The following is a 72,089-nucleotide window of genomic DNA, read 5'->3' as shown; positions in this document are numbered from 1 at the left end:
CGTTCGCGAAAGGTTAAATTTGTGGGCAGTCGAGTTGTGCTTTGCGAACGCGAGAGACCTGTCGCGTTCGCGAAGAAGAGAGGTCTGGACAGAGAGTTTAAGTTTTTTGATGGATTTGAGCTCGGGAAGAGGCGAGTTTTGGGAGTTTTTCAAGGAAAACAACGGAGTAAGTGTTCTTAACTCAATATTGGTTAAATTACCCGAATCCACGGTTGTTTTTATCATTTAATTGGCGAATTAAGTTGGAAAAATTTGAAAACTATCTTAGTTTAAATTGAAGATTTGAAGGTCGAGTTGGGGTCGGATTTTGATAAAATTGGTATGGTTAGACTCGTGGTTGAATGTGCTTTCGGATTTTGTAACATTTGTCGAGTTCCGATATGTGGGCCCCACATGCGATTTTTGAGCTAAAATTCGGATTTTTATGAAAAATTAGCATTTTCTTATGAAGTTAATTCCAATAAATTTTATTGACTGAAATGAATTATTTGTGACTAGATTTGAGGCATTCAGAGGCCTATTTGCGAGGCAAAGGCATAGCAGAGTAAAAAATTTCACGCTCTGAGGTAAGTAACAGTTTTAAATCTAGTCCCGAGGGTATGAAACCCCGGAATTTTGTGCCATGTTATTATTTTAGAGGTGACGCACATGCTAGGTGACGGGAGTGTGGGCGTGCACCGAGGGAATTATGACTTGGTTCGTCCCGTGAAACTGTAAAGTTGAATAATTTATTGTTAGCTATATGCTCTCTATGTGTTGAAGAAATTTGACTATAAATCATGTTAGAAATCATGCTTATGCTATGTGATAGTACTGTTGGGACCCACAGAGGGCACGTACTTATTGAATTAATTGCTAATTGCGTATCATACCTCAGTCTTTCTTGATATTTGTCGATGCATTATGTTATCTTTGTTTGGGCTGATCTTTGTGATTTCTGAGAGCCCGAGAGATTAGAAAGGTTGAGGACTGAGTAAGGCCGAGGGCCTGTCGGTGAGGTAAGGATATTATGGCACGTGAGTTGTCCGTGCACGATATTATAGTACGTGAGTTGTCCATGCAGCACGTGAGTTGTCCGTGCAGATTATGGCGCTTGGGCTGTAGGAGCCCCTCCGGAGTCTGTACACCCCCAGTGAGCGCGGGTACCCATTGAGTGTGAGTACTAAGGGTTGAGAGCCGAGTGATGAGTTGAGTGACTTTTGCGTGAGAGGATGTACTTGCTTTGCATTTGTTATTGTACTTGATTGCTATCTGTCATTGTTGTAAAATCTCTGAAAGATTTTATGTCCGGATTACATGAAATTGAACTATATAAAAATTAATTTGACTTAAACTGCCGGATTTGAAAGCATGTCTATTCTTTGCTAGAATTACTGAAAGTGAACTGTAACTGTGTAGCTCGTCATTATCTTCAGTTCCTTAGTTATTATTGTTACTTGCTGAGTTGGTTGTACTCATACTACACCCTGCACTTCGTGTGCAGATCCAGGTGTTCCCGGACATAGCGGGTGTTGATCATTTCGCGCAGTTGATTTTCAGGAGATTCAGAGGTAGCTGCCGTGTTTCGCAGACCTTGTCTCTCTTTCCCTATCTCCTTGTTTATTGTATTTTCGTCTTAGACTATTATACACCTTATGTTTCAGATTTGTATCCATATTAGATGTTCATGTACTCAGTGATACCAGGTTTTGGGGAGTGTTCGTATCAGTATTTATGAGATTTTATATTGTACTAAATTATTGTATTTTCAAACTTAATAGAAATTGTGGTTTATCGAGATTATTGGCTTACCTAGTATCGAGATATGCGCCATCACGATAAGTTGTGATTTTGGGTCGTGACAAATTGTTATGATTCCGATTCTCACTCTGATGCTTTTGTTTAAAACTACTTTATAGCGGTGAAATTCTAAAACTTTTATCAATGTGGGATGCTATTCACTTAACAAATATATTAAGAGTGGAAATCACTAGTTCGATTAGTGTTGGCTTGCCTAGTATCGGTGTTGGGCGCCATCACGGCCTATAATGAAATTAGGTCGTGACAGGGCATTTTGGACTTTTGCCAGTGTTTGTACTTTAAACCTGAGACTGAAAAACCACCTCATATATGTTCTTCTTTATTATGTCTTTCATCGTTTGTCTTGTTTATTGCTCATCTTATGTTACAAAACATTTGCTTTACTTCGAGATATTGCTGGAATTGAACGAGCTTGTGATTTGAATCCCTTTTCGGCCACACAATATCCAACCAAAAAGCACGACTATCTTGGATTCAACCTATCGCATGACCATGGCAAACCAAATTGGTTCTCCAGTGTACTTTTTCTTTTGACAACAGGTTCTCTAGTATACTTAATTCACCAAGAGAATTTAATGTCAAAGAGTTATGGTTTGAGGTGAGATTTTTCCCTCAAATAACCTTGGTTTGTGTTTCTCAATAAAATATATGACGAGTAAGCACATTTATGTATATAGTTGTATAGAAATAGATCTAACATGACAAATCAGACTTAAATGTAAAAAACCTTGTGGAACTCTCTAGATTACATATGTGGTCTTAGTATTCAGGAGCAACTATCTTTTTACGCAGCTTGAAAATTAGGATGCATTACTTCATCTTATATTAGTTGTATATTGAGAAGAAATATAAATATATCTAAATGAAATTAAGCGTTAACGAAACCGAAACAAAGAGGGCGGGGTTATGTGCGATAACTCTAAATTGTTGAGTATGTATTCCTATTATGTGTTTTTAAATTACTTTCAATTTGCAAATACATGACTACATTAGATACAAAACAAATTACAAAATGTCATAACTAGCTTCAGAACAATTTTTTTGATGAAGTAAAGGAATATTATTCAAAAGCATCAAGAAAATACATCAAAAAATTTCAAGAAGTAAAGTTGCTCTTATAGAAACAACTTCAAAACAAGTTCTATTTCATTCTGTAAAAGTAGCATTGCATTGTCGATACTACATGTTAAGTAACAGCTGCTCCTGTAGAGATAGCTTCAGAACAACTTCTATTTCATCATTTATAAAAATAGCAGAACATTGTTGATACCAAACTTCAATTCCTTATTAATAACAAACCAAAACTTTTATATATACACACACATTAGTCTTAAGATACGCGTTTTACGCGTGTATCCCATATCAATGAATATATAATTTTTAAAAAATCATATAAATAATATTTAATCAATGTCTTTGGGTAATGAAACATGAAGTAAATTCTTTTTTTTTAAATGTTGAATGTTAATCCCATTATTTAAGTAACTCAATGAGGAAGACATTCTTCTCTATAAAAATTCACAAATGCTTTATTCTTATTTCTAAAGATTTCTATGTGAAAATCTTATGAAATTTGTCGTTATAACTTCTGTGACCTAATACTATAAACAAGCAAGTAATGCATAAATATTGTTATCAAGATTCTTCAAGGATTTGTCAAATAAAACCTATTAGAAAATTAAATTTTTTATCTCTTTAGAGATTTGGGAATGAAGAAGTTGTCCCTATAACTTAAGGAAAAGTGATAACTATAGTGTAAAATCTAAAATGACTAGTATAGTTAATATTTTACAATAAATAACTGAAAAATGTATAAAAAAAATCGGGAGTTGCCGTTTGTTGGATTAAATTAAAAAAATAAAAATAATTAATAAAATTCATCTGGAGTGCACAATATTATCTTATACTATCTTATCCTTTTGGTTTTAAGTTTGTATTTTTACCAATTTGACTCTAACTACTATACTATAATTGATTTTTCTCTATTGTCTAATTATTTTTAGCGATGATACTCTCCCTTATAAAAATAAATTTATGTACCCTAAGGGGTCTTTTGATTTGCAAAAACTTATACTAGAATTATAATGCAAAAATAAAAATACGGGAATTACATAATAACAAAAATATTCATCAGATATACTTTTAATTGATAAATATTTAATTCATTGAATTAAAAATAGATTGTACGGAGTATCATTTAAAAACTGTGTTTGACTTTTTCATATATAAAGTTGGATAAAATTTTATTTCTAACTTTAGTCTTGAGTTTCTTAAGGAATTTTGGAATAAGCGCTTTGGAGAAAGATATTTTGGTTAATTGATTATTTTATCCGGGGCTAGCTAATTCCCAAATTTCCCACATTAAATATAGAATAAAACTAATAGCTAATTAAGATTGTGGTATAATTATTCTCGCAATTTTTTATATCGAAAACAATATATCCAACCAAACATGAAATTGAAGATTGTTATCCTTTAATTTGGTCAATGCAAATTTTTGTTTTTAAAATTTTTAATTTTTAAATATTTTACTGGTTATTTTTTCTAATTATTGAATGTAAATTTAAAAATATTACATGTAAAATCGATGAAGAGAAAATACTTGTTTATTTGTTCTAGATATATATATATATATATATATATATATATATATATATATATATATATATATATATATATATATATATATATATATATATATATATATATATATATATATATATATATATATATATATATATATATATATACTATATAAATCTATAAATTAAAAGTCAAAATATCGCACTTGACTTCAAAGTTACACCATTCTTATCAGGAATTAAAATTTTCTCCAAGACAATTTTAGTGATGCTATATAGTCGGATAGTTTTACTTTGTTGGAGAGTTTTTTTTACATGTTTTCTTTTTCTTATAATATTCTTATTAAACCCTAAATATTAGGACTTCATACATATTTTAAATAAGAAATAATTTAATAATTAAAATTTTAGTAATTTTTATAGTCCTAAATATTAGGAAAGTAACCTAAATTATAATTTTATCTGATGTAAAATCTATTTATAGAGGGTAAAAACGCAAACGATATTTTATTAAGGCCCTTCATGCTTTAAATATAGTACTAGTCTTAGGATACGCGTGTTACGCGTATATCCTATCTCAATGAATACTTTTTTAGAAATTACAAAAATATTATGTTAAAAAAACTTAAATTATAAATAAAAGTTTAATCTCAAAATTTGATGAATATTAATCTCATATAACTAATTCAACGAAGGAAGATTTTTTCCCCATAAAGTTAAAGTTCCTAAAAATAATAAAGTGATTTATTTGTTTATAGTAAAAGTTAGTTCTCTAGAGTTCAAACTCCTCAAAACCGTGGACTTCATGTTCGAGATTCTCTTTCACCTTATATATGCAAAAAATTTCAATGTCACGACCCAAAATCCGTTAAAGGTCGTGATGGCGCCGGACACCACTGTCAGGCAAGCCAACAATAAACAGTTAATTTAATTCTCATTTTAATATTTTTAAAATTATGAATTTCCTTCAATTTAACTAGTAAAGATGAACTTTACAGAATAATAATGATGTTTTCCAATTTCAATACTGAATATTCCCTCATCATCCCAGAACCGGTGTCACAAAGGTATGAGCATCAACTAAGAATGCAAAATAACATATAACATCTGTCCGGAATACAAATTGGACAGGAGAAATACAATACTCTGAAGGAGACTCTGCTGTCCACGGGTCGTAATATGGAGTGCAGCTCACCTAAGTCTCCGCATGCGTACACGCCTTTGCTCTTACAAGGCCGCTAATCATAAATGCACCTGCACAAATATGTGCAGCAAGTGTAGTATGAGTACGTAAATCAACGCGTACCCAGTAAGTATCCCGCCTAACCTCGAAGAAGTAGTGATGAGGGGTCGACTTCGACACTTACTAAGGGCCAACAATATGATAATATGAAATTCCAATTAAGTATGATATACAACAATAAGACTCAGAATAAGAAATAACTGAACAAGTCTTCATCATATTTAAGAACTTAAACCACTTCTTTCCTTTAAAACATATGATCTCACAAACAATGAATTTATACCAATTATAAGAGGGACTTCCAGTTCTGTTATCATACACAAATACCACCGAGGACGTTTGGCTCGATCCAACATAAATGTAAACTGTGCACTGCCGAGGATCGAACGGCGCGAACCATAGATGCATCTATTAATCTGCCGAGGAGATCGACCCGCTCCCATGAGAATAGTAGAAGGAATTACCCCGCTCGCGGATCATACTTGCGACACGGTCAAATATAAATTTAAGAAATTACCCTGCTCGCCGATCATACTTGCGACGCGGTTACATATAGATTTCTTAAGTTATTATAGTATTCTTCCATTCTTTTCAAAATATGAAATTCAAATGAAAACTTTTAAGATCCTAATTTTTCCTCAATTTCAACTCCTTTCAAAACATTTAGTAAGCAAACTCAATCCCGCTCCTTCTCAAGGAAAATAATAAACATAAATCAATAACAATATCAACAAGGCATGATGTAAGCCTAAAACTACCCGGATATAGGCATAACTAGTAGCTATGTACGGACTCTCGTCACCTCGTGCGTACGTAGCCCCCACAAATAGAAGCACATAATAATTTAGATCACCTATGGGGTTGATTCCCTCTTACAAGATTTGAAAGGAGACTTACCTTACTCCGAAATTCCATAACCGGCTCCAACACCTTTCTAGCAGCTCGAACCGATGCCTATTGCTCCAAAACTAGCCAATAAACATGCAAATCCATAAATACACACTCTAATACTTATTATAATCCAATTTATAAAATTCCTAACTCCGCTCGAAAAGTCGATAAAATCACCCTCGAGCCCACGTGCCCGGATTCCAAAAATTTTCGAAGATAAACCTTACCCATAACCTCACGAACTCAAATATATAATTTATTCTTAATTCCATGTCCAAATTCGTGGTCAAATTTCAAAAATACTAAATTCTAGGTTTTCTACCAAAATCTCACAATTTCTACAAATTTCCATGTTTAAATCCTTATACAAACCATGTATTTAACTTGTAATAGGTGGGAATTACTTACCTTGTGATGCTTGATGAAAATCTCCCCTTGAAGCTCTCCAAAATCGCCCCAACCAAGTGAAAATGAGAGTAAATGGGCCAAATTCCGATTCTTAAAAGAACCCTCTGCCTAGACGACTTTCGCATTTGCGGTCCACTAGCCGCTTATGCGGCTCCGCACCTGCGGACATTCCCATCACAGGTGCGGCTTTCCATCAAGCCCAACCAAGTCCGCTTCTGTGGACAAAACCCGCTCCTGTGGATGCGCATCAACGCCCCCAACTCCGCATTTGCGGCCCTTTGCCCAGGTAGTCCAGGACCGCTTTTGCGACCATAACGCTGCACCTGTGGGCTCGCACCTGCAACCCTTTTCACACAGGTGCGATTGCACCACACACCAGCTGCTTCAGCTCTTTCTCCAATTTTAAATTCGATCCGTTAACCACCCAGAATCCACCCGAGGCCCCTGGGACCCCGTCCAATCACACCCACCAGTTCCAAAACATAATGCGGACCTGCTCGAGGCCTCAAATCATATCAAACAATGCCAAAATCATGAATCATACCCCAATTCAAGCTTTATGAACTTTAGAACTTCAAACTTCTACATTCGATGCCGAAACCTATCAAATCACGTCCGATTGACCTCAAATTTTGCACACAAGTCACATTCGATATTACGGACCTACTCCAACTTCCAGAATCGGAATCCGACCCCGATATCAAAAAGTTCACCTCCGGTCAAACTTCTCAAAAACCTTCAAATTTCTAACTTTCGCCAAATAATCCCAAAATGACCTACGGACCTCCAAATCCACTTTAGGACGCGCTCCCATTACCAGAAATACCATACGGAGCTATTCCCAAAATCGGAATCCCAAACGAACATCAATAACATTGAAATGCACTTCAACCTAAATTCATAAAATTCTCTCAAAATGCCAACCTTCCACAATAGGCGCCGAAACTCCCGGGCCATCCAAAACTCGATCCGGATATACGCCCAAGTCCATAATCATCATACGAACCTGTTGAAACCTTCAAATCCCGATTCTGAGGTCTTTTACTCAAATTCCACCATTAGTCAGATTCTCCCAACTTTAAGCTTCTGAAATGAGAATTTTCTTTCCAAATCCACTCCGAACTTCCCGAATTTCAATTCCGACTACGCTTACAAGTTATAATACCTGAAGTGAAGCTGTTCATGGCCTCAAACCACCGAACGACGTGCTAGAGCTCAAAACAACCGGTCGGGTCATTACATTCTCTGCCACTTAAACATACGTTCGTCCTCGAACGTGCTAAGAACTGCTCCGGAGTTGTCCATAATCTTTGTTTAACACCTCGTGCACCTACCTATGCTACCACAATCCAGTTGAGCACATCAGCCCAAGTAAACCTGCATTTCCTCCTTTTCATTTAGTCAAATAAGCCTTAGAGCCAAATTTCAGCATTTGAAATCCTCTACCAGGTCTGTTTCCAACACACGAATACCGTACCCATCACTACACGATGTGCTAATACGTGATCGTATACCTGTTCTGAATCCACACCATGCACTGCTTAATTCACCTGACCATAATAACACTCTCTGGCAATAATAATCACAATTCTACGAATATGATGCCCTCAACACATCCCATGACACATATAAGTCTTGTTCTAACTCTTGTAATACTGCCACGATGGAAGTGATGTGTAGAAATTCACAACTAACTGCTGAGTCAACAAATCATTGAGTCTCTCCTCCTGATAAGAACCATTACCTCATTATTAACCAAATAACAATATTTGCGCTCAAATATGCCGCATAAATCCGATCGCACTGATCCCAGGTCCAATAATCTCGTCTCACCCAGTACAGGCTGCTCAGGCAATAAGCCAGCTCAGACACTGCCAAAAGTCTCGTAGGATACCTCAATGTGCCATCAAGCTACAAACTCAAATGTGATACACAAGGGAATGAACTCTGGAAAGAACTACCCAAACCACATAATTAATTTAAAAAACCGAAAATATATTATAAACCTTCCTCAGAAAACGAGAAGCAATACATTAAATAATAGGTAGGGGATATTGTACTCAACATCACACTGTTGCGACGTGCAACCTGATCCAACCATGATACCCGTGGCAGCGTGCCACCCGATCTAAACAATATACCCGTGGCGGCGTGCCACCGGATCCACACATAATAATCTATAAGAAGATACTTACCGAGCAGAATGCTCATAACTGCGAAATACCCGAATATCAACCACGAGCACGCTAAGTGCATAATACAAATCCCGGGGAGACAGATAGCACCATATGCTAGAAAACTCAAGCACGACTAAGGTGCAATGAATGACTTGCATCTTGAGAGGCATCCTGCTCATATAACACCGCAAGCTGCACAGGACCACCATACATGTGAGAATAATCAAGCCGTCTCACAACCCAAACGGCACAGTAGAGTATTACATGAAGTAGCTGACGATGAAAATAACATCCAACGCCCGAATACTCCTCCATAAGGAATGCTATGCTGAATGAACACACACAGGATGGTGTAGAGTACACATCCATATTTGGACCCATCAACGGACCTCAAACTGATTCTGATCATACCATGCTTGGGCAAATACCTTCTCAAGGATCCACAATGACCTTTTTCCCATGACACACAAGAACAACCGTCGAATTCGGAACAAATTTCCACAATTCACAACCAACTGATAAGAGTGCCTTTCAGGCCTAAACTCTCACATTAGCGGTAGTACTGAATCTCCATTCTTGGATTCAATGTTTAATCAATCAAGTGACTACATGTCACACTTATACAATCTTCCCGTGGGATACACTCCCACGACCTTCCGCACCAGGTAATAAGTCTGTACCTCCATACCACCGGCCATACTAATGCTGTAAAGCAAATCAAGAAGCCGCAAGTCAGAATACAAAGCCCCTTACACAGGACACCGATCTCAGGTGACGCTAAAGATAACACCACCTTACTCTAACATCTGAATCTTTTCCTACTCATCTGAGCTCGTGACATTCTTGTTAATACCAAACTGCAACCTTGATCCTCAACTTTCAAATTTCATGCCGCTCACCGCACCTATCATGCCAATGCGCGAGAGCACAAGAATTCCATCATAACGCCTGAACCACTAATAGGATACACACTTCATCGTATGGAAACTTTTCACTTAGCTCATTTCAGGAGAACCATTGCAACACGTGACTAAATTACCATAACCGCAGAAAATACAAACTCCAAGTAGTGATCTAAACCACCATAACTCTTCCGGGATCCATCTACACATAACATGCCATTATAATCGAATACCTCCCAATAAATCCAATTACGGCGGTCGTCGATCCTCACACATACCGCCACAATTCACCTGCATAACTTAACACGCTGAAGGAACAGATTATTGCCACCACTAGGCCGATCCAACCATTGCTAACCGAACCAACTTCTTCTAATTTACTCTAGACTTTCCTTAGAAATAACAATAGCTCAATTCAAATTATGACGAACTTAATCCGCACTCATTTTGAGTGACCCCATTTCTCGAGACCACGTTGTCTCAAAACCCACGAACCATCTCATGCCCCCTTGTGCGTACATTCGCATCTTCAACTGGTACAACCATTCTGATAACTCTTCTATGAATCCAAAGTTATTTTTCTCCCATTCCTCCAATCCTACACCGCAAACCGAAGATAACATAGAACACTCCAAGCCCCTTTTCATAATCCACTGCAAAAGCTCGATACTTAACCATACTACGGACTCGAAATCCTTAGGCACTGCACTTAAATTTGAATCTACTAGGACCGTTGTTGAGAGTCACCCACTCTGACCTGGTCCCGAACATAATTAACTTCAAGGCTCTTCTAGAACATGAACACTCTCTCAAAGAATCACCCGGCTAAATCATCTTCCTTGTAACTCACCTCTACATGGAGCATAAATCCTGAGTCTTCCCAAAGCCTGAACATGAATCGATAAAGCCAATTATAGTGCACAATGCTCAAATCCTTTGCTCAAATTACCACTGATGTTCTTTTTCCTAAGTCATAATAACCTATCAATATGCCGATAACCAGAAATCTCATAAGCAGAACCATACGATCCAATCGTAAGCGTGGGGGCTCTCCCACTTAGCTTGAAGCTATCATTGCATAACTCCGGAACCCATCAAGATTCATTATCCCCTCATTGACATGATCCTGCACAATCAACCCACCAAATTTCGCGAAACCTTTCTGTTAAACACTTCATGAACACTCTGAATCACTAACCACATGCACACATTCGATCTCTCACCGGATAGCCAATAGAGTCCTTCATAAAAGCTCCGTCAACACCACGCAACCGCTAACCTACTCACATGAGATAACCCACTTGTGGAAAGTCCATACTGACATCATCCAACGATGCTGTACTGGGTACAATTACTACGAAATCAGTAACCCATCCTGTGCCCGTGCTCATTCATCAGCTGTACTAGTCTGTTGACTCCTCATGGACATCAACCTAAGGTACGGCAATTCATTCCAATCCAAAGTCATATTGTAACCTTCTTCATATCAAGCAACTCCTAGCCGCCGTATCGAACCCTTCCCAGCATAGCAGTCAACATTCCAAATTAAGACTGCAGACCTAGTCACTGCCCACCATGAGACCCAAATCATTCTGAACTTTGCACAAGACGTGAAACTATCCTACCACATAAGCCATATGCTACTCCGCCACTCTCCCACTTGGTCAAACCCTCTTCTTTAAGCAACTACCCGACTTATGTTTCTTACCTATGGCCTTCTAGAAATCTAACCATCGCAAGACACCTCCCACGTATTCTTTCTCATCCTTCGCTGCCCAAATACCGCCTCAAAGAAAAATACGTCCCCGCGGCACTAGATCTGACCAATTGCTGCCAATTCTAAGTCTCCCCGAAGATCATTTTTCTCGAGCCATCAACATCAAAAACACCGACTCTATCCCGAAACCGCTGCCCCGAAGGAAAATTGAAGAAGGCCATAACATCGGCGGACCTTAACGTACTCAACAAGGATGATGACACCACATCACAATTGAGAACTCTACCACGCTCAAAATACTAAGCCGTGTTACTCTATCAACCCAAACCTGAACATTCCTAGTCTGATTGCCTTTCCTCTGCCGGAAATAAAATACTGAATCTCTGAATCATACACTGAGTAACACCTCCCTTCAGATCACTCACTGCCTCGACGCCTGGACAAGCATCCTATCATTCCACAACCACTGTGCGATAGCAGCACATGAATCGCCATGATAATAGGGGCCAAATCTCAAAACGTTAGGTAACAATGCTGTCGAACTGAAATGACAAGGCAACCTTCCGCAAAGCAACAGTAATAGCCCAATCAAATATGCAGGTAGAAATACCCTGCACCACCTCTGCAGTACCATTACAATTCCTCTATTCCCGATTTATAACAACCGTTTCACATCGCATAAGATTGAATAGGAAAGAGACAAAGGCATAAGCCTCAAAAGAATCAAATCGCACGATGAGGAATTAAGAAGGAAAGTGCTCCTAACAGCCATGTAGCCTCTCGAAGATAATTACAGACGTCTCCGTACCGATCCGCAAGACTCTACTATACTCGATCATGACTCGTGAGACCTAAGTGAACGTATTGCTCTGATACCATGTTGTCACGACCCAAAATCTGTTAAAGGTCGTGATGGTGCCGGACACCACTGTCAGGCAAGCCAACACTAAACAGTTAATTTAATTCTCATTTTAATATTTTTGAAATCATGAATTTCCTTCAATTTAACTAGTAAAGATGAACTTTACAGAATAATAATGATCTTTTCCAATTTCAATACTGAATATCCCCTAATCATCCTAGAACCCGGTGTCACAAGTGCATAAACATCAACTAAGAATGTAAAATAACATACAACATATGTCCCGAATACAAATTGGATAGGAGAAATACAATACTCGGAAGGAGATTCCGCTGGCCACAAGTCATAATATGGAGTGCAGCTCACCTAAGTCTCCGCATGCGTACACGCCTCTGCTCTTACAAGGCCGCTAATCATAAATGCACCTGCACAAAAATGTGCATCAAGTGTAGTATGAGTACGTAAATCAACGCGTACCCAGTAAGTATCCCGCCTAACCTCAAAGAAGTAGTGACGGGGGGTCGGCTTCGACACTTACTAAGGGCCTACAATATAATAATATGGAATTTCAATTAAGTATGATATATAACAATAAGACTCAGAATAAGAAATAACTGAACAAGTCTTCACCATATTTAAAAACTTAAACCACTTCCTTCCTATAAAACATATGATCACACAAACAATGAATTTATACCAATTATAAGAGGGACTTCCAGTTCTGTTATCACACACAAATACCACCGAGGACGTCGGCCCGATCCAACATAAATGTAAATTGTGCACTGCCGAGGATCGAACAGCGCAAATCATAGATGCATCTATTAACATACCGAGGAGATCGACCCGCTCCCATGAGAATAGTAGAAGGAATTACCTCGCTCGCGGATCATACTTGCGACGTGGACAAATATAAATTTAAGGAATTACCCCGCTCGTTGATCATACTTGCGACGCAGTTACACATAGATTTCTTAAGTTATTATAGTATTCTTCCATTCTTTTCAAATTATGAAATTCAAATGAAAACTTTTAAGATCCTAATTTTTCCTCAATTTCAACTCCTTTCAAAACCTTTAGTAATCAAACTCAATCTCGCTCCTTCTCAAGGTACACAATAAACATAAATCAATAGGAAAATCAACAAGGCAAGATGTAAGACTAAAACTACCCGGACATAGGCATAGCTAGTAGCTACGAACGGACTCTCATCACCTCGTGCCTACGTAGCTCCCACAAATAGAAGCACATAATAATTTAGTTCACCTATGGGGTTGATTCCCTCTTACAAGATTTGAAAGGAGACTTACCTTACTCCGAAATTCCATAACCGGCTCCAACACCTTTCTAGCAGCTCGAACCGATGCCTATTGCTCCAAAACTAGCCAATAAATATGCAAATCCATAAATACACACTCTAATACTTATTATAAACCAATTTATAAAATTCCTAACTCCGCTCGAAAAGTCGATAAAATCACCCTCGAGCCCACGTGCTCGGATTCCAAAACTTTTTGAAGATAAACCTTACCCAGAACCTCACGAACACAAATATATAATTAAGTCCCAATTCCATGTCCAAATTCATGGTCAAATTCCAAAAATACCAAATTCTAGGTTTTCTACGAAAACCCCACAATTTCTACAAATTTTCATGTTTAAATCCTTATACAAACCATGTATTTAACTTGTAATAGGTGGAAATCACTTACCTTACGATGTTTGATGAAAATCTCCCCTTGAAGATCTCCAAAATCGCCTCAACCAAGTGAAAATAAGAGAAAATGGGCCAAATCCTGATTCTTAAAAGAACCCTCTACCAAGACGACTTTCGCATCTGTGGTCCACTAGTCGCTTCTGCGTCTCCGCACCTGCGGACATTCCCATTGCAGGTGCGCCTTTCCATCAAGCTCAGCCAAGTCCGCTTCTGCGGACAAAACTCGCTCCTGCGGTCACGCTTCTGCGGAGCCTTGACCGTTCCTGCGGTCCAGCGCCAAAGGCCTAACCCCGCTTCTGCGATGCCTTTTCCCAGGTGGTCCAAGACCTTTGCCCCCAACTCCACATCTGCGACCCTTTGCCCAGGTGGTCCAGGACCGCTTTTGCAACCATAACGCCGCACCTGCGACCCTTTTCACGCAGGTGCGATTGCACTAGACACCAGCTGCTTCAGATCTTTCTCCAATTCCAAATTCGATCCATTAACCACTCGGAATCCACCCGAGGCTCCCGGGATCCCGTCCAATCACACCCACTAGTTCCAAAACATAACGCGGACCTCCTCGAGCCCCCAGAATGACCTACGGATCTCCAAATCCACTTTTGGATGCGCTTCCAATACCAGAATAACCATACGGAGCTATTCCCAAACTCGGAATCCCAAACGGACATCAATAACATTGAAATGCACTTCAACCCAAATTCATAAAATTCTCTCAAAATGCCAACCTTCCACAATAGGCGATCCAAAACGCCTCCGGGCCATCCAAAACCCGATCCGGACATACGCCCAAGTACATAATCATCATATGAACCCGTTGAAACCTTCAAATCCCGAATTCGAGGTCTTTTACTCAAATTCCACCCTTGGTCATATTCTCCCAACTTTAAGCTTTCGAAATGAGAATTCTCTTTCCAAATCAACTCCGAACTTCCCGAATTTCAATTCTGACCACGCTTACAAGTCATAATACCTAAAGTGAAACTTCTCATGGCCTCAAACAACCGAACGACATGCTAGAGCTCAAAACGACCGGTCGGGTCGTTACATTCAACTTTTTCTTTTGTGATATACTATAAATTTTATTTTCACTTATGTAAAAGTCCATCAACTCTAATCATATTCCCATTGAATTTTACTTCTTTCTAAGTAACTTACCTCTTCTACCGCAATTCCTTTTTTTTTGTAATACAACAAATTATTCACGTTATAATCTCACGTGTAAACGAGATTTGTCTTCATTTATGTGATACTTTTCACTTTTTTGTATCGACCCGACCTGTCGTTTTGCTTTCTAGAACCTCATTCTCCTAAATAAGACTTCTTGTATGTGATTTTACTATTTTAGGACTTGCGAAGATGGTTAGTTTGAGATTTGGAAGGGTTCGGATTGAAATCGGAATAATTGGTTCCTTAAGTTGGCCTTAAAAGGCGAAGTTTGACTTCGGTCAATATTTTGAGTAAACGACCTCGGAACTGGGATTTCACGGTTCCAATAGGTTTGTATGATAATTTCGAACTTGGGCGTATGCTCGGATTGGGTTTTGGATGATCCCGGGACGTTTCGGCGCCTAATATCGAAAGTTGGTTCTTTGAGGGTTTAAAAGTTCTTTAAATTTGGTTTGGAGTGGGTTTTGGTGATATCGAGATCCAAATGGAATTCTGAGACCGTGAATAGTTCCGTAATGTTATTTAAGACTTACACACAAAATTTGGTGTTATTCCGAGTTGATTTGATAGGAATTGGACTAGCGAAAGTCCTTTTGGAAGTTTTTGAATTCATGAGTCAATTCATTCGTTTTGGCGTCCGAATCGTAGTTTTTGATGTTATTTTCGTGTTTTGATCGCTTGAGTGAGTTTATATGAGGTTACTAGACTTGTGTGGATAGTTTGTGTGGAGCCCCGAGGGCTCAGGTGAGTTTCAGACGTATGGTAGGAGTTGAAAATACATCAGTTTTTCTGGTGTGAGTGCTGGTGCTGCAGGTCTCGCAAATGCGAGAAATAGTTCGCATTTGCAAACCTCGCATTTGCGAGAAGAGTTTCAAAATTGAGAAGAAGCTCGACTTGGGCAGTGTTCGCATTTGTGACCTCAGCAGTGTTCGCTTTTGCGACACTTTCGTCGCATTTGCGGCCTCAGCAGCTGAAGCCCAAGGTTCGCATTTGCGATGGTTTTGTCGCATTTGCGACCTTCTCATTTGCGAACCTAGTGTCGCAAATGCGACATCAGAGGCCTGTGCCCAACTCATTTAATGCGCGACTTAGGCCATTTATCTCATTTTTCTTTCATCTCTTGGGTGATTATTAGAGCTTTTGGAAGAGGGTTTTCACCTAGCACTTTGAGGTAAGTAATTTCTACACACTTGAGTTAAATACATAGATTATGGGTAGATTAACATGTAAAAATTGGTGAAATCAAGGGTTTAGATGAAAACTTAGATTTTTGGTAAAATTGGGATTTGACCACGAAAATGGTTATGGAATTTGATAAAAAATCATATATTTATGTTCCTAAGGTTGTGGATAACAACTTTCTTCGAAAATTTCCGGAATCCGGGCATGTGGGCCCTGGGTGAATTTTAAGAACCTTACATTTTGGGTTGGGTAACCCTTTAAATAGTTGGAATACGGACTTTTGAGTATGTATTGATTAGCTTATATTCTATTTGATTAGTTTTGGGTTGATTCGGCACCGAATTGAGGGTGTGAGCACATTCTTGGACTGGAAAGTAGGCCTTGAGACGAAGTAAGTCTCTTTTCTAACCTTGTAAGAAAGAATTATCCCCATATGTGAACTTAAATCAAAATGTGCTTCTATTTGTGGGGGTACGCACGCACGATCTGACGAGAGTCCGTGCGTAGCTACTATCCATGCTTATGTCCGGGTAGATTTAGGCTTACACCATAATTTGTTGATATCTTGCTTGATTATGTTTGCTACTTGTTGGATTTAAAATGAAGGTTAAGAATTTCAATATTTTAAGGTTCCAAGTTGAATTTCCTATTTCAAAAGATATTGAGGAATATTATGATAAATTGAGAACATCTATGTTCGACCGCTTCGAAAATATATTTCGTGAGCGGGGTAAACTTCCACTACTCTCTTGGGAGCGGGCCGTTCGCCACGACAGGATTTATTGATATATTATATGGTTCGGGCCGTTCGACCCTCGGTAGTGCATAATATATTATTATGTATATTTGGATCGGGCCGTACGTCCTCGGCATAACTCGTGCTTAGTGATACCGGAATTTCTTTTTATATTTAATAATGTTTCACGGACTTGAAAGGTGAAGGGAATAGATGAGAGAAATGATCTGCTTCTTACTTGAAAGAGGAATTTGTTTACTTATTCCTTGTTTGAGCTCTATTATTATTGTATATTTCATGCTTAATTAGAACTTCATATTATTATGTTATTGGTCCTTAGTAAGTGTCGAAGTCGACCCCTCGGCACTACTTCTTCGAGGTTAGACTAGATACTTACTGGGTACATGTTGTTTATGTACTCACGCTATACTTCTGCACTTGATGTACAGGATCTGAGGCAGGTGCATCTGGTTACCAGTCCGGCGCACACGCTTGACTTCTAGCTCGAGACTGCACGGTGAGCTGCCCTTCCGATCCGTTCAGCAGTAGCAAAGTCTCTCTTTTGGATTTATATTTCTGTCTATTTCCTTCAGACAGTAGACTAGTATTCTTTTGTATATTCTACTAGCATGCCCATATATTTGTGACACCATATCTTGGCACACACACTACTAGACTTATGATTTTGGGTTATTGTTATGACTTCGATTTTGCACTCAGTTGCTTTTGTATAATCACTTTACAGCTGTAAATTTCTAAAACTTTTATCAATGAGGATTGTTATTCAAATTGCAAACATATTAAAAGTGGAAATCACTAGATTTATCAGTGTTGACTTGCCTGACAGTAGTGTTGGGCGCCATCACGGCCTATAATGAAATTGGGTCGTGACATTTTCGAGATTCAAACTTTTTAATTTTGATCACGCATTTGGACATAGAATCTTTTGAATTTTCGAAATAAAATTTACATATTTGAAAACTACGTGAAAAGTACTATAATTCACGATAATTAATAATTCAAAATATTTAAAAGGTATATGAAAAACTACGATCAATATATAATTTGTTTGACTCTCAAATCTGAATACCTTTACATAAATTGGGACAAAGGGAGCAATAACTATTTACATCATGGAAATGCTATATAAACATGTCAAGGAAAATATATAAGTAATAGGTTACACCGTTTAGCGCAATCTCATTAGCATTAGAAGCTACTTTATCTCGCTGAAGATGTTAATATTCAGAAATCAATCTTTATTCTCCATGAAAAGCTTATAATTTTTAACATGAAAACATTACCAGACCTATTAACTGTTTGGTCAATGTGCAAATTAAGGGATTGTTTCCCTTTTAACAATCTTCATGCCAGACTGAATTTTATAACCTCGATTCTCTAACTGTGCTCTACAAACTTCGCTACTTTGGTATATAATGGGTACTGTGACTAATCAAAAGGTTTTGCTTGTGTCACGACCCAAAATCACATCTCAGGCGTTGTGATGGCACCTAGTTTCTAAGACTAGGTAAGCCGATTACAATTATGTTTCAAGCTATTTTTTTTAATTTTTTTGAATTAAATAGATAATCAAAACTAACAAAGGAAACAAATATGAAAATCTTCCAAGACTGGTAGTACTGAGTCAAGAACTCTAACTGAATACATAGAATGATCACGAGGACCGAATATACAATACTGTTTGATTAAAAATTAACAGTAGAATGAAATGAAAAGACTCCAAGGGACTGCGACGCCCAAGCATCTCTACCTTAAATCCTTACGATCCCACTCTAATTTTGTCCGAGTCTGATATATCCAATACCTGACTCTGCACAAAAATATGCAGAAGTATAGTATGAGTACACCACGGTCGATACCCAGTAAGTATCAAGACTAACCTCAGTGGAGTAGAGACGAGGTACAGTCAAGACACTCACTAGTCTAATAGCCTGTGCAATAAGATATACAAAATAATAGAAAACAAATAACAATAAGGGCAACAAGAACACCATTAATAGCGCTCAACAGTTTATGAATATAAGTACACCCAATCAAATCAACTATTTCAAATAAATATCTTTCACATATAATTCTTCCGAATAAATCTCTTTCAAATATAATTCATTCAAATAAATATTTTTCAAATATACTTCCTTTAAATAAATCTCTCACAAATATAATTTCTTCAAATATACCTTTGGAATGTAATTCTTTCAAATAAATCTTTTTGAATAAAAATCCTTCCAAATATTTTGAATATAATTCTTTCAATTAAAAGGTCATCGTGTGACACTTCATTTCATAATCATACAACTACGGGTCTCAGCCCATTTGTATATTTTTCATAAACACGGGTCTCATCCCACTTTCATATTTTCACGGCACTTCATGCCTATAATTAAATTATCATATTTCTCCGGCACCTCGTGCCCTTATTTCATATCGCAACTGCACGGACAATTCACGTGCCAATATCATTATTATTTACTTACGACACCCCGTGCCCACATTTCATATCATAATCCGCCTGGCAATGGCCACAGACTCCCAATTTCAACATAAATCAGGCTATTATCAATTTACGAACAACAGAACAAATTGCACAAGGTATAAAAATAAACACAAGGAAAGTTACAATATCACATAAAATCACCAATGTAACCACTCCACAATATCACATATCATCCCTGATAATAGCCACCCTTATCTCTCCTATAACCACCTTTATCACTCCTATAATAGCCGCCCTTATCCCTTCGCCCAGACAATATCAATAGCCACCCTTATCGCTTCTATTGCCACCCTTATCTCTCCTATAGCCACCCTTATTGCTCCGTCCAAATAATATTTTAACAAACACAACAACAGTGAAAAGCAACCCTTATACCCACATAATATCAACATTGGAATGCCACCCTTATATTCTCAAAATAACAACTCACACAACACAACAATTTATATGTAAAATTATTACGGCAATATAACAAAATCAATTCATATCATAATTTGCCTAATGGCCCACAACCAAATTCTAAAGATACAATCAAATCAATTAATTTCACAACAAATAGCCGAAGGCTCCACGTAATGAGTATAACACCACAAAAACAATCAACAGAGATAGAAATTATTCAGCATAAAGCAAAACCTTCATTAATCTAAATTTAGATAATTATATTAACACTCCTTCTTAAGCTTGCTTAATTAATTATTTGTATAGGAAAAAATTCATAATGAAACTAAATTCCAAGAAATATCAAACCATCAACTCATAGAGTTCACATAAATATACAAGTAATAATTATACCGAATTGTTGTATAAAAACAAGTTCAATAAATGTGATTCGAGGCATGGCAATTAGATGATTAAATATATGCCAACAATTATCCAATTTACTACACAATATGGCTAAGACTTTAATTCAATATATTTTATACATATAAGCCCGGGTACGTACTCGCCACCTCGCGTACACGGATTTTCACATTTCACAAATGGCACATAAGACTCGATGCCAAAGGGGTAATTCTCCCATTCGAGGTTAGGCAAGACACTTACCGTTTTGAAGTTATGCCGATATTCCAAAAATCGCCTTCTTGCTTGAATTGAGCTCTGGTCCGCTCAAATCTATCCAAATTAATTGTATAACTTCATTAAAATTCATCGGAAATAATTCCGGATAATAATACGTCGACTTAAAAATTTATTCCAAAAAGTCAACAAAAGTCAACGCGGGGCCTGCCTCTCGGAACCCAATATAATATTTATAAAATCCAAACACCCATTCCGATACTAGTTCAACCATACCAATTTTATCGAATTCCAATAACAACTCGACCTCCAAATCTTAAAATTTTATTTTTGGAAGATTTTGCAAAAATCTTGATTTCCTTCAATTAAATCCGAATTAAATGATGAATATAATCATGGATTCATGAAATATAAACACTTTAGGATATAGAACACTTACTCAAGTCAAAGTCGTGAAGAACTCCTCCAAAATCGCCTAAAAACCGAGCTCCAAAATCTCAATCGAAAATGACAAAGTGACTGATTTTCGGTCCTTATATTGCTGCCCAGTTTCGCACCTGCGGGCACTGTTCACGCACCTGCGGGCACTGTTCATTCTTTTTTGAAAAAAAAAAACAGCAAGCTGCCCAGAAATTCAAGCAGCTTTTCTTCAGGTCCGAATTGATCAGTTAACCTTCCGAAATCCACCCGAGCCCCTCGGAACCTCAACCAAATATACCAACACGTCCCAAAATACAATACAAACTTAGTCGAGGCTTCAAACCTTGTCAAACAATGCCAAAAGTACGAATCGCGCATCGAATCGAATTATGAGTTTTCAAATCATCGAACTTCTATATTTTTGCGCCGAAACATATCAAATCAATCCGGAATGACTTCAAATTTTGTACACAAGTCATAAATGACGAAATGGAGCTATTCAAATTTCCGGAATCGAAATCCGACCTTTTTATAAAAAATTCAACTTTCGGTAGCACTTTTTAAAATATTCTATTTTCCAACTTTCGCAAAAATGCGTCGAATTATCTTACAGACTTTCCAATCCAAATATGAGCATACGCCTAAGTCCGAAATCATCATACGAAGCTATTGACACCATTAAAATTTTATTCTGGGGTCGTTTGCTCATAAGTCAACTCCCTGATCAACTTTTTCCATTTAAGCTTCTAAATAAGAATTGTTCTTTTAATTTAATTCCGAATCTTCCGAAAAATCAAACTCGACCACACCCGCGGGTCATAATACATATTGCGAAGCTACTCGAGACCTTAAGTCACTGAACGTGCATAAATTCTTAAAACCACAAGTCGGGTCGTTACATTCTCCACCTCTTAAAACAAACGTTCGTCCTCGAACTTTTGTTTAAGAATTATTCTGAGGTTACCAAATTGATGATTTTACTTTTACACATATACTCACAGTTGATCCCACATTACCGAATTTGATATAAGCCCGACAACACCGTCTCCTTTTAGATTATTTCTATGATTTACACGTATAAGCCTTAAAACCAATTTCTTACACTCCAAACATTTTCAAAAGACCTCATTTTCACGTCAACGCACGGTATTAGTCTCAATTGGCTATAGCCACTCGTGCCTACGCACACATCAACTTTCTTGATATTGTTGAAGTAGTTCGAATTTTTTTCGGGGTGTTACATTCTCCCCCGCTTAGGATCATTCGCCCTTGAATGAGAAATAGAGTCTGCCCTCAAACACATAACATAATGTTTCTCTTCTTTCGCACATATCAATCTCCCAAATTCTTCTAACTCCCAAATTTTTCAGAAATTTCGACAGAGTCTCCCCTATGAATGGGCTTATCCACCTACCAGAGTAATACCAAAACAACTCCTAACAACACATCCACAACCCAACAAAGCACCACAAGATATATATCAATAACACAATTCTCAGCATTACAAACACTGCATTATCATAATGATATCAGGACATGAAGCACATCATATGTATGCCCATCACATCATCTCGGGTCTTAAAAGTTGTTCATAATTAATTCCAGCATCATCAATTAATCTCATATTAACCAGTACCTTCAAATTTTTTACAAGAATGACAATAGAATGTGAGGCATGAAGAGCTCATAACTATTTGTCCGATTTAACGAGTCACATTTAACGTCACCTGGGCACTCACCTCGTAGGGTAAAACTCAATAATTACAATACAATAATGGCACAAAAATACATAAAAGAATTATCACATAAGCCTATCAGGCATAACTCCCTATTAGTACTATAGTACAAATTAAACTTCACAAAGAGAGAATTTAAACTCATAAATATTTCACCACAAGGACCTCGTCCTTATATAACTTCCACCGATGCTTGAAGCCCGGTTTAAATATTTCACAACATATATAAAATGCGAGGATCTCGTACTCAACTCTGAATCACAAGTATTTTGCACATTGTGCCAACTGAAATTTCAATTTCCTTTCTTTCTTCTTTTCAATAAATTTCGTAAACAATTTTCATAACACATAATGAACCTTCATACCGGTAGGGGATATAATTCTTAAAATTGGAATCAGTTATTCCGAAACACATCAAACCTACTGTAATGAATAATAAAAGTTACTTTTGGACTTATAGTCCTCAATGGTGCCCAAAAATAAAAATGATAGACACATGCTCACATCTTCAAATCTCCCAACATGGATAAAAATATAAGTGGGTCATAAAATTACGAAGCTCACCCATAAGCGGAGCATAATAGGAGGACTCACCTTAATATTCAGATCCGAATCAAATTAAGGGAAAATATCTTTTTTATAACAAATTAGGATCATACCTGTAATGACACCATCTGGTATATCGGCCTCAGCCAAATCATAGCGATTATATCAACGGGTCGGGCCTCCACCTTTTAGGCGTCCTCTACCCGTCTGTCCTCCACCCCTAACTGGTTGTGTGCGTGAAGTAGTAACTGCATTGGGATCCATAGCCTGAGTGTTCTGATAAAATCCACCCCTCCTAAGTCTGGGACAATCTATCATAATGTGCCTAGTGTCACCAAACTCATAACAGCCCCTCTGAGGTCGCGGTTGCTCATACTGAGTCTGTACTGGATAACTGGAATAACCATTGTAGAAATCCCGTGCTGGTGGTGCATTGTAAGAACTTACTAGAGCACTCCGAGTAATCTGATGTGCGGACTGAGCTGGCCGACTGCTTGAGCCTCCGCTATAATGGGTCCTAGCTGAAGAGTAAAATCCACTGAACCCTTTAGATCTTCGAGACCTTTTGGTCTCCTTAGACTCCCTTTCCTTGCCTAAAACACCCTCAATCTTCCTTGCAATCTCCACTACTTGTTGAAATGGAGTATCAGCTTGCAACTCTCGAGCCATGCATATTTTAATATCATAATCGAGCCCTCAATGAATCTGCGGACCTGTTCTCTGACTGTAGGAACCAAGATAGGTGCATGACGGGCTAACTCACTGAACCTGATAGCATATTCTGACATTGTCATAGTGCCCTGATGCAACCGTTCAAACTATGTGAGCCACGCATCTTGGAGAGTCAGGGGAACAAACTTTTTCAAGAACATTTCCGAAAATTGAGCCCAAGTTGGTGGTGTTGCATCGGCTGGGCTACCTTCTTCATAGATTTTCCACCACTAATACGCTGTGCCTGACAGTTGAAATGTAGTAAAGGCAACTCTGCTCACTTCCACAATACCCATGGTACGGAGAATACGGTGACAATTTTCTAGAAATCCTTGGGCATCCTCTATAGCTGTGCCACTGAAAGTAGGTGGACTATACCTCTTAAACCTTTCTAGTCTCTTTTGTTCTTCTTGTGATGCCTCTAGCCTGACCTCAGGCTGAACCGTAATAACAGGTTGTACCGGTACTACACCCAGAACATAGGTGACGTAAACCTGCTGCTCAGGAGTTGTGGTAGGAGTCTGAGCTACTCCCCCAATCCGCAAAATATTTGGTGCAACAGAAATCAATCCCGCCTGAGTTAATGTACCAAACATACTCAGGAACTGTGCCAAAGTCTCCTGAAGTCCGGGGGTAATAACAGGTGCTTCTGGTACCTGTCCCCCAACTGGAGCTACTGGCGGCTCCTCAACTACTGCTCTAACAGGTGCTCCAGTCGCGGCATGTTCCCTCCTCGACCTCTACCTCGGCCTGTACCTCGGCCCCGACCTCTACCTCGGCCTCTACCTCAGCCCCGACCTCTTGCAGCCCTAGCAGTATGTGCAGATGCCTGCTCAGCTAACCGGTAGCATGTGTCCTCACCATTTGTGAGAGAATAGAGATACAAAGGCTCAAATTCCAAATTCAACAAATTCCGCACGACAGGAATGAATGAAGTGGAAATTTCCTAACAGCTCTGTAGCCTCTCGAAGATAAGTACAGACGTCTCCGTACCGATCCGCAAGACTCTACTAGACTCGTTTGTGACTCATAGAACCTATGAACCTAGAGCTCTGATACCAACTTGTCACGACCAAAAATCCCACCTTAGGCGTCGTGATGGCACCTAGTCTCAAAGACTAGGTAAGCCGATTACAATTATGTTTCAAGCCATTTTGTTTTTTATTTTTTTTGAGTTAAATAGGTAATCAAAACTAACAACGGAAACAAATATGTAAATCTCCCAAGACTGGTAGTACTGAGTTACGAACTCTAACTGAATACATAGAATGATCACGAGGACCGAATATACAATACTGTTTTATTAAAAATTAACAGTACAATGAAATGAAAAGACTCCAAGAGACTGCTACGACCAAGCATCTCTACCTTAAGTCCTTATGATCCCACTCTAATTCTGTCCGAGTCCGATATCTCCAATACCTGGCTCTGCACAAAAATGTTCAGAAATGTAGTATGAGTACACCACGGTCGGTACCCAGTAAGTATCAAGACTAACCTCAGTGGAGTAGAGACGAGGTACAGTCAAGACACTCATTAGTCTAATAGCCCGTGCAATAAGATATACAAAATAATAGGAAACAAATAACAATAAGGGCAACAAGAACACCATTAATAATGCTCAACAATTTATGAATATAAGTACGCCCAATTAAATCAAGTATTTCAAATAAATATCTTTCACATATAATTCTTTCGAATAAATCCCTTTCAAATATTTTTCCTTCAAATAAATATCTTTCAAATATACTTCTTGTCACGACCCAATTTCCCCTCCGTGTGACGTCGTGACTGCATCTTGTCTCTACAACTAGGTAAGCCTAACATTTTGCGGAATAATGAAATAAAAATATAAATTTAATTGCTATTTAAAAATACACAACAAATCCCAAAACCCAGAACATCGTGAATCAAAAACTACAGAAGGAAAGATCTAGTGTCTCTATATATCAGAGTCTAACAAGGAAAAATATAGAAGATAATGGACATGAGAAAGAGTAGAAGGGGACTCCGAGGTCTGGGGACGCGGCAGATATACCTTGAAGTCTCCAAAGCTGTCCCGACTCACTGATAGTGCGGCTGATAAGGTGCACTTGGATCTGCACATGAAAAACATGTGCAGAGAGTAGCATGAGTACACCACAATGGTACCCAGTAATTGCCAAGCCTAACCTCGGTCGAGTAGTGACGAGGTCAGGTCAAGGCCCTACTGGAGTAAATATAATAAATTAAATAGTAAAAGATATAAGTAAAGTTTACGGTAACACAGTTAAAGAAATTCTCAAAAATCTAATAGTTAAGGGAGCCCTCGGCTCAGAACAAGGTAAACATAATGTGGAAACTCCCGGGATACCGTCCCGTAGTTCTGAATGAATATGCAGTACATGGGGATCTCCAGGAATACGTCCGTAGTCCCAAAGTAAATATGCAATGCTGGGGGATCTCCCGAAATATGTCCGTAGTCTCAAAATAAATATGCAAGACAGGGGGATCTCCCGAAATACGTCTGTAGTCCCAATTAAAATATACAAGACATGGGGATCTCCCGGAATACGTCTGTAGTCCCAATTTAAATATGCAACACAAGATGAAATGACAGGTATGGCATCGAGTTATACAGTTTACACTGAACACAGATAAGGAAAGTAGGGACTTAACTAAGCATGGCGCTCAGAATGTCAAATAGGCAGTTAAAACACGTAAGCATGCTTCTCTAATCTAAGCTAAACAATTAAACATATTAGTGCAATTTAATAAGGGAAGACAGTTTATGATTTAGAAAGGAAAAATGGGATTTTTGCAATAATAGCCCATGTACGTACACGTAACCTCACGTACACGGCGCCCACACATCAATTAATATAAAAAATCCTAAGGAGGAAAGTCCCCAACACAAGGTTAGGCAAGCCACTTACCTCTAACCGCTCAAATATCCGACTCCAAATGACCCGAATCTATTCAAATTAATTGTATAATGTATATATAACTACAAGTAACTAATTTAACTAACTAATTCGAAGCTAAAACGTGAAATTAGGAAAAAACTCCCAAAAAGTCTCCCCGGGCCCACATCTCGAAATTGGGTAAAAATTATAAATTATGAACACCCATTCACTCATGGGTGACGCCGTACAAAAATCATCTAAATCCGATGTCAAATTCCTATTCAAATCTCAGGTTTTCAATTGGGGGAACCTTTTCCCCCATTTCCAAACTTATACCCTCAAATTCCTTAATTAGACGAGGAAAACAATAATAGATTAATGAAATATACACGAATTAGAGTTATGAATTGTTACCCACTGATTTCCTCTTTAAAACCCTTGCAAAATCGCCTTCTCCCGAGATAAAATTCGAATTGGTGAAAAATGAGGAATGAACCCTTGAATCTGCCTCTTCAACCTAAGGATTTCCGCACCTGCGGTCACGCACCTGCGGAGACATGGGCCCGGGGAGACATTTTGGGCATGTTTTCCTAATTTCACGTTTTATCTTCGAATTAGTTAGTTAAATTAGTTGCTTGTAGTTATATTTACATTATGCAATTAATTTGAATAGATTCGGGCCATTTGGAGTCGGTTACTCGTGGCAAAAACGTGATATCGGGTTGATTTGAGCGGTTCGAGGTAAGTGGCTTGCCTAACCTTGTGTTGGGGACTTTCCCCCTTAGGATATTTGATATTAATTGATGTGTGGGTTCCGTGTACGTGAGGTGACGAGTACGTACATGGGCTATTATTGCAAAAATCCCATTTTTCCTTTCTAAATCATAAACTGTCTTCCCTTATTAAATTGAACTAATACGTTTAATTGTTTAGATTAGATTAGAGAAGTATGCTTACGTGTTTTAACTGCCTATTTGACATTCTGTGCGCCATGCTTAGTTAAGTCCCTACTTTCCTTATCTGTGTTCAGTGTAAACTGTATAACTCGATGCCATACCTGTCATTTCATCTTGCGTTGCATATTTAAATTGGGACTACAGACGTGTTCCGGGAGATCCCCCTGTCTTGCATATTTTAATTGGGACTACGGACGTATTCCGTGAGATCTTTATTTTGGGACTACGAACGTATTTCGGGAGATCCCCCAGCATTGCATATTTACTTTGGGACTACGGACGTATTTCGGGAGATCTCCTTGTATTGCATATTCATTCGGAACTACGGGACGGTATCTCGGGAGTTTCCACATTGTGTTTACCTTGTTCTGAGCCGAGGGCTCCCTTAACTGTTAAATTCTCGAGAATTTCTTTAACTGTGTTACCGTAAACTTTACTTATATCTTTTACTGTTTAATTTATTATATTTACTCCGATAGGGCCTTGACCTGACCTCATCACTACTCGACCGAGGTTAGGCTTGGCAGATACTGGGTACCATTGTGGTGTACTCATGCTACTCTCTGCACATATTTTTCGTGTGCAGATCCAGGTGCACCTTATCAGCCACACTATCAGTAAGCCGGGACAACTTTAAAGACTTCAAGGTATATCTGCCGCGTCCGCAGAACTCGGAGTCCCCTTATACTCTTTCTCATGTCCATTATCTTCTGTATTTTAGCTTGTTAGACTCAGATGTATAGAGACACTAGATCTTTCCTTCTATAGTTTGTGATTCACGATGTTCTGGGTTTTGGAATTTGTTGTGTATTTTTGAATAGTATATTAAATTTATATTTTTATTTCATTGTTCCGTAAAATGTTAGGCTTACCTAGTTATAGAGACTAGGTGCCGTCACGACGTCACACAGAGGGGAAATTGGATTGTGACAAGTTGGTATCAGAGCTCTAGGTTCATAGGTGTCATGAGTCACAAACAGGTTTATTAGAGTCTCGCGGATCGGTGCGGAAACATCCATACTTATCTTCTGGAGGCTATGTAACTGTTAAGAATAATCATATTTCTTTGATCTCCTTGTCATGCGAGTTATTGACATCAAAAATTCTAAAATTCAATTCTATTCTTTCTCGCAGATGGTGAGGACTCGTACTGGGAGGACCGATGATCAGGCACCCGAGCCCCCTGCCAGAGCCGCAAAAGGCCTGGGTCGGGGTAGAGGACAACCACGCGGTGCAGCCCGAGCACCTGCGAGAGCTTCGTCAGAAGAGCCCCCAATAGCTCTAGATGGAGGGCCAGCACCGGAGATCCCTATTGCTACACTAGCCCTCCAGGAGACTTTAGCTCAGTTCATGAGCATATTCAGCACTCTGGCTCAGGCTGGACTATTTTCGATAGCTCCCGCTACATCTCAGGCCAGGGGAGGGGCACAGACTCCCACATCCCGCACTCCTGAGCAGAGGGTCCAGGTTGATCAGGCCCTAGAGTATATTCCTATCGCCCCAGTGGCTCCGGTTGAACATGAGACCAGGGTAGCTGCTTCTGAGGCAGAGCAACTCAGACTTGAGAGGTACAAGAAGTACCATCCACCTACTTTCAGCGGACTAGATTGAGATGATGCTCTGGGTTTTCTTGAAGAGTGTCATTGTATTCTCTGCAGTATGGGCATTGTGGAGACGAGTGGGGTTTCTTTCACCGCTTTCCAGCTGAGGGGAGCGACATATCAGTGGTGGCGTGCCTATGGGCTGAGTAGTCCGGATGAGGCAGCCTCACTCACTTGGACTCAGTTTTTAGAGAGGTTCTTGCGTGAGTATGTTCCTCAGAGCCTCAGGGATGCTTGGCGCACAGAGTTTGAGCAGCTGCGTTAGGGTGCTATGACTGTGTCGGAGTATGCAGTCCGTTTCAGTGAGTTAGCTCGCCATGCACCGGCTCTGGTTGCTACAGTCAGAGAGAGGACTCGTCGCTTTATTGAGGGACTCCACCCCAGTATTCAGACCAGTATGGCCAGGGAGTTGGAGATGGACATCACTTATCAGCAGGCAGTGAGCATTGCCAGGAGAGTGGAGGGCATGTTCGCCCGGGACAGAGAGGAGAGAGAGGCCAAGAGGTCTCGAGAGACTGGTCATTATTCAGGAGCTCGTGCACCAGTAGCACACTATGGTAGGGGTTTTGTGAGTCGCCCTGTTCATTCATCTCTTCCAGCAACCAGCGGTGTTCCAGCTCCTCCTAGACCTTAGGAGCCCTATTATGTACCGCCAGCATCCAGTTTGCCTCCTACTCGAGGTGCTATTACCGGCCAGTCAAGCAGGCCAGGTCTGAGTCAGTATCAGCCGCCGCATTTTCCGAGGGGTTGTTTTGAGTGTGGTGACACTCGTCACATGGTTAGAGATTGCCCAGAGCCCGGAGGGTGCACCTCTACAGACTTATCAGCCTCCACGTGCTCCACCGGGTCCTCTGGCCATTCTTCCAGCCCCAGCTGCTACCGCACCTCCTCAGCCAGCTCAAGGTGGAGGTTGGGGAGGTAGAGGTCGCCTTAGAGGGGGAGGCCAGGCCAGGTACTATGCCCTTCCAGCCCGTTCAGAGGTCGTTGCTTCAGATTCAGTCATCACAGGTATCGTCCCTGTCTATCATAGGCGTGCATCGGTATTATTTGACCCAGGCTCTACGTATTCATATGTGTCTTCTTATTTTGCTCCATATTTGGGGATATCTTGGGATTCTCTGAGTTCCCCTGTTTATGTATCTACTCCCGTGGGAGATTCTCTCATTGTGGACCGCGTATATCGGTCGTGTTTGATTATTCTTAGTGGTTTTTAGACCAGAGCCGATTTATTATTACTCAGTATGATAGATTTTGATGTTATCTTGGGTATGGACTGGTTGTCACCCCATTATGCTATTCTTGATTGTCACGCTAAGACCGTGACATTGGCTATGGTAGGCTCGTCGAGATTAGACTAGAGAGGTACCTTAGAGTATACTCCCCGCAGGGTCATTTCATTTTTTAAGGCTCAGTGAATGGTTGAGAAAGGGTGTGATGCGTATTTAGCATTTATGAGAGATGTCGGTATTGATACCCCTATAGTTGAGTCAGTCCCAGTAGTGAGGGACTTCCCTGATGTGTTTCCAGCTAATCTTCCGGGTATGCCGCCCGATAGAGATATTGATTTCGGTATTGATTTGTTGTCGGGCACTCAACCCATATCTATTCCTCCTTACCGTATGACTCCTTTTGAGTTGAAGGAGTTGAAGGAGCAGTTGCAGGAGTTACTTGATAAGGGTTTCATCAGGCCCAGTGTAATATCTTGGGGTGCTCCGGTCTTATTTGTGAAGAAGAAGGATGGTTCTATGCGTATGTGTATTAATTATCGACAGTTGAACAAGGTTACAGTGAAGAACATGTATCGTTTACCTCGCATCGATGATTTATTTGATCAGTTACAGGGTGCCAGGGTGTTTTCCAAGATTGACTTGCGTTCTGGCTATCATCAGTTGAAGATTCGGGAGCCGGATATCCCGAAGACTGCTTTTAGGACCAGATATGGTCACTATGAGTTTCTTGTCATGTCATTTGGGCTGACCAATGCCCCAGCAACCTTTATGCATTTGATGCACAGTGTGTTCCGGCCTTATCTTGATTCCTTCATCATTGTGTTTATTGATGACATCCTGGTATATTCCCGATTTCGGGAAGATCATGAGCAACACCTAAGGACCGTGCTTCAGACTTTGAGGGAGAAGAGGTTGTATGCAAAATTTTTCTAAGTGTGAATTCTGGCTTGATTCAGTGGCATTCTTGGGCCACATAGTGTCTTGTTATGGGATCAAGGTAGATCTGAAGAAGGTAGAGGTAGTGCAGAGTTGGCCTAGACCGTCATCAGCTACGGAGATCCGCAGTTTCCTTGGTTTGGCAGGGTATTACCGTCGCTTTGTGGAGGGATTTTCATCCATTGCAGCACCTATGACCAGGATGAACCAGAAGGGTGCTCCGTTCAGGTGGACCGAGGAGTGTGAGGAGAGCTTTCAGAAGCCTAAGACAGCTTTGACTACAGCCCCAGTATTAGTATTGCCTATAGGTTCGGGGTCCTACACTGTCTATTGTGATGCCTCGAGGATTGGCCTTGGAGCGGTCTTGATGCATGATGGTAGGGTGATTGCCTACGCGTCTAGACAGTTGAAGGTGCATGAGAAGAATTATCCGGTCCATGATCTCGAGTTAGCAGCTATTGTTCACGCCCTGAAGATCTGGCGTAATTATTTATACGGTGTTCCTTGTGAGATTTACACTGATCACTGGTGTTTGCAACACTTGCTCAGGTAGAAGGACCTTGTACCACCCGGGGAAGGCCAATTTAGTGGCCGACGCCTTGAGTCGCTGGGCAGAGAGTTTGGGGAGTTTGGCATATCTTCCGGTAGCTGAGATTGGATATTTCAGAGTCTAGCCGGGTATTAGCTTTTGTGGTTGCTTGGTCTTTTCTTTATGACCATATCAGGGAGCGTAAGTATGATGATCCTCATCTTCTAGTTCTTCAGGTCAGGGTTCGGCGAGGTGATGCCAAAGATGTGACTATCAGTGATGACGGTGTGATGAGGATGCAGGGCCGGATCTGTGTGCCCAATGTAGATGGGCTTCGGGAGTATATTCTCGAGGAGGCCTACAGCTCGCGGTACTCCATTCACCCCGGTGCCGCGAAAGTGTACCAGGATTTGAGACAGCACTAGTGGTGGAGGAGGATGAAGAAGGATATAGTTGGGTTTGTGTCCAAATGTCTCAACTGTCAGCAGGTCAAATATGAGCACCAGAGGCCAGGTGGATTACTTCAGAGGTTAGAGATCCCAGAGTGGAAGTGGGAGCGGATCACCATGGACTTTGTAGTTGGACTTCCACGGACTTTGAGAAAGTTCGATGCTATTTGGGTGATCGTGGATCGGCTGACCAAGTCAGCTCATTTTATTCCAGTGTTGACCACTTATTCTTCTGAGAGGTTGGCTGAGATTTATATCAGAGAGATTGTTCGCCTTCATGGTATCCCAGTATCCATCATTTCAGACAGAGGTACACAGTTCACATCACTGTTTTGGAGAGCCGTACAACAGGAGTTGGGTACTAGGGTGGAGCTGAGCACAACCTTTCACCCTCAGACGGACGGGCAGTCCGAGCGCACGATTCAGATTCTTAAGGATATGCTTTGTGCCTGTGTGATGGAGTTCGTAGGGTCATGGAACCAATACTTGCCACTTTCAGAGTTTTCTTACAACAACAGTTACCAGTCCAGCATTCAGATGGCACCGTATGAGGCTTTGTATGGTAGGCGGTGCCGGTCCCTAGTGGGATGGTTTGAGCCGGGCAAGGCCCGATTGTTGGGTACAGACTTGGTCCAGGATGCCCTGGATAAGGTGAAGGTGATTCAGGAGAGACTTCGCACAGCCCATTCCAAGCAGAAGAGTTATGCAAACCGGAAGGTTCGTGATTTGGCATTTTATGGTTGGTGAGCGGGTCTTGCTTCGGGTATCGCCTATGAAGGGCGTCATGAGATTTGGGAAGAAGGGCAAGCTAAGCCCGAGGTTCATTGGTCCTTTTGAGATATTGCGGCGAGTTAGGGAGGTTGCTTATGAGCTTGCCTTGCCTTCCAGCCTAGCAGGAGTTCACTCGGTATTGCACGTGTCTATGCTCCGGAAGTGTCACGGTGATCCGACTCATGTATTGGATTTCAGCTCAGTCCAGTTAGACAAGGATCTATCTTATATTGAGGAGCCAGTAGCCATTTTGGAAAGGCAGGTCAGAAAGCACAAGTTGAAGAATATTTCTTCAGTAAAGGCCTAGTGCAGGGGTCAGCCGGTTGAGGAGGCGACTTGGTAGACCGAGCAGGATATGTGCAGCGAGTAACCTCATCTTTTCACAGTTTCAGGTATGTCTTTATACTCGTTCGAGGACAAACAATTGTTTTAAGAGGGGGAGGATGTAACGACACAGCCGTTCATTTTGAGAATTAGAGACCCGATCCCCTAATATCTGCTTTCCCCACATTTGTTTCTTCTTTTGGGATTTGCTAGAGTGATTGGTTATGGAATTCGGGGAGTTTTGGGACACTTATTCCCTAGTTGTGAGTTTAAGCCTTAGAAATTGGACCGTAGTCGGAATTGTATGAAGACGGATCCGGAATGGAATTCCGTTGACTCCGTTAGCTCCGTTGAGTGATTTTGGGGTTAGGAGCGCGTCCAGAATGTGTTTCGGAGCTCCGTAGTAGATTTAGGCTTGAATTGGCAAAAGTTAGTTTTTCGGCGATTTCGGCCGATAGTGGAAATTTTGATATCGAGCTCGGAATGGAATTATGAAAATAGCTGTAGGTTCGTAGTGTCCTTTGTGACCTGTGTGTAAAATTTGAGGTCATTCAAACTAGATTTGATATGGTTCGGCATCGTTTGTAGAATTTGGAAAATTTTAAATTCTTAGGCTTGAATCCGTGCTTAATTCATGATTTTGGTGTTGTTTGATGTGGTTTGAAGGCTCGACTAAGTTCGTATGGTGTTATAGGATTGGTTGGTAGGTTTGGTGGAGGTCTCGGGGGCCTCGGGTGTGTTTCGGATGCTTAACGAAATAAAATTGGACTTAGGAAAATCTGGTGCCTTTGCTGGTTCTGGTGTTTCGCACATGCGGAAAGGAGGCCGCTAGTGTAGAGGGAATGCACAGATGCAAAACTGGTGGGGCTAGTGATGGAGTGCAGGTGCGCAAGTTTGACCGCACATGCGAGCTCGCAGGTGCGCATGGGAAGCTCGCAGATGCGGAAATGGGCTTGTCAGGCTGGGCTCGCAGGTGCGGACCCAACCCAAGTAAGTGGACTTTGCACCTGCGATGGGTTTGTTCGCAGGTGCATGACCGCAAGTGTGAAAATCGCTGGGTTGAAGAGGCAGATTCGAGGGTTCATTCCTAATTTTTCACCAATTCGAATTTTAGCTCGGGAGAAGGCGATTTTGCAAGGGTTTTGAAGAGGAAATCAGTGGGTAACAATTCTTAACTCTAATTTGTGTATATTTCATTAATCTATTGTTGTTTTCCTCGTCTAATTAAGGAATTTGAGGGTAGAAGTTTGAAAATGGGGGAAAAGGATCCCCAATTGAAAGCCTGAGATTTGAATGGGAATTTGACGTCGGATTTAGATGATAACTCGAACAAAAGTCAACTAAATCTGACGTCAAATTCCCATTCAAATCTCAAGTTTTCAATTGGGGAACCTTTTCCCCCATTTCTAAACTTCTACCCTCAAATTCGTTTATTAGACGAGAAAAACAATAATAGATTAATGAAATATATACGAATTAGAGTTAAGAATTGTTACCCACTGATTTCCTCTTCAAAACCCTTGCAAAATCGCCTTCTCTCGAGTTAAAATTCGAATTGGTGAAAAATGAGGAATGAACCCTTGAATCTGCCTCTTCAACCCAGCGATTTTCGCACCTGCGGACCTAGGACCAAACCTGCGGTCACGCACCTGCGGACAAACCCATCGCAGGTGCGAAGTCCACTTACTTGGGCTGGGTTCGCACCTGTGACCCCTGGGCTGCATCTACGATTCCGCTTCTGCGGACAACCAGCCGCACCTGCGAGCCCAGCTTGACAAGCCCATTTCCGCATCTGCGAGCTTTCCATGCGCACCTGCGAGCTCGCAGGTGCGGTCAAACTTGCGCACCAGCGCTCCATCACCAGCCCCACTAGTTTCGCATTTGCGCACTCCCTCCGCACCAGCGGCTCTCGCACCTACGGCCTCCCTTCCGCAAGTGCGAAACACCAGAACAAACAAAGGCACCAGATTTTCCAACGTCCAATTTCATTCCGTTAAGCATCCGAAACACATCTGAAATCCCCAGGACCTCCACCAAGCATACCAACCAATCTTATAACACCATACGAACTTAGTCGAGCCTTCACACCACACCGAACAACACCAAAATCATGAATTAAGCACGGATTCAAGCCTAAGAATTTTAATTTTTTAAAATTCTACAAACGATGCCGAACCACATCAAATCTAGTCCGAATGACCTTAAATTTTACACACAGGTCACAAATGACACTACAAACCTACAGCCACTTTCAGAATTCCATTCCGAGCTCGATATCAAAATTTTCACTATCGGCCGAAATCGCCGAAAAACTAACTTTCGCCAATTCAAGCCTAAATCCACTACAGACCTCCAAAACACATTCCGGACGTGCTCCTAACCCCAAAATCACTCAACGGAGCTAACAGAGTCGATGGAATTCCCATTCCGGACCCGTCTTCACACAGTTCCGATTACGGTCCAATTTCTAAGGCTTAAACTCACAACTAGGGACTAAGTGTCCCAAAACTCCCCGAATTCTATAACCAATCACTCCGGTAAATCCCAAAAGCAGAAACAAATATGGGGAAAATAGATATCAGGGGATCGGGGCTCTAATTCTCAAAACGACCGGCCGGGTCGTTACACTTCCTTTAAATAAATCTCTCTCAAATATAATTTCTTCAAATATACCTTTCGAATGTAATTCTTTCAAATAAATCTTTTTGAATAAAAATCGTTCGAAATAAATATTTTGAATATAATTCTTTCAATTAAAAAGTCACCATGTGACACTTCATTTCATAATCATATAACTACGGGTCTCAGCCCATTTTCATATTTTTCATAAACACGGGTCTCATCCCACTTTCATATTTTTACGGCACTTCGTGCCTATAATTAAATCATCATATTTCCCTGACATCTCGTGCCCTGATTTCATATCGCAACTGCACGAACAATTCACATGCCAATATCATCATTATTTACTCACGACACCTCGTGCCCACATTTCATATCATAATCCGCCTGAAAATGACCACAAACTCCCAAATTCAACATAAATCAGGCTATTATCAATTTACCAACAACAAAATAAATTACACAAGGTATAAAAATAAACACAAAGAAAATCACAACATCACATAAAATCACCAATGTAACCACTCCACAACATCACATATCATCCCTGACAATAGCCACCCTTATCTCTCCTATAGCTACCCTTGTTACTCCTATAATAGCCACCTTTATTCCTCCGCCCTAACAATATCAATAGCCACCCTTATCGCTCCTATTGCCACCCTTATCTCTCCTATAGTCACCCTTATCGCTCCGCCCAAACAATATTCCAATAAACGCAACAACAGTGAAATGCCACCCTTATACCCACATAATATCAACATGAATGCCACCCTTATATCCTCAAAATAACAACTCACACAACACAACAATTTATACGGGAAATTATCACGGCAATATAACAAAATCAATTCATATCACAATTTTTCCAATGGTCAAAACCAAATTTCAAAGATACAACCAAATCAATTAATTTCACAACAAATAGCCGAATGCTCCACGTAATGTGTATAACACCAAAAAAATAATCAACAGAGATAAAAATTATTCAGCATAAAGCAAAACCTTCATTAATCCAAATTTAGATAATTATATAACACTCCTTCTTAAGTTTGCTTAATTAATTATTTGCATAGGAAAAAATTCATAATGAAACTAAATTCCAAAAAATATCAAACCATCAACTTACGGAATTCACATAAATATACAAGTAATAATTACATCGAATTGTCGTATAAAAACAAGTTCAATAAATGTGATTCGAGGCATGGCAATTAGCTGATTAAATATATGCCAACAATTATCCAATTTACTACACAATATGTCTAAGACTTTAATTCAATATATTTTACACATATAAGCCCAGATACGTATTCGTCACCTCGCGTACACGGAATTTTACATTTCATAAATGGCGCATAAGACTCGATGCTTAAGGGGTAATTCCCCCACTCGAGGTTAGGCTAGGCACTTACCTTTTTGAAGTTATGCCGATATTCCAAAAATTGCCTTCTTGCTTGAATTGACTTCCGGACCGCTCAAATCTATCCAAATTAATTTTATAACTTCATTAAAATTTATCGAAAACAATTTCGGATAATAATACGTCGACTTAAAAATTTATTCCAAAAAGTCAACAAAAGTCAACGCGGGGCTCGCCTCTCGAAACCCGACATTAATTTTACTAAATCTGAACACCCATTCCGATTCGAGTTCAACCATACCGATTTTATCGAATTCCAATAACGACTCGACCTCCAAATCTTAAATTTTTATTTTTGGAAGATTTTGCAAAAATCTTGATTTCCTCCATTTAAATCCGAATTAAATGATGAATAAAATCATGGATTCATGAAATATAAACACTTTAGGATATAGAATAATTATCCAAGTCAAAGTCATGAAGAACTCCTCCAAAATCGCCCAAAAACCGAGCTCCAAAATCTCAATCGAAAATGACAAAGTGACTGATTTTTGGTCCTTATGTTGCTGCCCAGTTTCGCACCTGCAGGCACTGTTCACGCACCTGCGGGCATTGTTCATGCTTCTGTGAAAAAAAATAGCAAGCTGCCCAAAAATTCCAACAGCTTTTCTTCAGCTCCGGATTGATCCGTTAACCTTCCGAAATCCACCCGAGGCCTTCGGAACCTCAACCAAATATACCAACACGTCCCAAAATGTAATACGAACTTAGTCGAGGCTTCAAACCATATCAAACAATGCCAAAATTATGAATCGCACATCGAATCGAATTATGAATTTTTAAATCTTCCAACTTATATATTTTTGCACCGAAACGTATCAAATCAATCCAGAATAACTTCAAATTTTGCACACAAGTCATAAATGACGAAATGGAGCTATTCAAATTTTCGGAATCAAAATCCGACCTCGTTATCAAAAATTCAACCTTTGGTAGGACTTTCCAAAATCTTCTATTTTCCAACTTTCGCCAAAATGTGTCGAATTATCTTGCGGACTTCCAAAACCAAATCTGAGCATACGCCTAAGTCCGAAATCATCATACGAAGCTATTGACACCATCAAAATTTTATTCCGGTGTCGTTTGCTCAAAAGTCAACTCCTCAGTCAACTCTTTCCATTTAAGCTTCTAAATAAGAATTGTTCTTTTAATTTAATTTTGAATCTTTTGAAAATCAAACTCGACCACACCAGCGGGTTATAATACATATTGCGAAGCTTCTCGACACCTTAAGTCACTGAACGGGTATAAATTCTTAAAATGACAAGTCGGGTCGTTACAACTTGATTAGCGCATCGATCCTTCTTTAGTTTATATTCCTTGTCACACCTCTTTTTTTTCCGAGAGGGTGGGGATAAGGGAGTTTTTCCAATTTAAGTGATATTATTCGAATTTGGGATTATTTATTTATTCAGAGTCGCCACTCGAAATTATTTACGGTGTTCCGAGTCACCGTTTATTTTTAAATCCCAAATCGAGAAAATTTTGACTCCGTTAAAAGTCTGCGCAACCAGAAGACCAGGTAAGGAATTCTGTTAACCCGAAAGAAGGTATTAGGCACTCTCGAATTTCGTGGTTTTAGCACGGCCGCTTAATAATTTATACTTAGCTCATTTTAGTTAATTACTCATTTTAGGACCTATATGTATTTTACCCTATACCGCTTTTAATTACTCGATTATTCGTATTTAAAGAATTATCTTAAGACGAGTTACGCGCATGTATACCCGTTTAGTTTGGTGTGTCAAAAATTATGCCACGCGTACGTGTCCACAATCCATAACACATGGTTTATTTAAAAAAAGTTTGGTCAAAGTCGTGCGAACGCGTACCTTGAATTTATTTAAATATCGGGATCACGTCACGCGGACATATACGCAATCACGATAGTAGTTTAGAATTCGCGCCTAAAGTATTTCTATGAGTGTTTAATTAAGGCATTTTATTTACTAAGATTGTTTGACCATGGTCACGCGAGCATGTACCTTGGTTTGTTTTTGGCATCACAACTATGTCACGCATGTGTGTACATAATTATAATAATTAAGTTGATTATAAATACCTTAAGTTATGCTTATATTTCTAAGCTAAATACTCTATATCATATGGCTAAGTATAAAGGTTCAATACTAGGTGATATATTTGTTTGTATTAAATGGGGGCAGCCTATGCATTATCTGTCAAGCAGGCCCAGATTTAAAGTTTGAGGCCTGATAAGGACTAAGTCCAAATGAACTCTAGCCCAAGACATATATTATTCGTTATTGGGCCTAGCTAATGAATTCAGTTCAAAAGCATTTGGGCCTGCTTGAGTCTAATTGACTCTGGCCTAATGCATATTTTAAGGCAGCTAAATGAATTCAGTCCAAACAATTTGGGCCTAGTGATCATGGAGTCCAAATGACTCTGGCCCAATACCACGATATTAAGTATTCAATCAATTAAACACATTTAATTCAGAAAGATCTGGGCCTGATGATGAGTCCAAATGACACTGGCCCAATGTTCATTTTTATGGACAACTAAATGAAATTAACTAAAGAAATTTGGGCCTGGTGATAATGAGTCCATGTGACTCTGGCCCAACTCATATTTATTTGAACGTATTTGAGATTAATTTTTGTAATAGCAGTTATGAAATTTTTCTATGTTTTTGTTTATCTTTTAAAGCAGAAAACTAAAAGGAGGTTTGGGACGCGAATAAAATAAATCGAAATTCTGTTTTAAATTTGGATAATTTTCCTACTGATTGCCTAAATCTTCTATTTCTTATATTAAAGTGTTAAGTTTAAAAACTCATTGTGTATTTAAAAACAACAAAAAAAAAATCACTGCCTTTACTTGAATTATCAATTTAATTCATTAGCCAAATTTTCAGAGTACAATCTTATAGACCCAATTGATTTGGGCCTGAAAATATACCCTGATTGCTATTAAGTTTGCTTGCAAAACCTATTTTTTCATGACTTAAAACTAATAGAATCAGATTTACTATATTTGATTATTTTAAATGAAATGGTAAAGCTACTAATTAAACCAACACATTGTACAGGATAATATAATATAAAAGAAGCTAAATTATTACATTATTGATGACAAATCTATCTATTGTTCTAACAAATTTTCAAAAAATGTGCTTTTTCTTCTTTCTACTATCACATGGTAAAGTATAGATCTTATGAACATGTAGAAAACTTTAAACAGTTTTTTGCAATTTTCAGAAAAAAAAAAGACTTTAACATTGAAGTTAACATAACTTAAGTTGCCTAACACAGTGTGAATAATTGACTCTTATATGAATTTACACACAATTTCTAACCATACGACTTTTACTAACATGATTTATGTAATATCTTAGCTTATGCACAAAATAACATTCAAACCAAACACAAACTGTGATAAACAGTGAAAGAAACATAATAGTAACAAAATTGAAATTTTACATTGTTGAAAAAGTACCTTGATAGCAGCAAGAGAAACAAAATAAATAGAAAATAAGTCTCTCAAAAGCTTGAAGCAAAACAACAGCAATGAAACCCAGTAAGGTAAGAACAGGCGGATTTTAAAATAGGAAAGGAATGTATTTTATTTCTAAAAGATCAAGGTTGATTTTCAGAAGTTTTTCTTCTGAAAAATGAAGAGAAAATCTTAAGGCAGTGCAGAGATTTTCGGTGTGTTTTTGTGTATCTGTGTGCGTAGGTTTATTCAGATATGTTTTTTAGTGTGTATGAATGTGTATATCTTAAGGTGTCTATAATATGTAGGTCTAATGAAAAAGGAGGAGTGTATTTATACAGTGAGGGAGTGAAAAGGGATAAGAATTAGGGTACAAAGAATCTACCAAAATTCCCTAAAATTAGGGAAAAGGGCATCTTTCTTAACAGAAATGGACATCTGTCCAATTTCTAGTACCTTCCTTATCTCAGAAAATGGACAAGTGTCTAATTTGTGGATATTTTTGGATCTTATCCCTATTTTCCTACTCAACATTGGGACAACTGTCCCTTATTCTAGAAGTTTCTAGTATTTTTCTGAAAACTTTTAGAATTAGAATTCTAAAATTGACTCTTAAGGGTCTTGGAATTACCTCAGAACCAGATTGGTTCTGGACCCGAGTCAGGTAACTCTGGGCCTAAGGACCTTGGGCTCTTAAACTTTTTACAAAGCTATGGGCATGTCTATTCAGACATGCCCAATTTATGAACCAAGTAGAACGAGCCACTTCAGTGAGGCCTAGTTCGTAACCAAACCAAACAACAATTAAAAAAAAAAATAACGACAATTAATTTAATAAAATAAACAACAAAGCAGTAATACTAAAAATAAATGCATAACTAATAAAGATAAAACATATAATGATAATAAAAAAAAACAGAAAGCAAAAAAGGAAAAATAAACTAATCTAACACTGTTTTTACTTTATCTTAATTGAATCTGTTTAATTACTTAATTAGTTTAAGAAACATAACGAATAATAATAAATAAAAACAGTAACAATAATAAAACATGCAATAATAATAAGGAAGAAAACATAATGGCAAATAACAGAAAAATATATATATAAAAAAAAATCTAGCCGTGAAATAACCCTCGTGCCAAGACTCCCATGTGGGATCTGAGATCCTTGATGGGAGATCTTGACAGGAGGACTTTTTGGACGAACTAGATTGGATTTAGGGTTTTGAAAAACAAATCTAGGATTTCGGAGACCCTAGATTTAAGATCTATGATTATTGGTGGGGTTTTGGGGGATTTGGTTGGTGAAATGAGGTTTAGGAGAGTGAGAGGAAGGTATGGGGTGAGTTTGAGTGGGTTTAGAGTTCCACCGCCGCCGTAGCGATTTCCGACGGCAGGGCTAAGGCGGCATTAGGGTTTCAGCCGTTTTTTAGGTGTAAGATTTTTGGTTTTTATGGGGTTTTTGGGGTGAGGATTTGTGAGATAGGGTTTAGGAGAAGTATGAGAGAGAGTGGGGTTGATTTGAGGTGGTTTTAGGCTTTGCCTCCGCCTTAGGCGATTCCCGGCGGCGGTGTGGGAGGAGGATTCTAGGGCGGCTAGGGTTTGGTGGTGGTTATAGGCGGAGATGACGGCTAGGGTTTGGGGTGTTAGGGCGGCTGATAGAGAGATGTGAAAGAGTGGGGTTTGAAATGAGGGGGTAAGGGAGGGTTAGGACATATATATGTGGGAATGGGGGTGAGTTCCAGGCCGTTAGATCTATCAAAGATCAACGACCTGGATTGATTGGTGCCAAACAGCGCCGTTTGGTTTATATGGGGGCTGAACCGGTTTAAAGGGGGGTTGGGCTTGGGTATTTTGGGTTATGTTTGGGGATTGGGCTGGTTTTTGTTTGATTTTTGGGATTGGGCTTGGTTAATCACTAGCCCAGTCCGATTTTAGGTTAGTTAAAACCTTTTTTGTTTAATTAATTTTAAAATCTAATTAATTTTAATTAAATCCTAAATTAAACATTAAATTACCTAAGGTTATAAAATTACACAAATTATATATTTGTATTATTTACACAATTAGTCAATCTTAAGTTTTTTTAACAAGAAAAATTACTAGTTTTAATATTGAAACTAAAAAGTGTCAAACATAAACAATTTTTGTTATTTTCTTTTAATAATATGATTAAGCTATGTAATTAAATTAAATACCTAATAATGCAAGATGATGAAGGTTGAAAATATTTTTTGTTAGTTTTCATAACTTTAAAAATGAAAAATGCAACTAAAAATGCAAATAATTCCAAATATATACCAACAAATCCTAAAAAAATCTAAAAATAAATAGGACTAATTTATTTATTAATTTTGTAGGAATATTTTTATAGGGTAAAAATTACATGCTCACAGCTGCCCCTCTTTGCTCGGAAACACGAAGAATTTTCGGCCAAAGACAAAGTGAGCAGTCACGAACAAATTTTACCCGCTTTGATACTGCATGGGAAGCATTTTGCAAAATTTTGACCGAACCTTTCTTCAAAGGTTGCCTACATATCCTTGGCTATAAAGGAATCAGGTCAGTGTAGTTCTGGAAGTTTTGGTAGTTGGGACTACCAAGAAGCTGTGATTTCACTGTTGTTGCTGCTATTACTGCTGCTGAGCTCCTTATTACACCAAAGTAAAAAATAAAGAAAACTAACTAAGCCTATCAGCTACGAGTTACAAGATTCCTATCTGTAAACTTTCGAAGCTTGGTCTTGAGTCTTGGCTGGTTCTTTATGCTGACTCTGATCTGAATCTTGATGCTTGTAGACCGCAGGTGCTGGTTCAATCTTCTTCATCTTTTCGGATCAAGACGGGACATACAAAACTGGTGACTTCAATATTGTCTTGAGCAATCCACATCCTCTCCACTTCTGTACTTTGTTTTCAGCTTTTCCTTTTCTTCTTTTCTTTTATTCTGGATTGAGACTTCTTGTTTTGGTCATCTCGAACTCAGTACTTTAAGGTATAACCTGCTCAGGAATCAAAGCAAACGAACGAAATTTTCTGCCTCAGTTTTCACTAGAACAATTTCGTGAGTTATTGCAATAAAATTCTATACTACTTCATTATTGAACGCAATAAAAAGGCGGGAATGGTGTACCCGGAGTAAATGTAGACTAGGGAGTGGAGACCCTATGTCTAGACGTGAAATTAACTATGGGTTGAAAACCCTATCACCAGGTTATGCTGGTATTAACCAGGGAGTGGAGACCCTATGTTGGCAAGTCATCATGTTATGCTGGCATCAACTAGAGAATGGGATCCTATGTTGGAAAGTCATCAGGTTATACTTGCATCAACTAGGGAGTGGGACCCTATGTCGGAAAGTCATCAGGTTATGCTGGCATCAACTAGGGAGTGAGACCATATGTTGGAAAATCATCAGGTTATGCTCAATTCAACTAGGGAGTGGGACCCTATGTTGGAAAATCATCAGGTTATGCTGACATCAACTAGGGAGTGGGACCCTATGTTGGTGTCACGACCCGAAATTCCCACTTTCGGACCGTAATGACACCTAACATTTCACTTGCTAGGCAAGCCAACATTAGAATAATATTAACCAATTTTTAAATAATTTTTAAATTATTAATAATCCAAGAACAAATGCGGAAGCAAGTTTGAAATATAGTGGATAATCCATAAAAATAATGGTGTCTAAATACCATCCCAGAATTGGTGTCACAAGTGCACGAGCTTCTAGAATAAATACAAATAAGGTCTGAATAAAATAAAGCTATCTGAAAATAAACACACAACTAAAGTAAAATAGACGGGGACTCTAGAACTGCGGATGCTATGCAGTTATACCTCAAGTCTCCTCTGGTAGCTGAAATCTGATCAAGTCTACGGTACGCTGCTGGGACCAACTCCAAAACATGCACAAGAAGTGCAGAGTATAGTATCAGTACAACCAACCCCATGTACTGGTAAGTACTGAGCCTAACCACGATGAAGTAGTGACGAGGCTAAGGCGGGTCACTTACATTACCTGTATGCAATATTAGTAATAGAAACAATAATAGAAATAAATTATGTAACTCATTTATAATAATTGAAGCCAACACAACAGTCATAACCAATTATCACTTCCATCAATTCTATTGCAGCGTGCAACCCGCTCTCACAATATATTCACGTTCAATTCTGTTGCAGCGTGCATCCCGCTCTCACAATATGTTCACATTCGATTCTGTTGCAGCATGCAACCCGCTCTCACAATATATTCATTTTAAATCAAGTCTGTTATATATTTATTTTAATCAAGTATATATATAGACTTTTAAATAAGTCTGTTGCGGTGTGCAATCCGATCTCCCAATATTGACTTTTAATAAGTCTGTTGCGGCGTGCAACCCGATCCTCCAATATTAACTTTTAATAAGTCTGTTGCGGCGTGCAACCCGATCCTCCCATATTTCCATTTCAATCAATTCTTATAGAAGAAATCCCCCAATAAATACTACAATTAATATAAAATCATAAGACTACAAGCATACAACAATTATGATTTAATTATGAAACAAACAATGACAAATAGCAATTTATTATAGAAATCAAGGAGAAAATAGGCAGTTTAGTATTTAATATGCTAAATATCAAATAACAATTAAAACACAATTAATGCAGGAATTCAAGAATTAATATTTGACAAAGAATAAGAGTTAAAAAATTATTATAATAATTAATTTATGATTAAAAATAATTTATGATTTTTCAAATAAGCAGGCAAACAATTATTTTGACGATGTATAGACACTCGTCACCTCGCCTATACGTCATTCACATGTATTTCACCTAACAAATAATTTAAGGGTTCTATTCCCTCAAGTCAAGGTTAACCCCGACACTTACCTCGCTTTGCAAATTCCAATCAATTATTCAACCATAGCTTTTCCTTTTAAATTTGCGTCCGAAAGCTTCAAATCTATTCACAAACAATTCGATATATTCAATACGAATCATAGGAATTAATTCCATATGAATTTACAAATTTTCCGGATAAAAATCCGAAATTTATAAAAATATTTGGCAGTGGGACCCACATCTCAAATCCAGAAAAAACTCATAAAATTCGAACACCCGTTCCGATACGAGTTCAACCATACAAAATTTGTCCAATTCCGATATCAAATAGACCTTCAAATCTTAATTTTTTGTTTTTGGAAAGTTTTACAAAAATTCCAATTTCTTCCATCTAAATCCGAGATAAATGATGAATATAGACATGGATTTGTAAAATATATTCACTTTTGGTTAAAGAACACTTACCCAATTCAAAGTCATGAAAATCCCCCTTGAAATCGCCCAAATCCGAGACTTAAAACTCAAAAATGAGTAAAAATGGCGACTTCCGAATTTTTGGGTTCTGCCCAGTCATTTTCGCATCTGCAGACAAAAGTTCCGCATTTGCGGACTCGCATTTGCGAGACAAAGCTCGCATTTGCGATGCCAGGCTGCCAGGGGAAGTTCCGCATCTGCGGACACCCCTGTCGCACCTGCGACATCCGCATCTGCGCAAAAAGGCCGCACCTGCGAAGACCCCAGGCCAGCCCAGTCCCGCATCTGCGATGGAAGTCTCGCTTTTGCGAGCTCGCACCTGCGGTCAAAAATCCGCAGGTGCGATTATAACAGAAGGCAACAATACAGATTTTGCTTAAGTCCAATTCTTGATCCGATTTCAATCTGATTCACTCTCGGGGTACTCGGGACTCCGTACGAATATACCAACAAGTCCACTAACATAATACGGACTTACTCGGGGTCTTGTATCACGTCAAACAATGCTGAAATTACAATTCACACCCCGATTCAAACTTTGAGTTTTAAACTTTTCAATTTGCAAATCTCATGCCAAAACATATTAAATGAATCCGGAATGACTTCAAATTTGGCACACAAGTCATAAATGACATAACAGAGCTGTTCAAATTTGCAGAATAGGATTCTGGCTCCGATATCAAAAAGTCAACCCCGTGGTCAAACATAGAATCTTTAGCCTTTAAATTGCTAGTTCCGTTAAATGGTCATAATTTGAGCTAGGGACCTCCAAATTAAATTCCGGGCATACGCCCAAGTCCCAAATCACGATACGGAGCTACCAGAACTGTCAAAACACTAATCCAGGTCTGTTTTCTAAAAATGTTGACCAAAGTCAACTCACTTGAATTTTAAAGCTCTATTTCACATTTTAATTCATTTTTCACATGAAAACTTTCCGAAAAATTTTACGGACTGTGCACACAAGTCGAGGAATGATAAATGGTGCTTTTCGAGGTCTTAGAACACATAATTACTTATTAAATTTAAAGATGACATTTTGGGTCATCACATTCTCCACCTCTAAAACAAACGTTCGTCCTCGAATGGAGTTAGAAAAAGTACCTGAGCTGGAGAAAAGGTGTGGATATTTACTCCGAATGTCCGACTCGGACTCCCAGGTAGATGCCTCTACCGACTGACCTTTCCATTACATCCCAACTGAAGAATAACTTTTAGACCTCAACTGTCGGACCTGCCGGGCTAGAATAGCCACTGGCTCCTCCTCGTAAGTCAAATCTTTTTCCAATTGGACTGATCTGAAATCTAACACATGGGACGAATCACCATGATATTTCCGGAGCATGGACACATAGAACACCGGATGAACCGCTGATAAACTAGGTGGTAATGCAAGCATGTAGGCTACTTCACCCACCCTTTCAAGAATTTCAAAGGGTCCTGGATGAAAAAGAATACCTGGAACTGTGTGCTTCTTCAAGAATTAATTCACGAAGCCCATCCACATTAGGCACACAAATACGACCTTGCATTCGCAGAACCCCATCTTCCCCCACAGCAACCTGTTTGGCATCACCGTGCCACACCGTACCCCTAAGGACAAGTAAGTGAGGATCATCATACTGCCTCTCTCTGATGCACTCATATAAAGAAGACCGAGCGACTGTGCAAGCTAGAACCCGACTGGATTCTGAAACATCTAACCTCACGAACTGATTAGCCAAAGTCTGAACATCTACAGCTAATGGCCTCTCACCAACCGGAATATATGCAAGACTGCCCATACTCATAGCCTTTCTACTCAAGGCATCGGCCACCACATTGGCCTTTCCGAGGTGATGCAAAATGATGATATCTAGTCTTTCAACAACTCCATCCATCTTCTTTGCCTCAAATTAAGATCCTTTTGTTTGAACATATACTGGGGGCTACGATGATCAGTAAATACCTCACATGAGACACCGTAGAGGTAATGCCTCCAAATCTTCAGCGCATGAACAATGACTGCACATTCTAAGTCATGAACAGGATAATTCTTCTCGTGAACTTTCAACTGTCGCGACGCATATGCAATTACCTTGCCATCTTGCATTAATACTGCACCAAGCCCAATGTGAGATACGTCACAATATACCATATACGATCCTGAACCTGTGGGTAATACCAACACTGGCGCCGTAGTTAAAGCGGTCTTGAGCTTCTGAAAGCTCAACTCATACTCGTCTGACCATCATAATGGAACACCTTTCTAGGTTAGTCTGGTAAATATGCTTGCTATAAATGAAAATCCTTCCACGAACCGACGATAATAACCTGCCAAACCTAGGAAACTCCAGATCTCTGTAACCGAAGTAGGTCTAGGCCAATTCTGAACAGCCTCAATCTTCTTAGGATCCACCTTTATGCCTTCTGCCGATACAACATGTCCCAAAAAGGCAACTGAGTCTAACCAAAACTCACATTTTGAAAATTTGGCATATAACTGATTATTCTTCGAGGTGTGAAGCACACTTCGAAGATACTGTTCATACTCCTCTCAACTGCTGGAGTAAATCAAGATATCATCAATTAATACAACCACAAAATAATCCAAATAAGGCTTGAACACCCGATTCATCAAATCCATAAATGCTGCTGGAGCATTTTTCAACCCAAATGACATCACTAGGAACTCATAATGCCCATACCGAGTCCGAAAAGCTGTCTTACGGACATCAGATGCCCTAATCTTCAACTGATGGTAACCAGATCTCAAATCAATCTTTGAAAATACCTTGGCACCCTGAAGCTGATCAAATAAGTCATCAATTCTTGGCAGCGGATATTTGTTTTTGATAGTGGCCTTGTTCAACTGCCGATAGTCTATACACATCCTCATAGAGCCATCTTTCTTCTTTACAAATAATACTGGTGCACCCCAGGGCCAGACACTAGGTCTAATGAATCCCTGATCAAGCAAGTCTTGTAACTGCTCTTTCAATTCTTTCAACTCTGGCGGGGCCATACGGTATGGTGCAATAGAAATGGGCTGAGTTCTCGGAGCCAAATCAATACAGAAATCAATATCTCTGTCGGGTGGCATCCCCGATAGATCTACATGAAATACTTCTGAAAATTCATGAACAACTGGTACTGAGTCCATAGAAGAGACATCCGCACTGAGATCGTTAATATAAGCCAAATAGGCTAGACACCATTTCTCTACCATACGCCGAGCTTTCATATAAGAAATAACCCTACTAGCAGAATGGCTAGGAGTTCCTTTTCACTCTAACCGAGGTAACCCCGGCATAGCTAGGGTCATTGTCTTGACATGACAGTCCAATATAGCATGATAAGGAGACAACCAATCCATACCCAAGATGACATCAAAATCTACCATATCAAGAAGTAGAAGATCCACACTAGTCTCAAGATTACCAATAGTAACATACACGAATGATAGACATGATCTACTACAACAGAGTCTCCCACCGGTGTAGATACACACACAGAAGCACTCAGAGAATCACAAGGCACAACCAAATACGAAGCAAAATAGGAGGACACATACGAATAAGTAGATCCTGGATCAAATAGGACTGAAGCATCTCTATGGCCAACTAGAATAAAACCTGTGATCACAGCATCAGATGACTCGGCCTCAGGCCTAGCTGGAAAAGTATAAAATCGAGGCTGGGCCCCACCACTCCGAACTGCATCCCTGGGACGGTCTCTGACTGGCTAGCCTCTACCTCTAGCAGTCTGATCTCCACCTCTAATGTCCTGACCTCCACCTCTAATAGCCTAACCTCCACCTCTAGCTGCCTGACCCTACCTCTAGCTGGCTGAGCAAGCGGTGAAGCAACCGGTGCCGGTATGATGGCACGAGAATCCTACCGAGATATGTTACTCGCCAATCTAAGGCAATACCTCCTGATGTGACCAATGTTCCCACACTCATAACACCCATCCTGATGTCGTGGCTGCTGAAGTTGAAACTGACCCAAATGGGCCGGATAACCGTTGTAGTAACTCTGGAGTGGTGGTGCACTGATAGGAGATGAATGTGCACTGAATGCTGGCTGCCCAAAGTAAGTCATAATAGGTTCGTCCTCGAACGGGCTTAGAAATATACATGAAGTGCTGAATAAGTGTGGATATCTGCTCCGCATGTTTTTCTCAACCTCCCAAGTTGCTTCCTCGACTGGTTGGCCCTTCCAAAAGACTTTAACTGTAGAAATCCTCTTGGACCTCAACTGGCGAACCTATTTATCAATAATGGCAAATGGCTCCTCTTCATAACCCAAGCTATTATCTAGCTGAACTGTGCTGAATTCTAACACATGTGATGGGTCGGCATGATACTTCCAGAGCATAGATACATGAAAAACCGGATGAACTCCTGATAGGCTGGGAGGCAATGCAAGCTTATAAGCAACCTCCCCAACTCGTTTCAACACCTCAAATGGGCCTATAAACCTTGGGCTCAATTTTCCCTTTTTTCCAAATCTCATGATTCCCTTCATCGGCGAAACTTTCAAGAGAACTTTTTCACCCATCATAAAAGATAAATCGCGCGCTTTCTGATATGTGTAACTCTTCTGTCTGGATTGTGCTATACGAAGTCACTCCTGAATCAACTTTACCTTTTCCAAGGCATCTTTCTCCAAATCAGTACTATATGACTTAGACTCACCGGGCTCAAACCACCCGATGGGCGAACGACATCGTCGACCATACAAAGCCTCAAATGGAGCCATCTCGATGCTGGATTGGTAACTGTTGTTATAAGAAAACTCGGCCAAAGGCAAGAAATGATCCCACTGACCTCCAAAGTCAATCACACATGCCCTGAGCATATCCTCCAAAATCTGAATTGTCCGCTCTGACTGCCCGTCAGTCTGCGGATGAAAAGCTGTGCTGAGCTGTACACGGGTTCCCAACTCACTCTGTACTGCTCTCCAGAAATGTGAAGTAAACTGAGGATCTCTATCTGATATGATGGAAATTGGCACACCGTGCAACCGAACTATCTCCTGAATATAAATTTAGGCTAACCTCTCTGAAGTATATGTAGTCACAACCGGAATGAAATGTGCTGACTTGGTCAACCTGTCGACAATGACCAAAACTGCATCAAACTTCCGCAAGGTCCGCGACAACCCAACTACAAAGTCCATAGTGATGCGTTCCTATTTCCACTTCGGTATAGTCTTCTGCTGAAGTAGGCCACCTGGCCTCTGGTGCTCATATTTAACTTGCTGACAATTTAGACACCTAGCTACATGCTCAACAATGTCCTTTTTCATTCGTCGCCACCAATAATCCTGCCTCAGATCATGATACATCTTCGTAGCACCTGGATGAATAAAATACCGAGAACTGTGTGCCTCCTCTAGGATCTTTTTTCCTCAGTCCATCCACATTATGAACACATAGACGACCCTGGAGTCATAGAACACCATTCGCACCAATAGTAACTTCCTTGGCACCACCTCGTAGTACCGTTTCACGAAGAACCATCAAGTGTGGGTCATCATACTGGCGAGCCTTGATCTGCTCAAATAGTGAAGATTGGGCCACAACACATGCAAAAAATCGGCTGGGCTCTGAAATATTCAGCCTCACAAGTCTGTTAGCCATGGACTGAATATCCGAGGATAATGGCCTTTCCTCTACTGAAATGAAAGCCAAACTACCCATACTCTCCGCCTTTCTGCTCAAGGCATCTGCAACCATATTTGCTTTGCCCGGATGATACAGGATAGTAATATCATAATCTTTTAATAACTCCAGCCATCTGCACTACCTCAAATTTAGGTCCCTCTGCTTTAACAAATGCTGCAAACTGCGATGATCAGTGTAAACTTCACAAGACACCCCATAAAGATAATGCCTCCAATTCTTAAGAGCGTGAGCAATCGCAGCTAACTCCAAATCATGTACCGGATAATTCTTTTTGTGGGTCTTCAACTGACGTGAATCAAACTTGCCCTTCCTGCATCAATACACAATCCAAGCCGACGCGTGAAGCGTCATAATACACTGTATACATCCCTGACCGGAAGGCAACACTAACACTGGTGTTATAGTCAATGCTGTCTTGAGCTTCTGAAAGCTCACCTCACAATAATCGGACTATCAGAACGGAGCACCCTTCTGGGTTAATTTGGTCAAAGGTGCTGCAATAGATGAAAACCCTTCCACGAACCGACGATAATAACCTTCCAAACCCAGAAAACTCCTAATCTCAGTCACCGAAGTGAGACGATGCCAATTCTGAACTGCCTCAATCTTTTTGGGATCAACTTTAATACCCTCGCCCGATACAATATGTCCCAAAAATGCTACAGACTCAAGCCAGAACTCACATTTAGAGAACTTAGCATATAGCTTTTGTTCCCGCAATGTCTGAAGGACTACTCTCATATGCTGCTCATGCTCCTCCTTACTGCGTGAGTAGATCAAGATGTCTTCAATGAAGACGATGACAAATAAATCAATATATGGCATGAATACCCTGTTCATCAAATCCATAAACGCTGTCGGGGAGTTAGTTAAACCGAAGGACATCACTAGAAACTCATAATGACCATATCTAGTCCGAAAAGTAGTCTTCGGAACATCCGAAACCCGAATATTCAACTGATGGTACCCCGACCTCAAGTCAATCTTAGAGAACACCCTAGCACCCTTCAACTGGTCAAATACATTATCAATACGCGACAATGGGTACTTGTTCTTAATAGTGACTTTGTTCAATTGGCGATAATTAATACACATCCGCATTGTTCCATCCTTCTTTTTCACAGATAATACTGGTGTACCCCAAGGCGATACACTCGGTCTGACAAACCCTTTGTCTAGTAACTCTTCAAGTTGTTCTTTCAATTCTTTCGGAGCCATGCGATACGATGGGATAGATATAGGCTCCTCTAGTTTCGGAGCCTTGCAATAGGAGATCTGCTCTAGTTTCATAATCACATAATGTAATAATACAGGACCGGTAGATCTGGTTCACAACAACAGAATCGCCCACAGGAGTGACACATAAACATGAGTACTCAAGGACTCACTTAAACAGGAGTACTCTGAGAGACTGGAGAGGTTGATGACTGAGTGAGGCCGAGGGCCTAATTGTGAGGATATTTATGGGATCGAGCTGCACGCCGCAACATGTTTTATTGATTTATGCCATGATTGGCTTGTTATAGCGCTTGGGCTGAAGGAGCCCCTCCGGAGTCTGTACACACCCCAGTGAGCACATGTACCTACTGATTGTGAGTGCCGAGTGCTAAGTGATTGAGAGGAATGAGTGACTATAAGGAAAGAGTGACTGTGAGGAAAGAGTGACTGTGAGGTTGGAGTGAATAGGAGGACTAAGTGACTGTTACTCTGAGAGGATGTATTGATTTCATTATTGCTACATTTCAGCGGTCATATATCACTGTTTTGGAAATTTCTAAAAGACAATATCTTCTGTTTCCGTCGAATGATATGAAATTTCTGTGGAGTTTTAAATGTTGAACTTGAAAGCATGCCTATCTTTTTATGTTGGAAATTATAGTATTTGGACTTAGCTGCGAAGCTCGTCCTTATCTTCAGTTCTTTATTCAGCATTGTTACTTACTGAGTTTGGTTGTACTCATACTTCACCTTGCACTTCGTGTGCAGATCCAGGTGATCCCGAAAATAGTGGGTGTTGATTCTTTTGCACAGTTGATTTTTTGGAGATTCAGAGGTAGCTGTCGTATTTTTTAGACCTTGTCTCTCCTTCCCTATCTTTTGTTTACTTTATTTGGTCTCAGACTATTATAGACCATGTTTTCTAGACTAGTGATGTGTAGATGTTCAAGTACTCAGTGACAACAGGTTTTGGGAGTGTGTCTATTTCCAATGTTTGTAGGATTTACTCTTAAACTTAATTATTATGTTTTTCGTATTTAAAAGAAATTATGGGTTATTGGTGTTGTCGGCTTGCCTAGTATTGAGATAGGCGCCATCACGACAGGTTCGGATTTTAGGTCATGACAAGTTAGTATCAGAGTTTAGGTTACATAGGTCTCACGAGTCATAAGCAGGTTTAGTAGAGTCTTGCCGCTCGCTATAGAGACGTTTGTACTTATCTTCGAGAGGTTGCCGAACCCTTAGGAAAATTTCACTTTCTTGTATTCTATCGTGCGAATTGTTGATTCCGGAAACTAAATTTTTGTTATTTTATTCTCTCAGAGATGGTGAGGACACGTACTACCGGATCAGATGATCAGCCACTAGTGCCACCAATTAGGGTCGCGAGAGGCTCGGGCCGAGATAGAGGTCGAGGTGTAACTCGTACAGTAGTTAGAGCAGCACTTGTAGCACCACCAGTTGCTCCAGTTCAGGAGCAGATTCCAGATATAGCTTAGCCAACAAGACCAGCTTAGGCACCAACTGTGCCCCTTGTGATTCCAGGCCTTTAGGAGGCTTTCGCCCAGATATTGACAGTTTGCACTGGCCTTGCTCAGGTGGTTTTGGCTCAGGCAGAACCAGCCACTTCTCAGGCCGGGGGAGGTACTCATACCTCTGTTGCCCCTACTCCATAGCAGGTAGTGTAGGGACTTCAGATACCGGGGGCACTACCATCACAGCCGGTTGTGGCTGTTCAGGCCCCAGTAGTCCCCGTTATGGCAGATGATGAGCAGAGGAGACTTGGGAGATTTGGGAGGCTCTGACCTCCATCATTTAGTGGTGCTGAGTTAGAAGATGCTCAGGGTTTTGTGGATATGTGCCAGAGGATGCTTCGGACAACGGGTATTCTAGAGACCAGTGGGGTCTCGTTCACTACTTTTCTATTTTCTGGGGCTGCCTTCAGATGGTGGGAGGTTTATGAGATGCACAGGCCGGTTGGTGCAGTAGCACTTATATATCAGGAGTTCTCCGTTCTCTTTTTGGAGAAGTTCGTGCCGCAGTCTCGCAGAGAGGAGCTGCACAGACAGTTTGAGCAATTACATCAGGATGGCATGTTTGTGATGGGGTACGAGATGTGATTTTCTGAGTTGGCTCATCATGCAGTTTGGTTGGTTCCCACTGATAGGGAGAGTATTAGTGTCACAACCCAAACTGTAGGGTCGTGATGGGCACCCGGTGCTTAACTCAACCGAGTACCAACGTAACGTATCATTCTTATCATACTATCATCGATAAATGAACCGTAAAGGCCGTCATGAGATAACTAGAATTATACAAAAGAGAATACTCGACATGGGATGACCCGAGATGATGTAGAAGCTTATGGATGCGACATACGGGCCTATAAGGCCAACATGATCATTTGTATACTCAAAACATAAGCCAACAAGGCCATACAAGTATCCATATACATGACATTCGTCTACAAGCCTCTAAGAGTACATAAACATCATAAAGATCGGGACGGGGTCCCACCATACCAATTAATATATGTCAAAATCATACTGACCAAATAGGTAACTCCGAAGCAAGTGGAGTACACCAACACCTTCTGCTGAGCTGATAGCCTACTAGGAGAAATCTCAACCTATCTATCGGGACCTGCGGGCGTGAAACTCAGCGTCCCCAGGCAAAAGGGACGTCAGTACAAACCTGCCAGTTTCTCCGAAGTGCGGCGACGTCACTTGGCGACCCTACTTTAAAAATCCATATTTCTCTACCGCGATATCGTGTGAATAAATGGTTTGGACAGTTGGAAACTAGGTTCAAATACCTTCATTTTTGTATGATATATGTCCCAAAATGACATCATAAACTTTACAAATTAATTTCTCAAAATGGCTCGTTACAAGGCAAATCTTAGCTCGATTTTTCCGCAACTGAAATCCGATTTTTCCCAATCTTTATATTTCATTTTCAAACATCATATATAGTCATATCATGACTTTAAACTTATTTAAATCATGATTAACAAGTCTCATATTCATCTTAACTTACTTAAGACTTTAGTAAACCTTTCTTATCCTTGTAGAAGGATTTCGTCCTTTTTGAGCTTACATTAGATAATCCTATAATGACAGTGACGTTTGAAGTATGGCGTGTAGCAACATGTCCCCTTAGAAATATTTGTCCCCGAATGATAACTCTTAACGGCTTGCGGAAATGGGACATAACATCATTAAATCACTTTATATACTTTCAAAGAGGATCTCATCTTCAAGCTTACATCAATTGACTTACGACATACTTTCACGTATAAAAACATGGGGTGTAACATCATTCCCCCCTTTGGAACATTCGTCCTCGAATGTTGACTGATGCGCTTATCATTCTCATAACCTATGGCTCTTATGAATACTTTTATATTGTCCTTTGCCATCTAGGCAACTATTTTATGAATAAATCTAAAGGCTATGGCATTCCCCCCTTTAGGCCTCTTTCTCACACCATGACTCATGGTCAGAATTCTTTCAATCTCGTAACTATTGCTACCTTCTTTCATGCAGTCTGTACGACTTTGTCCTTGTATGTGCGCCTATGCGACTCTTCTCTCATTTTCCTCCAACTTTTATCCAATCTCTAGGCCTTACTTTGTGAACATATACAGGACTACGGCAAGCTATCCCTCCGTGCATCTACAGGTTTACTGAAGTTCTTCGCTTGGTGCTTTGTTGAATGTACCACTATTGCTATATTTTGTTTCCTAGCCTTGGTTATCTGTCCTTATGGCATTAGTGCATCTAGTTAGGTCATACCGTACTATAGTACTTACTTCGGTTTATTATTACCGAGGTCTGCTACCCAACTCTAGGTTACTCTATCACTTCTTATCCCATATGTATAAATCTAAGTCCTTTAATGCTTCCTTATTACTTGTCACGACCCCAAATTCCTTCCGTAGGATGTCGTGATGGCACATAGTCTCTAAGACTAGGTAAGCATATCAATGCGGAATAACAATAGAAATCTGAAATAAATAAATCTACAATTCACATAATTACAACTCCCAAAACCCGATAGGAAGAAGTCACAAGCTTCTAAGAATTTTTCCTCAATGCCACTATATATCAGAGTCTACAAAAAAAGAAGCAACATAATAAGGATAGAAGGGGACTCCGAAGTCTGCGAACGCTGGCAGATATACCTCGAAGTTTCCGTACACAAGTAGCTCACTGATATCTCGGCTGGTAGGATGTACCTGGATCTGCACAAAAGATGTGCAGAAGCGTAGTATGAGTACACCACAGCGGTACCCAGTAAGTGCCAAGCCTAACCTCAGTAGAGTAGTGACGAGGTCAGATCAGGCCTTACTGAAAATAATAAAAGACATGGTGAAATATTTAACAATATAATAACAATAAATGACAATGGCAAATAATACCTCACGAAAAGAAAACAGAAATTTACAACCTTAAGAAAAATCACGACAATAATCAAAGGCAAATGCATCCATAAAGAAATATCAACAAGAGCACTCCCGAGGTACTGCCTCGTAGTCCCAAATCATAAATAAATTCACAATATCTCATTTTATTATATCATCGTGAGAGCCTTCACAATTTAATTTTAAAGAAAACTTTTTTCCCGAAATAGCATCCCGCGTTTTAGCCACCCTTATCACACCACATGACTTCTAGTAGTTCACCTAATATCCACGCGTATCAAGCCACCCTTATCTCACCGCATGCGTTTCAACACCCATACCTTATAGCACCACATGCGTATCAATATCACAATATATCACAATTTGCACCTCAAGTGCCCAAATATTTTAACTTGCCAAAATAAATCAACAACAACAATATTTTCCACAATAAAGAGCTCACAGCTCATGCTAAAATAAATCAACAACAATATTTTTTCATAATAAGGAGCTCACGGCTCAATCATAATGAGTACAAAAATCTCACAAAATATTCAGCAAAATAATATTTCACAAATATAACACCTTGTGTAAATATCAAATTTTAAATGTAAAATACATCATTTTTAATAATATTTAAATTAAGAAAATCCATCATTCAATTAATGCACAGAACAAAAGAAACTGAGTTTCAACTAAACAGGTAAAATACTTAACAGGAACATGTCAGGCAAATTTTAAATATGAAAATATATTAATGATGATTAATATAATAGAATAAAATAATTTAATTAATATGCAGCAGTGCTCTATAAAATTTAAAGATATAATCTTCCACATTTAGCCCGTGTACACACTCGTCACCTCGTGTACATGACTTTCAACACATCAACGTTTTCATATCAATAACAATCCTAAGGAAAATTTCCCCCACTCAAAGTTAGACAAGTCACTTACCTCAAACTGCGCTCAATCAGTCAAGTAGTATGCCTTTTCCTCGATTTTACGACTCCGATCGGTTCAAATCTAATCATAATTAATTCGATTCAATCAATACAAATTATAGGAATAAACTCCATATGAAAATACAAATTTTCTACAAAAATCTGAAATTTAACCCAAAACAATTACCCGTGGGGCCCACGTCTCGGAACCTGACAAAAGTTACAAAATTCGAAAGTCCATTCAACCACGAGTCCAACCATACCAATTTTACCAAAATCCGACCTCAACTTGACCTCCAAATCTTAAAATCTTACTTTTAAATCCCTTAGTCCAAATCCCTGATTTACAGCTCAAAAACATGTAATCTAGTCGGATTATTCGATGATAAGTCAATATTATGGAGTAAAAATGATCACAAGTGACTTACCTCAAGATTCCTTGTGATTTCTCGCTCAAAAGTCACCTCATCCCCTATTTGGAATGTCCAAAAATGAGAAAATCACAGACCCCTCTGTTTTTGTACACTGTCCAGAGGTTCTGCACCTGCGAAGTTTTTAACTGCTTCTGCGGATTTTCCCCCGCTTCTGCGCACATTATCTTATCTACGATCCCCCACGCACAGGTGCGTGTCCGCACCTGCAAGATGCCTTCCGCATCTGCGCTCCATAGTCACCAGCCCAGCCTCCGCTTCTGCGCATCCCAGCTCTCACCTGCGAGCTCGCTTGTGCGAGTTTTCTGTCCGCTTCTGCGGACCTTACACACCTGCGATGCCCATTGCTCTTCTGCGTGCTCGCACCGGCGATCCAAGTTCCGCAGGTGCGATTGCACTAGAAGGCAGAAACTTCAACAGTCTTCCAAATTCAAAAGTCGATCCGTTAACAAATCGAAACTCACGTGAGACCCTCGATACTTCAACTAAATACACCAACAAGTCCTAAAAGATCATACGAACTTAGTCGAGCCTTCAAATCACATCCAACAATGCTAAAAACACAAATCACACCCCAATTCAAGCCTAATGAACTTTGAAATTTCCAAATTCTACAAACAACACTGGAACCTATCAAATCACGTCCGATTGACCTCAAATTTTGCACACAAGTCATAAATGACATAAAGGACCTATTCAAATTTCCAGAATCAGATTCCGACCCCGATATTAAAAAGTCAACCCCCCGTTCAAACTTTCCAAAAATTCAACTTTTGCCATTTCAAGCCTAATTCCACTACAGACCTCCAAATAATTTCCCGGACACACTCATAATTCCAAAATCACCATACGGAGCTATTGGAATCATCAAAATTCTATTCTGGGGTCATTTTCACAAAGGTCAACATCCAGTCAACCTTTTCAACTTAAGCTTTCAACCTTGAGACTAAGTGTCTCAATTCATTCCAAAATCTCTTCGGACCCGAACCGACTACCCCGGCAAGTCACATAACAGTTATAAAGTATAGAATGAGCAGTAAATAGGTGAACGGGGCTACAACTTTTAAAATGACTGGCCGGGTCATTACATTACTGTTCATCTAAAGAATGGCATCATAATCTCCTCTTATACTTTAAAATTTTTTATCCATCTATTGTTGATTCGCCTTGTTGTTGATCTATATCTACCACTGATAACTTGAGACCTCTTACGTAATACATTGTCACCAAGGCTCACGTCTCATCGGGAAACATCTGAAGTGATTTTCCTGATCCACCTAGGGGTGATACTATACTTCAATAACCGTATTTCATTGCATCCCGGCGTTATTCATCTTATATGGGTATTCTAATCTCATGCAATTCATGAAATCCCTTTTCTTAAAATCATTACTCATTCAAAAGTCTAAACGTCATCCTCTTATCAATCACCATTACACCCTTATTCTACTACCATGACAGTATTTTATCTCTTCTAATTGCTTAGAGTATTAGACCTCTCCGAGTCAATTCAAGCTATACTAAGTTTTCTATAACTTACGGAAATCATCAACTCTCTTATTTTGATGGGCTTAATCCCAGGCCTTACCTATTCTTGTCACCTTCTCACTCATCTTTACTTATCCTTACTCATATCTAACTAAACCCTTGTCGTTCTACGTTACTTTAGCTTGTGACCTACACATATCTATTCATACTACTCGCAACCTTCCTTTAACTTGCTAGCACCATAGATTTCTTTTTGTGCCTTCTCAGTTACCTTTAAATGTAAGCAATTACTTTTCCTAGACATTCTGCCACTTGTTGCGTAAATACTTGGCTTATCTTGTTGCCCACAAATACTAGAATTTCTTGTAACTCATAGGATCTCGTCTATAATTATCCTTAGTTATTTACCTCTGCGCCCTTGTGATTGTAGGGTTGCTTCTGAACTGAAATTTTTTGACTGTCTTCTCAGTGGCACCGTCTATTATTTTTGTAACACTTATATAGTACCTTTAACAACCCCAACTCCTATCTGAATATTTTTCAAGGATCACGATGTCATCATATTTGCAAGATTGAATTCCCTATGTTGGGTTTCACTATGTTTATCTTGCACAATCTGCTGATTTATCTGTATATTCTTGTGTAGCCATAACTAGACTCTTCGTGAATCAACTACTAACTACTCGTTGTTCTATTCTCATATCTATATTCTGCATAACCCCTCTTGGTTTATGTCCTTTGTCTTAACTTACCTCTCGTACTGGCTTCTTATGTATCGAGTGTGCATTCCCACTTATTTATTAGTATCATCTGGTGCGGAACCCTTACTGCCTCTCCCCGACATCATGCTTGCATAATGTTCTGAATTCGTATCATATCTGTAGGAGCTGAATAAATGCAATCTCATTCCTTTCACCTTTTCACCGTATTCTTTCTTTACTATTCCATAGTTACCTCTTCATATTTGGCGTCTTTTCACATTTTTACTGACATCTTACCCGCCTTGTGGTAACCCTTCAGTACCAAGGATAACTAAAGTTCTTACACATGAGGGTGACACCTAGTGTAACTGGCACACTTAGTCCTTTAAGGTTAACTTTGCTCACAGTGCTCGCTTTAGGGAAGCGTCTTCCTAAATGACCTTTAAAGGTTATTCTTCTGTTGTCCATTCTATTATTGCCGGAACGTGATATCTAAAATTTTCATGATGCCAGCTATTGTCAAATCATTCGGTCCCTAATTCATATTCATTTTATCTTGTTCACCAGGTCAGACTAGTTTCTATTAATCCGAGGTCTAATGTTTCCTTCTGGTAATCACGTTGGAGTCACCAACTTATTGTTTCAAGGCATGTATCCTCTTGTCTTTTCCTTCACTTGACTATAGACTCTGTGATCGTGTCATATTTTGATTTACCGTTATCACCCATATATCACATCTTACTCATGATGCTTCATTTACTCTCTTCTTATTCTTCGGATAATATTTTTATCTATCTCTTTATTCCGAAAACTTCAACAAAACGTTCTTTCACTTTTAGCTCCCCTTGCTTCATATCACTGGATCTTCAGAATGCCTAACATTCTCTTTTTTTTTACTCGAGGCTGGAGTCATTCTAAGGTAAATATTTATCCCTTCTAGGATTCCACTGCCTATCTTCAGAAGTTTCTGAACATTCTAGTATTCATATCTGACTGTACTATTTTAGAGTTCACCATCCGGGTGTCTCACAAGGAGATCTATTGCCACATTTGCACTATCATTTCAGAAATGTTAGCTAATGATAAGAATCCATCCACCATTTTTGGGTTACTCTAACCCCGGCTAGATCTTGATAACCTATCATTCTCTTAAACTATATCTTTTGTCTCCCATAAGACACAATTAAGACAAGTGTGGCCAATTGTATATAACTCTATTACTATTGAAAGTAACTCATAATGCTTGTATTTCTCTGTCTGAATTGCAAATACTGATAATCTTCATTTACTAGGTACCGCGTGCCCTTCATCATGTTGCTTCTTTTACTTGCTGAAACTTGTATCTACCTTCTGATTCTCTTATTTCTTTTTACCATATGGGTGGATAGATTTTCTTGCCTTAGGGCTCCTTATCAAGAAGCTTACACATCTTAGTACACAAATGATCTGCTGAAGACCTCACATTTACTCATCATAAGCATGATGCAAAATCGAGTTCTCAAGACTCCTTACCAACTGTCTTTCTGGACATAGGTATTGTTGTATTATGAATAAAATAAAATTTAGGAGTTTGAATTCTTACAACTGAGCTCTACCACATGATCTAGAGTAAGAAGAAAGAGTGACAGTCCTAAATGCCCTGTAGCCTCCTGCTTATAAGTGTGGGGCACAACACACCCATAAACAAGACTCTACTAGACACGGCTTGTAGGCTCTCTAGGACAGAACTGCTCTGATACCACTTTTGTCACGACCCAAACCGTAGGGCTGCGACGGGCACCCGGTGCCTAACTCAACCGAGTACCAACGTAATGTATCATTATTATCATACTATCATGGGTAAATGAACCGGAAAGGCCGTCATGAGATAACTAGAATTAAACATAAGAGAATACTTGACATGGGATGACCCAAAATGATATAGAAGCTTATGCATGCGACATATGGGCCTATAAGGCCGACATGATCATTTGTATACTCAAAACATAGGCCAACAAGGCCATATAAGTATCCATATATATGACATCTGTCTACAAGCCTCTAAGAGTACATAAACATCATAAAGGTTGGGACGGGGTCCCACAATACCAATTAATACATGTCCAAATCATACTAACCAAATAGGTAACTCCGGAGCAAGTGGAGTGCACCAACACCTTCCGTTGAGCTGATAGCCAACTAGGAGGAATCTCAACCTATCTATCGGGACCTGCGGGTATAAAACGCAGCGTCCCCAGGCAAAAGGGACGTCAATACAAATAAAGTGCCGAGTATGTAAGGCATGACAATAGTATATAAAGGACATGAAAGAAACATGGAGTAAAGAACTCAACCTGTAATTCTGAATAGCTCTGTGAATCATGAAAAATTTATAATGTCATGCATGTGCGTATAAATGTGATACCATGCATAGGTATATGCGTACATAATATCATCAAGCCTCTGAGGGCATCCCATCATATCATCTCAGCCACTATGGGCGAAATCATCAACGTATACCAGCTGATCAGGTGGTGGTGCGTATATAACACCATAACCTTTTCCCATATCGCATATACATATAATATATGCGTATATAACGTCATCTGGCCATGGGTCAATGTACATCTATTAATGAATGCAATGCATAATAAAGTAAGTCAGTAAGATCTCTCAGAATGTCATAAGATCAATATGCCTTCTGTTAATATCATGAAATAAACTTTATCAACTTACGTATTTTTTGAGACCCATGAACATACGATAGAATAATAGGACACATGGGGAATCAAGAACATAGGCACCCCTAGTACTTCTAAGAATAGAATCATTTGTGAAAGTTGCGTGCTTGCTCGTTTCGTTGCATTATATGGATCATGCCAAAAGGAAAGAAGGGATAGCCTTAACATACCTTTGCAATCTTCTCGCCAATCGTCAACCAAGCTCAATATGATCTTCTTACGTCTATAATGAGTAACCCAACTTCGGCGTCATCATATAAGCATTGTAACTCTTATATTTCAAAACCAATATTCTACAAGAAAATGGATAGCACCTCGCGTGTTTTTACAGCATCCCATAAGTTACTAAAAGTCTCCAAACAACCCAAACAACAACAATATAATTCACGATAAGCTCTCTGATTACTTCAACAACCATTTTGAGCGGCAAGCTCGATTTACAATTAACAAAATATAATTTAATCCAATTCCTTTTCCATGAATCTACCTACAACTTATATAACATCATACTTATGCTTACCATATCATTTTCATCCCAAAACATCATAAGAATAATCTTCAAAAATAGTCCACACGCCTAGCACCTTAACCTTTATCGTCAACCTCTTATTTTTCATGTTATCTTCTTCAATCCACTGAATTAGCACATAGATAAGCTTTAAAACAGAAGCCACAACATAATAAAACTATTTATAACAATTTTCAGGCACAACAAACAATATATATAGCCTCAACACAGCCCACAAAAAAAATAACGATTCCTTATGCCATGTCAATTACTATCTTGAAGATTTTAACTCAAACAACACATGATTAACCTTAAGCACAACCAAGAACATGATTTACATACCTTAGTCAGTAGATACAACTTAAAATTCCCAGCTGGTGTAGCTCACAACAACCCTCAATCACACCACAACACTATAGTGACTCTCTTATTCACTTAGGTTAACTTTGATGTTTGATTATGATGTATTTCTTTGGAATTTGGGGAGCCTTTGGGGAACTGTTTGGGAGGGTTTGGAGAGTGTGAGGTTTGAAGGAGGACGAAAAATGAGCAAAGATCATCTCAAAAACGAGATGAGAATAAGTGAAGGTCGGCCCCCGACCAAGTGGGTCCCATAGGGGCATCCTACGTAGTCTCGCGAAAACACAAATATCTCTCTACCCTACTTTAAAAATCTATATTTCTCTACTCTGATATCGTATGAATAAATGGTTTTGACCATTAGAAAATAGGTTCAAATACCTTCATTTTTCTATGATATATGTCCCAAAAAGGACATCATAAACCTTACGAATTAATTTGTCAAAACGGCTCGTTACAATGCAAATCTTAGCTCGATTTTTCCGCAACTTAAATCCGATTTTTCCCAAACTTTATATTTCATATCCAAACATCATATATAGTCATATAATGACTTTAAACTCATTTAAATCATGATTAATAAGTTTCATATTCATCTTAACTTACTTAAGACTTCAGTAAACCTTTCTTATCCTTGTAGAAGGATTTCGGCCTTTTTGAGCTTACATTAGACGATTCTATAATGAAAGTGATGTCTGAAGTATAGGGTGTAACAACATGTCCCCTTAGAAACATTTTTCCCCGAATGATAACTCTCAAAGGCTTGCAAAAATGGGATGTAACATCATTAAATCACTTTATATACTTTCAAAGAGGATCTCATTTTCAAGCTTACATCAATTGAGTTACGACGTACTTTCATGTACAAAAACATAGGGTGTAACAATTAGGAGGTTCATTGATGGGCTCACATATAAGCTGCGGTTACTTATGGCTAGGGAGAGGGTATCTGGTGCTACTTTTGATGAGGTACTTGACATTGCTCGACGGAAAGAAATGGTCCGTAGCCAGGAGCGTGGAGAGAGGGAGGCTTAGAGGCCTCGGGCCAGGTGATTTCAGCGGTGTTCCTCCAGGGGGTCAGTTTTACCGCGGCAGGGGTCGTCCTTACAGGAACGCTCAGACGGGTCGTCCAGTTCACCATGGTTCATCATCCAGCCATGGTTCATATAGTTCTTATCAGGGTCAGTCATCTCTCAGTACCCTTCCGCCCAGAGTTCATCCCGTGTTCATTTGCACCGGGTGTTTCTAGCGGTTATTCTAGTTCTCGGGGCCCGATTCGGTCCTCACCACCACAAGTACCAGGGAGTTGCTTTGAGTGTGGGGAGTTTGGACATATGTGGAGGCAGTGTCCTCGTCACCCGGGAGGTCCAGTGCATCAGAGGAGTCAGACTACGACTTCAGAACCAGTTACTTCCCCACCCGCCCAACCAGCTCGGGGTGGGGCTCAGTCAGCTAGGGGTCGCCCAAGAGGGGGAGGCCGATCAGGTGGCAGTTAGGCCCGATTCTATGCTTTTCTTGCCAGGCCAGATGTTGTTGCTTCAGATGCTTCAGATGAGAGGTTCTTTAGATCATATTCTCAGCAGGGTAATTTCTTATTTGAAAGCCCAACGTATGGTTGGGTAGGGGTGTTTGTCATATTCGGCTTTTATGAGAGATGTTGATACGGATACTCCTACTATTGATTCAATACCTGTAGTGAGAGACTTTCCGGATGTATTTTCTGCAGACCTGCCAGGTATGCCGCCTGACATGGATATTGATTTCGGTATTGACTTGGTGCAGGGCACTCAGCCCATTTCTATTCCTCCATATCGTATGGCACCAGCAGAGTTAAAAGAATTGAAAGAGCAACTTCAGAAACTTCTTGATAAAGGGGTTTATTAGGCCTAGTGTGTCGCCTTGGGGTGCACCGGTTCTATTTGTGAAAAAGAAAGATGGTACTATGTGGATGTGTATCGATTACAGGCAGTTGAACAAAGTTACAATCAATAATAAGTATCCTTTTCCGCATATTGATGATTTATTTGATCAACATCAGGGAGCGAGTGTATTCTCAAAAATTGATTTGAGATCCGGGTATCACCAGTTGAAAATTCGGGATTCAGATATTCTAAAGACGGCATTCAGGACTCGTTATGGTCACTATGAATTTCTTGTAATGTCATTTGGTCTAATCAATGCCCTAGCAGCATTTATACACCTGATGAATAGCGTATTCTAGCCGTATCTTGACTCATTTGTCGTGGTATTTATTGATGTTATCCCGGTGTACTCACGTAGCCAGGAGGAGCATGCACAACACTTGGGTATTGTATTGCAGAGGTTGATAGAGGAGAAACTATATGCCAAATTCTCTAAATGTGAATTCTGGCTTAGTTTTGTGGCATTCTTGGGACACATAGTATCTAGTGAAGGGATTAAGGTGGATCCAAAGAAGATAGAGGCAATTCAGAGTTGGCCCAGACTATCTTCAGTTACTGAGATTCGGAGTTTTCTCGGCTTGGCCAGTTATTATCGTCGCTTCGTGGAGGGTTTCTCATCTATTGCATCGCCTATGACTAAATTGACCCAAAAAGGTGCTCCGTTCAGGTGGTTGGATGAATGTGAAGAGAGCTGTCAGAAGCTCAAGATAGCTTTGACTACAACTCCAGTATTGGTGTTGTCTACAAGTTCAGGGTCTTATACTGTCTATTGTGACGCGTCGCGTATTGGTTTTGGTGAAGTGCTGATGCAAGATAGTAGGGTGATTGCCTATGCGTCCAGACAGTTAAAAGTACATGAGAAGAATTATCTAGTCCACGACCTTGAGTTAGCAGCTATTATTCATGCCTTGAAAATTTGGCGGCATTATTTGTACGGTGTCCATTGTGAGGTTTATACCAATCACCGGAGTCTACAACATCTATTTAAATAGAAGGATCTTAATTTACGGTAGAGAAGGTGGTTGGAGTTGGTTAAGGATTATGATATCACCATTCTCTATCATCCCGAAAAAGCCAATGTGGTGGCCGATGCCTTGAGTTGTAAGGCGGAGAGTTTGGGCAGCTTAGCATATTTACCAGTAGCAAAGAGGCCTTTAGCCTTGGATGTTCAGGCTTTGGCCAACCATTTTGTTAGGTTGGATACTTCCGAGCCGAGTCGAGTTTTGGCTTATGTGGTTTCTCGATCTTCTTTATATGATCGCATCAGAGAGCGCCAATATGATGATCCCCATTTGCTTGTCCTTAAGGACACGGTTCAACATAGTGATGCCAAGGAAGTCACTATTGGAGATGACGGTGTATTACGGATGCAGGGTAGGCTATGTGTGCCTGATGTAGATGGTTTACATAAGTTGATTCTCTAGGAAACTCACAGTTCGCGGTACTCCATTCATCCAGGTGCTGCGAAGAAGTATCAGTATTTGAGGCAGCACTATTGGTGGAGGCGAATTAAGAAAGATATAGTTGGGTTTGTAGTTCTTTGTTTAAATTTGCAACAGGTAAAGTACGAGCATCAGAGACCGGGAGGATTACTTTAGAGACTTGAAATTCCGGAGTGAAAATGGGAGCGTATTACCATGGATTTCGTAGTTGGGCTTCCACAGACCTTGAGGAAGTTTGATGTTGTTTGGGTGATTGTGGATCGATTGACCAAATCTGCGCATTTTATTCCAGTTGGTACTAATTATTTTTCGGGGCTGTTGACTGGGATTTATATTCGCGAGATTGTTCACCTACACGGTGTGCCAGTGTCCATTATTTCAGATCGGGGCACGCAGTTTACATCACAATTTTGAGAGCTGTGCAGCGAGAATTGGGCACACAGGTTCAATAGAGTACAACATTTCACCTTCAGACGGACGGACAGTCCGAGCGCACTATTCAGATAATGGAGGATATGCTATGCGCTTTTGTCATTGATTTTGGGGGTTCTTGGGATTAATTTCTGCCACTCGTGGAGTTTGCTTACAATAACAACTACCAATCGAGCATTCAGATGGCTCCGTATGAGGCTTTATATGGGAGACGGTGTCAGTCTCCGGTGGGTTGGTTTGAACCGGGTGAGGCTAGGCTATTGGGTACTGACTTAGTGCAGGATGCTTTGGAGAAGGTTAAATTGATTCAAGAGCGACTTCGCACGACGCAGTCTAGACAGTACAGTTATGCCGACAGGAAGGTTCGTGATGTTGCTTACATGGTTGCAGAGAAGGTTCTATTCAAGGTTTCACCCATGAAAGGTGTGTTGAGATTCGGGAAGAAAGGCAAGTTGAGTCCTAGGTATATTGGGCCTTTTGAAATACTTAAGAAGATTGGAGAGGTGGCTTATGAACTTGTTTTGCCACCTAGTCTATCAGGTGTTCATCCAGTATTCCATGTATCCATGCTCCGAAAGTATGTTGGGGATCCGTCTCATATTCTGGATTTCAATACAGTGCAGCTGGACGGTAATTTGACTTATGATGTGGAGACGGTGGCTATTTTAGACCGGCATGTTCGAAAGCCGAGGTCAAAGAACATAGCAATAGTGAAGGTACAATGGAGAGGCCAACCAGTCGGAGAAGCTACTTGGGAGATTGAGTAGGAGATGCGGAGCAAATATCCACACCTATTTGAGACTCTAGGTATGATTCTAAACCCGTTCGAGGACGAATATTTGTTTAAGAGGGGAAGAATGTAACGACCCGCCCGGTCATTTTTAGTATTATAACCCCGTTCCCCCATTTACTGCTCAAATTATGCTTTATTGTTGTTATGACTTACTGGGTTAGTTGGTTCGGGTCCGGAAGGATTTCGGAGTGAAATGAGACACTTAGTCTCAAAATTGAAAACTTAAGTTGGAAAAGTTGACCGGATGTTGACTTATGTGTAAATGACCTCGGGTTTGAATTGTGATGATCCCAATAGCTCCATATGGTGATCTTGGACTTACGAGCATGTCCAAAAAACTATTTGGAGGTCCGTAGTGGAGTTAGGCTTGAAATGGCGAAAGTCAATTTTTTGGAACGTTTGACCGGGGCGTTGACTTTTTGATATCGGGGTCGGAATCCGATTCTGGAAATTGGAAGAGGTCGATAATGTCAATTATGACTTGTGTGCAAAATTTGAGGTCAATCGGACTTGATTTGATAGGTTTCGACGTTGAAATTAGAAGTTGAAAGTTCTTAGTTTCATTACACTTGAATTGGGGTATTATTCGTGGTTTTAACGTTGTTTGAGGTGATTTGAGGGTTCTACTAAGTTCGTATGATGTTATAGGACTCGGGTGAGTTTCGGATAGGTGACAGATCATTTTTGGACTTGGCTTGGTGGCTAAATACTGCTGGTGTATTTTTCTGGTTTCCTTCTTTGCACTCGCGAGTGGGTCCTCGCGTTCGCGAAGGTGATTTTGAGGCAGGCAAGATTTTCTCTTCCCGCTCGTGATGGGGTCTCGCGATCGCGAAGAGGAGATGGGGTCAGGCGAGGTTGTTCATCGCGCTCACGATTGGGTGTTGCGTTCGCGAAGGGAAAAATAGTTGGGGTGGGTTTTTACTTTCGCGTTCGCGAAGGGGAGCTCGCGTTCTCAAAGAGGAGCTCGGTAAAGCATCACATTAACGAGCAGTGTCTCGCATTCGTGAAGAGCAATGTTTGGCAGCACAATTTCGCACTTCGCGAACGTGAGGGACCTGTCGCGTTCGCAAAGAAGAGAGGTCTGGACAGAAAGTTTAAGTTCTGAATTTTAGACGGATTGGAGCTCGGGAAGAGGCGATTTTTGGGAGATTTTCAAGGAAAACAACGGGGTAAGCGTTCTTAACTCATTATTGGTCAAATTACCCGAATCCATGATAGTTTTTAACATTTAATGGGTGAATTAAGTTGGAAAGATTAGAAACCCTCTTGGTTTAATTTGAAGATTTGAGGGTCGAGTTGATGTCGGAATTAAGTAAGATTTGTATGGTTAGACTCGTGGTTGAATGGACTTTCAGATTTTGTAATTTTTGTCGGGTTGCGAGACGTGGACCCCACAGGCGATTTTGAGCTAAATTTTAGATTTTGCTGGAAAATTAGTATTTCTTATGGAATTAATTCCAATAAATTTTATTAACTGAATCAAATTATTTGTGGCTAGATTTGAGGCATTTGGAGGCCAATTCACGAGGCAAAGGCATAGCGGAATAAAGACTTACACTGTTTGAGGTAAGTAACAGTTCAAAATTTGGTCATGAGGGTATGAAACTCCGGATTATGTGTTATGTGATTAGTTTTGAGGTGACGCACAAGCTAGGTGACAGGCGTGTGGGCGTGCACCGTAGGAATTGTGACTTGGTCAATTCCATAGATCTGTGTTGTTGAGTAAATTGTTGCTACCCATACATTTTTTCACGTATTAGGGTAATTGAACTATAAATCATGTTTAAATCATGTGTTGACACTGTTGGGACCCACAGACGTCGTGTACATGTTGTATTATCTGTTAAATTACTATTTTGTACTCAGTCACGATTTTACTTGCATATTACATCTCAGTTTCTCTTGTTCATTATTGATGCATCATATCATTGTTGTTGGGTTGCTTATAATGATTTCTGAGAGGTCGAGAGACTGGAGAGATTAATGACTGAGTGAGGCCGAGGGCCTAATTGTGAGGATATTTATGGTATCGGGCTACACGCCGCAACATGCTTAATTGATTTATGCCATGATTGGCTTGTTATAGAGCTTGGGCTGAAGGAGCCCCTTCGGAGTCTGTACTCACCCCCAGTAAGCGCAGGTACCTACTGAGTGCGAATACCGAGTGCCGAGTACCGAGTACCGAGTGCTGAGTGATTGAGAGGAATGAGTGACTGTGAGGAAAGGG

Source organism: Nicotiana tomentosiformis, chromosome 1 (assembly GCF_000390325.3).
Source record: "Nicotiana tomentosiformis chromosome 1, ASM39032v3, whole genome shotgun sequence".
Lineage (NCBI taxonomy): Eukaryota > Viridiplantae > Streptophyta > Magnoliopsida > Solanales > Solanaceae > Nicotiana > Nicotiana tomentosiformis.
The sequence above is the reverse complement of the archived record's forward strand: the minus strand, read 5'-3'. Positions refer to the sequence as shown.